The 70,371-nt window shown below is 34.3% G+C and overlaps 8 protein-coding genes across 12 annotated transcripts; 5 read left to right on the top strand and 3 right to left on the bottom strand.

Annotated features, from left to right (window-relative positions):
• Window positions 1-8,408: 8,408 nt before the first annotated feature.
• Window positions 8,409-11,022, bottom strand: LOC149405929 (uncharacterized). The gene is made up of 4 exons (XM_089600717.1): window positions 10,705-11,022; window positions 9,824-9,990; window positions 9,645-9,744; window positions 8,409-9,540 (listed from the first exon to the last, which is right to left on the bottom strand). Exons 2-4 carry the CDS (start codon window positions 9,938-9,940, stop codon window positions 8,633-8,635), a joined length of 1,125 nt encoding a protein of 374 aa, XP_089456843.1. The 5' UTR covers window positions 9,941-9,990; window positions 10,705-11,022; the 3' UTR covers window positions 8,409-8,632.
• Window positions 11,023-17,719: 6,697 nt separating this feature from the next.
• On the top strand, window positions 17,720-20,488 carry LOC149405928 (beta-ketoacyl-[acyl-carrier-protein] synthase III A, chloroplastic-like). 3 transcript variants are annotated; one of them, XM_089600668.1, is made up of 10 exons: window positions 17,720-17,909; window positions 18,105-18,218; window positions 18,458-18,627; window positions 18,857-19,005; window positions 19,093-19,229; window positions 19,335-19,440; window positions 19,510-19,628; window positions 19,710-19,774; window positions 19,868-20,084; window positions 20,161-20,488. In XM_089600668.1, the coding sequence occupies exons 3-10, from the start codon at window positions 18,461-18,463 to the stop codon at window positions 20,380-20,382; spliced, it is 1,182 nt and encodes a 393-aa protein (XP_089456794.1). In that variant the 5' UTR covers window positions 17,720-17,909; window positions 18,105-18,218; window positions 18,458-18,460; the 3' UTR covers window positions 20,383-20,488. The 3 variants fall into 3 exon arrangements, with proteins under 3 accessions (XP_089456794.1, XP_089487000.1, XP_089456801.1); XM_089630874.1 differs by having other exon boundaries at window positions 18,105-18,349; XM_089600675.1 differs by lacking the exon at window positions 18,105-18,218.
• A 119-nt stretch (window positions 20,489-20,607) lies between these two features.
• On the bottom strand, window positions 20,608-22,216 carry LOC149405927 (Exostosin family protein). Its single transcript, XM_089630863.1, has 2 exons — window positions 21,121-22,216; window positions 20,608-21,026 (listed from the first exon to the last, which is right to left on the bottom strand). The coding sequence occupies exons 1-2, from the start codon at window positions 22,023-22,025 to the stop codon at window positions 20,615-20,617; spliced, it is 1,317 nt and encodes a 438-aa protein (XP_089486989.1). The 5' UTR covers window positions 22,026-22,216; the 3' UTR covers window positions 20,608-20,614.
• Window positions 22,217-22,722: 506 nt separating this feature from the next.
• LOC149405926 (ubiquitin fusion degradation protein 1 B-like) lies at window positions 22,723-25,801 on the bottom strand. The gene is made up of 10 exons (XM_089630849.1): window positions 25,647-25,801; window positions 24,777-24,842; window positions 24,535-24,612; window positions 24,299-24,323; window positions 24,173-24,205; window positions 23,964-24,085; window positions 23,748-23,878; window positions 23,442-23,656; window positions 23,141-23,376; window positions 22,723-23,038 (listed from the first exon to the last, which is right to left on the bottom strand). Exons 2-10 carry the CDS (start codon window positions 24,777-24,779, stop codon window positions 22,943-22,945), a joined length of 939 nt encoding a protein of 312 aa, XP_089486975.1. The 5' UTR covers window positions 24,780-24,842; window positions 25,647-25,801; the 3' UTR covers window positions 22,723-22,942.
• Window positions 25,802-36,603: 10,802 nt separating this feature from the next.
• Window positions 36,604-40,866, top strand: LOC149405925 (uncharacterized). The gene is made up of 3 exons (XM_089607905.1): window positions 36,604-37,678; window positions 38,498-38,577; window positions 38,932-40,866. Exons 1-3 carry the CDS (start codon window positions 36,604-36,606, stop codon window positions 40,864-40,866), a joined length of 3,090 nt encoding a protein of 1,029 aa, XP_089464031.1.
• A 12,998-nt stretch (window positions 40,867-53,864) lies between these two features.
• Window positions 53,865-58,834, top strand: TPPG (Haloacid dehalogenase-like hydrolase (HAD) superfamily protein). Its single transcript, XM_089630841.1, has 13 exons — window positions 53,865-54,012; window positions 55,513-55,575; window positions 55,655-56,099; window positions 56,307-56,447; window positions 56,535-56,606; window positions 56,731-56,862; window positions 56,937-56,993; window positions 57,100-57,201; window positions 57,309-57,386; window positions 57,465-57,534; window positions 58,238-58,308; window positions 58,392-58,484; window positions 58,582-58,834. Exons 3-13 carry the CDS (start codon window positions 55,848-55,850, stop codon window positions 58,639-58,641), a joined length of 1,128 nt encoding a protein of 375 aa, XP_089486967.1. The 5' UTR covers window positions 53,865-54,012; window positions 55,513-55,575; window positions 55,655-55,847; the 3' UTR covers window positions 58,642-58,834.
• A 2,061-nt stretch (window positions 58,835-60,895) lies between these two features.
• Window positions 60,896-65,500, top strand: LOC149405923 (kish-A-like protein). Of its 3 annotated transcripts, none has more exons than XM_089630825.1 (7): window positions 60,896-61,017; window positions 62,192-62,260; window positions 62,341-62,407; window positions 63,585-63,636; window positions 63,723-63,829; window positions 64,861-64,895; window positions 65,310-65,500. In XM_089630825.1, the coding sequence occupies exons 4-7, from the start codon at window positions 63,634-63,636 to the stop codon at window positions 65,375-65,377; spliced, it is 213 nt and encodes a 70-aa protein (XP_089486951.1). In that variant the 5' UTR covers window positions 60,896-61,017; window positions 62,192-62,260; window positions 62,341-62,407; window positions 63,585-63,633; the 3' UTR covers window positions 65,378-65,500. The 3 variants fall into 3 exon arrangements, with proteins under 3 accessions (XP_089486951.1, XP_089486943.1, XP_089486955.1); XM_089630817.1 differs by having other exon boundaries at window positions 60,897-61,017; window positions 63,533-63,636; XM_089630829.1 differs by lacking the exons at window positions 62,192-62,260; window positions 62,341-62,407 and having other exon boundaries at window positions 60,934-61,017.
• Window positions 65,501-66,773: 1,273 nt separating this feature from the next.
• Window positions 66,774-69,891, top strand: LOC149405922 (Aldolase superfamily protein). Its single transcript, XM_089630802.1, has 13 exons — window positions 66,774-66,914; window positions 66,992-67,103; window positions 67,189-67,267; window positions 67,395-67,470; window positions 67,554-67,637; window positions 67,728-67,832; window positions 67,969-68,049; window positions 68,136-68,200; window positions 68,337-68,406; window positions 68,511-68,588; window positions 68,715-68,812; window positions 68,907-69,042; window positions 69,588-69,891. The coding sequence occupies exons 1-13, from the start codon at window positions 66,861-66,863 to the stop codon at window positions 69,732-69,734; spliced, it is 1,185 nt and encodes a 394-aa protein (XP_089486928.1). The 5' UTR covers window positions 66,774-66,860; the 3' UTR covers window positions 69,735-69,891.
• The last annotated feature ends 480 nt before the right edge of the window (window positions 69,892-70,371 follow it).

Here is a 70,371-nt window from a genome sequence, read left to right as displayed (position 1 = left end):
TACTAAGAGTAAAAATAGAGATGAAATGGGGCAAGGAAATGCAATTATATATTTCATATTTAGTGGTCCAAGGCTCCAAAATAGTCCAAAATAAATTAGTGGAATTTCAGAGTTTAGCCAATTTGAGCCCTTCAAATCTGCATTTGATCGAGGACAACCAGATGTTGATCTTTCATAATCGTACCAGCAATATATCTTCTTCTTCTTTTTTTCTCTTTTTTTTTTTAATTCAAATTTTCGTAATTAAGAAATCCTGTAGTTTACAATTTTGTACACGAGCTGGTTGATGTTTTCCCACTAACTAATAAATGTACATATATTTCTTCAATATACACACACACACACATGTATAATACTTTCATTTTTGAAGTATTTTTAAGTGATCATAAGTTCTTTTTTCTGCCCTCAATTAAATATCACAGATCAAAGTAATATTATACTAAAACTTCTTCTAATTAACAGTTAATTGGTTTGTCCCATAAATAGTTTGATGCATGAAAAAACGGTTAGACATAGGGGTATTATTATTCTCATGGTTATATGATTGTGTCCAATGAAATCTTCTGCTAAAGAAATCTCAAATATATAGTTGAAGTTCTTAACTAATTTGGCAAAACCATCAAGACACGTTACGTTTGATTGGGAGGTAAATATTTCAATACTAAATTCACCAATCACTTGTCATCTCCAATGGAGACACCAAACTTTGTGTAATTACACCTAAACCCTGATATGCTTTTTAAAAAAAGAAATTGAAAGGTGGTTAAAATTTATAAACCAGTCCATGGTAATGCTCTCTGCTCATGGAGTAAAGTGTATTTATAAAAAAAAACGTTGCCAGTGATAATCTCCTAATCAAGTTCTTTTTTTTTTGGGGCCGTGAAAATGAAACTCAAATATCCATCACACATCTTAAAATATTATAATAATTCAAAACTTTATAAAAGCCAAAAAAACCGCCTAGGTGAAGCAATGCAAAACAAAAAGACATGTTTACATAATATAATACGATCGAGTTGCCCCCATTAAATTTTATCCCTAAGAAATTTGATTTAATTTGTTTTTTTTCGGCCGCGTGACACTTCATTTTAATTATTTATATTTTGTGAGGCCTACCATATTAAATGCTGGCATCCACACGCAATCCGTTAGGAAATGTCAAGAGTTGGAAAGGCAAAAGCAGTTTCTAATTGTAGCTCTCTACCAAATAAATGTATAAATGCATTATTTTATATGAATATTGTGTCATGTATTTATAATTTTATAGCCAATGAATCTCAATCTTTGATTAACAAAACCAAATGTGTTGCTTTCAAATCTATTTTGTTAAATTCTGTGGGGAAACTATATATCATCCCTTAACAGCTTAACATCTTTTTTTTTCCCTTTCAATTGCCATACAACCTTGTCACACATATGATACATTAGATCCAAAGTCCAAACCAACCCTATCTACTTCAAAAAAAAAAAAAAAAAAAAAACCTCATATCTGTACTTGACAAAGTGACAAAACGCTATAGTCCAGAGTCAGACAGAGCTATATATACATGATCTCAGGTCCTACTTTTTGCAACTTGTTACTTGCTGTGGTGCTGCCCAAAATTCGTAATAAAAAGCACTTCTTTTGGATCGTACGCACTTTATTTTGCTTAATGTTCCGATCCCAACAAAATAGTAAACAGTTCTTTTTCAACGATCTATCGATCGTACATATTGTTTGTGCTATGTAATATTATAAAAAATATACAGTCAACTTGAAGAAATATCTTATTGACATAGCTATGAAAGCTAATCAGCTACTTAGCTTGGTTCTTGTATTCTACAATAAATAGATCGGAAAGCTCGCTATTATATTTTTCATATATATATATATATATATATATATATATATATATATATATATATATATTGTGTTTGCACATGACTTTAAGATGAGACCTTATATATTTCTATACCTATAAAAGTTTTATTTATTTATTTTATATTTATTGATGAGACAAAAGATTAGGATAACTTAGAGTATAACTATTTGTCGAATCTTTGAGATTATATCCTAAATGTCATGGTAAAAGACCATAACTGATAAGTACACTCTTTCACCCATTTTCTCTCCATTAAAGATAGGTCACTTTTTAGTCAACCTAAGCCTAAAGGACATATTTTCTATACTATTATATACGCTTATAAAAATAAACAATTTTAAAATAGAGGTACTATATAAACTATAAAGAATATATTTTTTTTCCTTATAAAGTATACTTTATACATACTTTTGTTTGTTAATTTCTTCAAATCCCTAAATGATAAAGAAAAGAATATGGCTATATTCTAGTTGATGTGGAACCAAGAGTCCAAGTTTTTCAACAACCGTTTTTAATCAAACAAAAGTTATAATCACTCTACGGATTAGGTGTGATGAACATTATATGGATGAGATGTAGTGATGATTATATTGAGATTTAGAATGTGTTAGTCAAAAAGCGCAATCTTTCCGTCTCTGTAGAGAGTTGCATCTTTCAAGATTGTGTTGTCTCATATTTTATTGCATATCCATTCAAAATGCCAATCTAAAGTAAGGTCCACTGATTAATTGAAGAACAAGGACAAACTGAATATGTAACCTTTTAAATGCCTTTTTTTCAATTGTATCAAGTTATAATATCACGTCCACATATACATATACACGAATCAGGCTAATTAGTTCGCCCCTCGAAAAACTGTATCAAAATGTATAAGTAAACGAAAATTAAGTGAAGACGTTTTATTCAACTAAGTTGCTGGAACTGTTAATTTTGAACAATTGATTGATTTAACAGGATTAATTAACTTAATAGTTAATCAAACAACAAAATTGAAGGCAATAAAAGAGACATGTAATTAATAAAATTATGTTCGGTGAAAAAACACCTACTCAACGGGACTGATGCGTCCGGAGTGAAAAGCAATTCACTAACTCAAATAATCAAAGGTACATGAATATTAAATTTGACAACTCCCTTGCAAACACTTTTCATCTTTGATATCTCCAATGGATTATGCAATCTAAGCTCCACTCAGATTTGAGACTCTCTCTCACTTTTACCCGATCTTGTCATGAAGATTCGCAAGCACATCAATGCAAAAACACGCTCTCACACACTTTGTACAAAGGTACAAAAGTTGCAATGTTCTTTGAGTTCGTTTGTCGATGATGATCTCCCAGGTAGAAAGACGAACACAAAGATATGGTTGCGTGAATTAACCAACAGAAAAGTCAGTGTATCAAAATAAAACTCTAGGTGGGTATTTATATGATTCACTATCTCTCGTGAAACCTAGTAAGTTGGATTTTATAAACAAATCCGTTATTATTTTACTATAAAAATCGGAACTAAACAAGTTGTTTAGTTTCTTTTTCGCGCGGAAAGAAAAAGATTTAAGTACCTCGAATCTTTAACTTGCTCGAACAACTTTTTAATGATCAAGCACTCTGCCGGAGACGAAGCGTCAGCCACCCAAAGGGAGCGGCGGCTGCCACAACAGGAACCCTAGAAAGAGTATTAGATTTTTTTTCCGCAGAGAGGTTTGAATTGAGTTGAATTGAAAAAATTGGTATCTTATTTAATGAACTTTTTTTTTCCTAACACGGTGATGAAATTATTGCTTTACATCAATGCTCTTTGATATTTGTGTTACGCAACCATATGATGAGTTTCCATGCATAAAAATAAGCTAACCGCATAGCATACCCTAAAAATATCCAAGCTGTCATAATCATTTCTAAATAGATTTATTTGTGGGGTCAGAAGGTTCTTTTCCTTTTTCTTCTTGTTGTTATTCAGAAGAAACACCCCCCCTACAAGAATGGCAAGTAATTATGAAAAGTACTACTACTACAACGATTAAAATTAACATAATTGAGGTGATTTAATTAGCAAGAGAATGTGTGTGCGTGTGTGTGTGAAAATGTACTATGAAAAAGATGGGCCATGCGAAATGAGCATTTGAGATTGGAAAAGTGGGGACAAGAAGATCTTTTGGGCAATCTTACATTATGTTCCTACCACCAAATTAATACACACCTTTTTCCTCTCTATTTTTTAGGTTAAGGTCATCCAAGTGCCCTAAACCCTACCACCCATTTTTCCTTTGGTCAATTTTATTATGAAGTCTACCTATCATTTAATGCTACCGATTATTTTTTCCGAAATATTGATCATCAAAGACAATGTGTAAAAAAAACTTGGACATATATATATATATATATATATATATATATATATATATATATATATATATATATATATATTATAAACCATCTATTTTAACAAAAATATTCGCATTTTTAGTATTATTCAACGTAGACTTTTTTTTTTTGGAAATCTGATACTACATTAACCTCAAAGAGCAGAGAGCCAAAACCGGAAACTGTTCCGGACAAGGGCCGAGACCTCCCCCACGTTACACAACCCCGAAACTCCAGAGATTAAAGCCCATTGACACACTAAATGAGTTGTAATGTTGGAGTTCCTATTAATCCATCCAAAACTAAGACTAACAAAATATGAGATTAACCGAAAAACATTAGAAAATAAAAGGAAAAACTCTCCAACTAAGCTGACTATGTTGTTTGCTTAAGCTGTTCATAACATTCCAATTATCCCCAACAAGACACACCTTCTTGATGTTCTTGAGATTCCAATTATCCCCAACTCAGACTTTATTTACAAAAAAGTTACTACCAAAATCTACATTATAAATACAAAGGATCACTTGAGAGAAAATATACTATTCTAACAAACAACGCAATAAATATTAATTGTCTTAAGTAAGCATGCGGATCAGTTTCGACTTGTTTGAATTTAACTTAAATCCAACTAATTCTTGTATGAGTTTAACTAGGTGAACTATGCTACACATACTTCATTTATCATTGTTACACCCTCTCACTCTACTGGTTTTATAAACGTGCTCAGAGAGAGAGAGAGAGAGAGAGAGAGAGAGAGTAATATATATTCTTAAAATAATGATTATAAAAAAATTACTCGGTAGGCCACGTCACACGTTGAGATTGCACTAATTTGTCATATTTTCAAGCAAATCGTTGTTTTCAAAATTAAAAAAATTCAGCGCTTAAACCATCTAAAACGGGAATCGTGGAGGCCATTTTACATTTAGTTTATTCTACAACCTTGCCCGGAAATTCCAGGTCTTATCAATGATGAGTGAGTGCTTGTCCCTTTCAGCAATGACGAGTGAAGGATTGTCCCTTTCAGCAACGACGAGTGAAAGATTTTTCTTGATTGAATCAGGTTTGTTTGATTAAATTATATATATATTCGTTTTTTGGGAAGACCCGTGGACTGTGTCGTAACGATTCGTAGTATGTTGGCGGTGAAGATGATTGCAAATGAGAGATCCCCAATCGTCATCGTAGTTGTGATCGCCGATAGTTGAGCTCTTCTTTTGGAGTTTGGGGGTAGTTATTACAATTTGATTCACCATGAGGGGACCAATAACCCTTTTTAGTTTTAATGTGATGTGTGTAGGATTCTTAATAATCTTTTTTTTATGTATTTTTTATGTAATCTCGGCGGATTTTATATCTAATCATTTATGAGAAAGACAATTCTTTTTTTTTTTTTTTTAAAGACTATATTGTTTTGCGTCGAAATGAGCTAGTAATTAATTTATCATTTACTACAAAATATAGTGTAAAAAATTCTATTTTTCGATTAGATGTGTTCTAAAGTATCCCATTGCCTTTGCATTTGACTTGAGCATTAAATGAGAGATCGTAATCTAGCTAAACAAAACTCGTTGAACCTACACTAAAATAGATAGTGTTGTTTGTCCTCTTTAGAGTTTGGTAATGGTCGGCCATGTTTGTCGTTTATATAACCCATTTAATAAAGTTCAGCCCTTTTTTAATCTAATGGATAAAACTTTGGAGCCCACTTCTGGCTACACAAACTCTTTTTTAATATAAGAAGACCACGCCTATTTGAACATTAATATTAATACTATAATCTAACTATCAAATAATTAAGAAAAAGTAGTCTAATTCTGATTAAATTAAATATCAAAACGGTAAGTTAATGTGAAAAAATTTATCATAAAAAAGCTAATTCGTTGGTTTATACTTTGTACATCGTCTAAAATTATGATGATTATGGTATTAAGCTCACTTTCTTTCATATTACATGGAATTCATAGATGAAGAATTGTGAATTGATCATCAAGCTCTATCTATGTGTGGTAGGTATATATGAGATGGTATGAACTGTGTCATTTGATAAAGCGATGTCGTATTGATACATGACAATTGACGAGTAAGTTGAGGAAATGGTTCATATATTCATTGGTGGCTGAAATGTAAATACGGAGTGGGAGTGATGGGTACATATGATTAGAAAAATAAAAGGTGATTTGCTTAGTCGATTTAAAGTTAAATATTTACAAAATAATCAAGATTTGTCTAAAATTAGAAGAATAATCAAAATGTGTAGTAATCATGTTTCAAAAATAAAATTAAATTTTAAATTAATATTTTTGAAAATTTAATATTAAAAAATATATATTAATTTAATATTTTCATCATCAAAATTTTAGACGATGTACAAAGTGTAAACCAACGAATTAGCTTTTGTATGATAAATGTTTTCACATTAACTTGCCATTTTGATATTTTAATTTAATCAAAATTAGACTATTTTTCTTAATTATTTGATAGTTAGATTATAGTTTTGATACTATATTTAGTATTAAAAATTTAATCTTTGTGTAAAAAAATATTTGACAACGTAACTTTGGCGTTGAAAATTTGAAACTTTAGTTATTTTGCTAATCAATTAGTTTCAAATGACTATTTTGTAAAAAAACTTCAAAAATAAAAGACAAATATAATTTAATCATTCTCCTGATTACTACACATTTTGATTATTCTGAGATATGTTATCATCATATCTGAGATATGGAGACCCTTTAATGGGCTTGTGACCATATTTCCTCCAAGAGTAGTCACCTCTTGGTATGTCTGCTAATTTGTTGCTCACGCAACCCTAATTTTTCTCTTTATTCTCGTCTTCCTTCAATTGTGTACCGAGAAAGACGAAGAATGAGTGCATGATCATCAACAATTCATCTCAAATTCACAATTCCTCGCTGATTATCGAATGACAATCAGGAACATAATTCGAAAGAAGGGGCGAAGATCGAGGACATGCTCATAGAAGAAGCTCAATTTAAAATTTCTTATATAAACTAAAGAAGAAAATTAAACAATAAGTAAAAAAAAAAAAAATTCAAATTCAAATATTTAGTGACTTGTTTTGCAAGGAATCTCACTTTCGCTTTGAGTAGTGACATCCGCCGGTTGAGGCAACGCATGTTGAACCCGTGTCTTCGTTTTTTCCTCCAGATCTTCTTTCATCCATACTCGTCTGCGAGAATTGGGTCAACACTGATCCCGAATCACTACGCAATTGGTCTATGGAGTCAAAAACTGACCCGTGATTAAGGGTTGAGGAGAATTGGAATTGGATTCCACGTATTTGTGTGTAAAGCTTGGAAGTTCCATAAACTCGGATTGGCTTTTGTGTTGGGGTTCAGGCAAAGGACCTTTTCTGATCCTCCGTTTCTGTGGAAGAATAAAGATAAGCTTTTTGAACCCATCAATGGCCTCACTGCCAACATGGCTTACTTGTTCAACACTTCTCTCTTTGTTCACGAAACTAAGAAACTGGTTTGCTTTCCTCAGACTGCTCTGAGCTCTTGAGCAAAAAACAGACTGCTTTTAGCTGCCTCATCAAGTTTGAAATCCCATCTTGAAGCCATTCAAGAAAAAAAAAACACAAAATTTCATGACTTTCCTATCATCACAACACATTTATATAGCAGTTTCATTTGATTGGTTAGATTTTCCATTTGTACAACAATCTGGTGGGAATTTCAATTTGGCTAGTCACACCATAGTCAATGGTGGTTTAAGTTTCACAACCCACTATCTCCAATGCATATTCTAAAGTATGATTCACCCAAAAAAAAAAGATATGAAAAATAAAATCTAGCCAAGTTTGATCCTCAAGTGTGGTTCATCATGTAAGATCTAATCATTGCTAAACAGATATTTTGAAATTTTATCAGTTATAAAATAATATAATTATGCTCATGTTTTTCAGTGGTTCTTCTATTAAATCAGCATTAGTGATATAGATACCTAGTATAAAAAATGCATATTTAAATAAGAGTATTCTGTCACTGAACTTTTGCCTACATAATAAATAAATTAAAAAGGTAAAACTGAAGCGCAAGGCTATTGTGCCAGATTGGATTTCTTTCTGTCTTTTTATATCTTTCAAGCGTGGGAAAAAAGAAAGATAGATAGTGTATTAGGTTTATCTTTTATTAGGTAAGAAAGCAAATTGTGGTCATGATCAATCAATTCTTAATTAATTCTTGATACTAAAGAATTGGGTTTTACATGTTTGTGTGTGAACGTGAATTTGATAAGCTAATTATACAAATCCATGGACCACTTGGTGTCTATATAAGATTTAGAAGAGAGTTATAAAATGTTATCCGAAACTAATTAGAGCTGAGCATGAACGCAAGCAATCCAATCCTAAAGGTAGCAGAGACAGAGAGGCATAAGTCACGAGAATCTGCTGCGGCGCTTCCCTTGCCTGGTTCTGGTGGGGACGCAGCAGCGCCAGGTGTCGGCCATCTGGCGGGCCTGCATTTGCTTGTACTCGCGGGACCGCAAAACTCCCTCGAGGATGTTGATGTCCTCTCGGATCTCGTGCCTCGTCAGCGACGCCATTCCCGGCAGAACGTCCCGTTGGAAGTCCTTCACTCTCCGGCGACCCCTTCTTATCTTCACGCCGCTCCTCTCTCCCGAATCCCACGACGGCTTCGGCGACGATGACGCGCACAAACCGTCGTCGTCGTTGCATTCTTCGAGCCCTAACGTGAATCGCTCAAAAGAATCCGAAGACAGCTCCGGCGTCGCCGTTTCCGATGCCTCCTTGCTCTCCTCGTTCTCGAATGAGATGTGCATCAGTAATTCGGCGGCCTCGTGGACCAGAGCGTCGTCGTCGTCGACGTCGATCAGAGTTTTAGACGACACGTCACTAGCAACGTCCTCGGATTTCCCTTTCTCTCGGATCGCCTCTTTCTGAGAAGTTCCGTCCGAGGAGTCTCCTTCTCCTCGGCCGACGAGCTCGTGCGACGCGCTGGGCGTCGAAGGGCGAGTCATCGTCGTGGGTTCGTTCGACTCGCAACAAGTGTCGTTGTCGTTGTCGTTGTCGTCGCAGTAAGCTTCGTTGAGGTCAAACTCCAAGACTGTCGAGCACGGAGGACTCTTTCGCTGCTTCTTCGGCGACGCGTCTTCGTTCAAGTCGAAGAAGAGTTCGCGTCTTTCCAAATCGTCATCGTCCGAGTCTTCCAAGTCAATGACTTCCCGAGAAAGGTCAACGTCGAACCAAGTCCTTTTCCCACTACTCAGTGCCCTTTTGTTATCGTCTCCGACGCTCAGCGAGAGCTTCAAGCGGTCGTGATGACCTGAAAAATAATAATCACCCGCGGCAGCGCACAGATTAAGCTCCTCTCTCGCTCTCACGCAGCCAATGGATTTGAGTAATATCCCGAAAAGTCGGAGGTCTTACCGAGATGTTGAAGTTTATAATATCCTCCGAAGAAATCGGGGGCGTCGTTTTGCATCATCAGAGTCCTTTGAGTTCCATATATGCGGTGGAGTTCGTGAACCTGAACACGCATTTCGTCGCTATGAAAAAAAATAAAACACGGTCGGTCCTGATTCGTATCAAAAGCTCCAAATGAATACCTGGCTCTGAAATATGATTTCTTGAGTGACCATAGTCTTTTTGAAAACTTCTTTAAGCGGCGCAGAATCAACGCAGACATCGACTGAGTTAAGATCAAAATCTCGCAGCATAAACATTTTGTCCCTACAATGTCTGCTCAAACCAGATCCAGATTCATGGTTTTGGCCTGAGAAAAAAAAATACAAATGATATCTATGAACAAATGTAGCAGAGAAAATCCATAGGGATTCTTCAAAATAGTTGATTGAAATAATTAAGGCAGTTTAAGCATAATGTCAACATTCACCAATGGATCAAACATGTTTTACACATTTATCCATATTTGCATGATAAGAAAATCTCTTCTTGTTTCTTCATATATAGAAAATGGTGACCAAAGAAAAAACATCACAGGATTCATAATGATATATACAGCTCAACAATACTACTGCATAAATATAATAATCACCATAAAGACAAAATAAAATCCATACTCTGGATGTGAGTAAAGGACGTACAAAAACAACCCAGATTGTACTAAAGAAAAGAAGCAATTCATGCAATACTATCAAAGATCAATCCCTCAGTTAAAAAAAATTACAGACTGATTCGTACAAATTATAATAATAATAATTAAATAATAAAAAAAGAATAATATAAGGCCCTTTGAGATATGCATGAAAAAAAAAAGGCAACAACTTTTTCTCCATTTGTTTTCTTCTCTTACCAAAGAAACAGAGCGGAAAATAAATAATAATAATATTATTGTTAAAAAATAAAATATAAACAAGAAAGACGGTCAAAACTAACTAGACATTTTAGCCGACGGGAAATCTGATTGAAACAGAATATATATCCATAAACACGCATACACAATATTGCAGATTCGTATGCTAAATACCTGACGTTGATCTTCAAACGAAAGAACTAAACTTTGATGATGGTTCAGTCTCTCCACCGAATTACAACATCAAATCATAATGAGAGGAGAAGCAAAAGGTTCCAAAATCCAAAATGGGCTATCGGAGAAGAGAGAAAAAGAGAGAGAGAGAGAGAGAGAGAGAGAGAGAGAGAGAGCGATTTCGTCAGAGAGGCACTGAGTGATGATGATGGGATGGGAAAGATAATTCTCTCTTTGTTTTAGACACACAAAGAAAGAAAGAAAGAGAGGAAGGAAATAATAAATGTGTGAATGAGTGAATATTGGTGCGCGTGTGAGATCACATACACACAGTACACACACACTTAATTAAATCACAATAATATTATATTTATTATTGCCTTTCTGTCTCTTTCATGCTTTCTCTTTCTCTGTCTGTTGCTATGTCTTGCCAAAGCCGGATCCTAAAAAACAATTTAAATAAAATATAAATAAAAGTTGCTAAGCCGATATTTGTGAGTGAGTGAGTAATAGAGAGAGAGGATGGGCATTTTTGGGATTCTCTCTCTCTAGCTCGGCTTAGCTAACTTAGGTCTTTCAGTCTTTCGCGCAGAAAGAGAAAGAGAGAGAGAGAGAGAGAGAGAGAGAGAGAGAGAGAGAGAGGACTAGTCAGAGATAGTGCGAGCGACAGTTTCAACTGCAAATAAAAAGATTTGGTATTCTAATCCTATTGGCTTGGCTACATTTCGCTCTTTTCTCTCTCTTCACGTCCTTTTTTTCCCTATTATTTTAAAGGTGACGTAGCGATTTAAAGTTATAAAATTATAAAATAATCAAAGTTTATTTTAATTTAGTAAAATAATCAAAATATATAAATAATTTGGTTTCAAAATTTTTTTAACTCCAAGATTAATTATTTTGAAAATGATAATTTGCTTATAATAATCGTTAAAAATTTTAATCTTAACTGTCAAAAAACTTTTTGACAACGTAAATTTAGCAACTTTGCTAAAAAAAAATTGAAATCTTAGCTATTTTACTAATCAATAAATTTCAAATAACTAGTTTGTACAATTTTTCTTATTTTTAATGCATAAAATCAATTATTAACTCGCAGCACACTATATAACATAAATGTTTATCAGAAAATTCAAATTTTTTTACACTAATTTTAAATTGATTTTTATATACATTAATGTAGGGGTCAATGATCGAAATACTGTTATTGTTATGATTTCGGGACTCAAATCTTACTGTTATCTTATGCTAAGTCAGTAGTATACCGTGGTATACATAAAATGAAATGGTAAATAGTACCGTTGAATTTACCGTTACTGTCGATACCGTATTTGCCGAGACAAATCCAGTTAACAATTATTTCAAAAAATTCATACATAACATAAATAAAAATAGAAATAGTCTACAATATCTTCATTACGCATTAGAAGTCATAATATAAATATTCAACATTATGATAAACCAAATAACAACACTAGAATCAAAGATTAGCAACACAATTTTATTTACAATTATATTAAATTTGGATTTAACAAAAAAAAATTAAAAAAATTTGGATACAAAATCAAAATAGTGATAATATCCATGTTTAAAAACCAACTCATTATATACAAACATTCATATTCCACAACTAATTTAACAAAAAAAACTCAAAAACTCATTCAAATCAAAACCCTATTTTCGGATCTGACAACAAATTGAAAAACGTTGGATCCAAACTTCGATTAATACCAATAATCAAGTTAGAAACTAAGAAATTGAACTTAATGATAAAAACTCACAAGAAATTTCACACAAAAAAAAAAAAAAAAAAATTCTATTTCATTAAGGTTTGAAGTTCGTCGGGATTTGAACACTTACTACTCTCCACGCTCAATTTTCGCAGGGATGCAAGAAATAGTCGTCTTCAGAATGCCAAAAAAAGGACGAAATCCCTGAGATTTGATGGAAAACAGTGACAAATCACCTTCAGCGAGCGAAACTGTGTCGTCAATAAGTTGCGTCTTGATGGTGAATTTTTATTTAACGGAATACTCTATCACTGCGCAAGCGCACGTGTCGTCAAAACTGTGCTTCGACCACATGAGTGTCGAATCCCACGTGGAACTCATCCTAATTTTCTACTAAAACTCACTAGAAAACTATCTTTTTGAGTTATGAAAATGTAAAAGAATGAGATTTTTTTTTTATGTTTTTGAAGGGAAAAAGAACAAAAATGCAAAAGCAAATAAAAATGGATTAATAACGATAATGACAGTGAAGAGGTGCTACTTCATTGGATCATCTGTTCGATTGGTTAGATTGAGGGTTCTAAATAATGGCTAGACTGAGAAAATTTGGTTTAAATCCTTCTTAATTATCCACTAATTTATGAGTATAAATGAATTTAATTATTTGACGAATTTAGACCTCTCATCTTTGGTCCTAATTGCGAATGAGTGAAGTAGGGATCTCAATTTCGCCGAACCTGTTGGACAACTATGAAGGCATACTCTCTCTTTGATAATAATATGAGAGTTGATAATAGATTCTTTGTAATTAATTACTTGTAGGTCCACTATGTCTCAGCTTTTATTTTGTTAACAGGTCGTCATATACATATACATATATATATATATATGAGAAGATGTACTATGAAAAAGATGGTACATTGTCTAATATGAAGTTAAACCATCGGCACATTATCCAACTACAACCCTAATTAGATTTTGTATTCTAGATATTGTATTCCTTGGGCTTATTAAAAACCAATAAAACAAAAAACATTGTATGTTGTTGCTATGCAATACGCTTCATAAGCATAAATAAAAGGTCATCTAAGCATATACTCAAAATGCTTCAATATTTGTCATGCCTTTTCGGACTCTCCTTCAAGTTATTTATCTATTTTCTCGCATATTTATTCATTCATATATATATATATATATATTGACGATCACAAGAATATTATAAATATGAAGTTTCTCTTAACGGGATGATAATACAGACCATATGCATAAGTGATAGGATATTATGAACAAACAATAGGTTATCGACGTGGTCACACTAATTATAGTGATACGAATACGACAAGCAAAGTTTAGCTGGCAAAGATGTGAAGTTACACCAACTTTCCAACAAAAATCTCTGGTGTTTCATACTTCACAACTATCATTTCGTACCATACTAAGACTCCTTTAAGTTGAGATCGTCCTTTTTATTATCATATTTATCCATTGCCTATATATATATAGATTAATAGATATATGATACAACATAACATACAGTGTTTCTGTGCTGTTGCTCACTCTATAGTAACGATTTGATTTAAGGTCACACTTCCACCCAAAAAAAAAAAAAACAGTCTGTCTATTTTCATTGCAAGTATATGCTTAAAGAGATTTATATTATTGATGAAACAAAGTAGACGCAAGTAGTTATTTGAGCTAAAACCATTTCAATTTATAAGATTTTATTGCTAATTAAACGTGAGATTAGGGATTGCAATAAGTTCATCTATGAGCATATTCATTTCATTTAATCAGCTGCTTATTCAACAACCGTATTGAAGTGTGTATATATATATATATATATATATATATATATATATATATATATATAACAACTAAATTGGTAAGTTTTTAAAAGCTGCACATGTTGGGGCAAGTATTTCTATTTCTATTTATTATGAATTTGAGGTCCGTTTTGGGCATTAATGTAAATCGTATAACCACCATTAATAGTGACTCTTTAATCCCCTCTCTCCAAAGAAAACAAGGAAATTCTCTCAAGCTCTTTTTAACAAACTTTTCTCTTTCTTCTTTTGTTGCCCTTTTTATTTGCTGGAATTCTTTTATTATATATCATTATATTCTAACCATATATGCGTTTATAATTGCTGGGAAATTGAAATGGAGAGATCAATTCTCAACCCAGAAAAGGAAACCTAATATAATATAATATGGCCTAAACGAAAAAATAAATAAATAAATCTTTTTGGTAGCAGTGCTAAATTTGGGACCACTATACATTAAGGGAAGCCATAAGAATGCTCTTTCCATTTGTCTGAGTCGTTGAGAACTTATTATAACTTATTGAGTTAATTACTCCAACCTGTTCCTTTAATATCATTCATTCATTAGCAAATGTGAATGTTAAAAAATAGCTCCAAATAAACAATAAAGCAAAGCCAATCCGCTTAGAGGCTATCTTGAAATAATTTTTTAGCCTTTAAATCGCAATTCACGCAATATGTGTTTGTAGATAAAAGAATAAAATAAGAGTCTCGAGTGTGAATTTTATCTTTAGGTGAGTATTAATTTTTTTCCCTTTTTTTTATATAACTAAAAACAACATGACGTTGGAAATGACCCCCGGAAAGTCGATGAAATGAAACAATACAATTAGAGAACACAAAGCTTTGAAGTTAGACATCACATTTAACATGAGAATGACTATTTCTGCCAGACGATGATGTGTCTGTCATAAACAACTTGACTTTTTTTTTTCTTTCTACTTTTGCTGAAAAATGCTCATACAGAACCATGAAACCTCACAGCTTTGGAAACACCATTAAAGGAATCTGAATACAACGATTTTGTTTAAGGGACAACGACGATTAAGGTCATTAAATTGTAGTGACACACACGATATCGACTCTAATATTATCACAAAAATATGCATTGTATTTGTCAACGTTTGAGCTTAATTAGTGCATAATATGATCGACTCTATTTTATCTTATAATTAATTTTCTCATCAGAAAAATGTCACAAGGACACGATCGAGAGTGTTGGCAATTAATCTAAGATAGCACATTTAGCACTATAAATTTACTATAAATTTTTTACATTAAAATTTACTAAATAAGCTCCTCAATTTTGTATACTTATTAGCCTCCTCGTCTGGTTTTGTGTTTGAAGTCGAGGTAATATTCTAGTGTCTCGTCTCTCTAACTTTAAAAGTAGTTATTGTTAGTATCAGACTCCGTTAACAATATAAGCTCAACAAATTATGCTCAATTGGGCCAGGCCCGATAAATAAAATAACGCAAGGATTCAGCTACTCTAGCTCGACGACAAGCATGGACGAAAAAGAGAGTCACGCACAGCTCGATGTCAGAGAAGGTTCGAGTCAGCTCGGTGACGTTAAAATTTGAACTATAAAATCGATGTATTTATTGTAGCTTGGTATTAATTATAATTTAATATTGACGTAAACGTATGGATCTCACTAAATGAGCTCGAACGTTAATATTTTCGGTATAAATATGTAAGGAAAACATGAAATGGGACAATATATACAAAAGTCTTGGAAACTTTTTTTGAAAGATCCATTCGTTATTTGGATGCGCATAATCGAAGTTCCTGGTTCTCGTTAAGGAGGATTTAGCCCACTCCAAATCAATAAATCAAATATTAATAGGTTATATTTGTGATTGCTGATCTCGGCGTTTTCCACGTCAACAGTCAACAGTTATATACTTTGAAGCTGGTGAATAACATAATTAACTAATAACACGACTAGGATAAGTAATTAATTACATTTATACGGTATAAATATAATGGAGATAGCTTGCAATCTGAGATCAAGAAAATGAGGATTTGGCCAACAACATTGAAGGGGATTCATGTTGAGTGTACGTAATTAATATAACCAAGCGTAATTATTTTATGCACAACCAAACGTACTAGCATGTAATTATTGAGACACTATATCCAACATGAAAATGAATTTTTTTGAATGGTTGACTCTAATTACTTTCACATTTCCATCTAATATCATTTTGGTCTATCATCTGCAAAAAAAGATAAACTATTTTATGTCATTAACACCATCAATAATAATATAAAAAAACGTTAATTATGTTTTTTTATTACATGTTATACTATATTTGAACCGATTCTTTTTTCTTTTTTTTTTGGATATTTTTAGTACATCCGGCTTAGTTAGACCAATGCATATACTACTCAAATATTTTATATGTACCTTTACGTGTAATAGGCTTTGTGGCATGGCATGAAAACGAGAGTATATACATTATACTTTATACGCATACATTGTTGACTAATGTTACAAACTAAACGTGACTTATATGCATGCCTATAGTTATTAGTTATGTTCAGTCCTCACCACATAAGAGCAATGTGTTATTGAATAAAATGTACTATACACAACACGTAGAAGAGGTGATGATCACACACGAAATCAAATTTTAGTTGAACGAACACAATTAGGACAATTAATGCACCAAAAGTAACAAACAAGAAGACTATGACCTTTTGTACTTCTTCTAAGAAAATAAACATTCTACTGAGCTCTCACATGGAAATGGAATGAAAGTGCTGGTATAAATTTCACGTTATACAAGGACTAAATAAAATAAATCAAGACTTTATAGCAATTATAATAAATAAATAAGCCACGATGCTACAATCTAACGCCGCCGTTTTGATCAGGTATCAAGTTTATACATCACTTTCCACCGCAGATTTGCACATAGGGATTTTTTATTTCTCAATAATGAAAACTCGACTTTTTAAAGAAACGAAAGAAATATTAATACAATCCGAATAAAGAGGGGAAGAGGAAGTAAATGCATGACTCTCACAAAACATTTAAATATCATATTGATAGTCGGAAACAAATACATTGACATATATTTTATAGCTAGTTAAAATACTTTATAAAAAAAAAAAAACTGACAAATATTTATTCGGGTTTAATTGAATAAGTCATAAAATCTCGGTCACTTGAGAATTAATTGATTAAAATTAAAACCAATATTTTCGATTAGAAACCAATATTTATTCGGTTTATTGAATAAGTCATAAAATCTCGGTCACTTGAGAATTAATTGATTAAAATTAAAACCAATATTTTCGATTAGAAAAATACTTATTTAACCAAAAATTTATCTTTATCTATGAGTTGCGTATCTTAATAAATTTAAATTTAGACCACAATTATTTTTAATATTTTTTTTAACAGTAAGTGCCTACTTTTAATACTTGGTGTGTGATATTATGACATTATTAAGGATTTGAAAAACTTATTATAGTTTTACATATTACGTGAGTAAGAGAGAGTAGAAAGAGGCGAGTAAATTGAGAGGAAGAAGAAGAAGAAGAAGAAGCATCGATAGTATCGAAGCTTACTAATTTACATCCCAATTTCCAACTCCTTCTCAACGGACTCACACCAGACTCCAACAGAGCAACCGAGCTTAGGTAAGAGAATCGCTATCTGAGATATTTATGAGATTTGTAGCTCTTTCGTGGGAAATGTGGTATTGAAGACATTCAGAGGAATGTGGCAATTTGAGGAACATGATTCTCCGAGCCTTAGTTTTGCTTTTGTTTCTTCTCGTGTGTTTGAATTTAAAAATGGAACCTTGAGAACTGTTTGTCTCCCGGATCGCGCAGAGAAAGTTCCGGCGGAAGAGAAATCGGAGTCTCCGGAGGCGTGTTCGAGACCGAACTGAATCGGGATCCGAAGATCTCTTCGGCGGGGATTGGGTGCGGGTCACCTCACGAGACGTACGGTGCACCCCATCACTGACTTCTAGTGCCCAGAGAGGCTGTGAAGGAACACAGATTGGTCCTCTGAGAGAGAGAGAGAGAGAGAGAGAGATTGCTTTGGAATTTCCTCAATTTGGGGTGTTTTTAAGGCATAATCACCAAAGTTTCCGTCTTTCCTCGGACACTCCCAAGAAAGATCTCTGCTTTATAATTGTTATACTCTTAATTTATATTTGTGTTATTTATTTTGGTTTCAGAAAATGGCCAACGCATCTGGGTTTTTCACTGCTCCTTCAATCCCAAGGCTGAGGATTCAGACTCCGATTGGGATATTCCGATCCCGGTTCTGCTATTCGAGGCTGTATTGCTCCGCCACCATTGAAGGCTCCGACAAGAGTGTCTCTCCTCCGCAATCTCGACATCCAAGGTACGTTTGTATTGTGTCGCACAAGATTTAATAGCCTTAAGTTTGTTTATGGGATTAACATGCGTGACAAGACATGCTCATCATATTCGATTCTGATGTCGTTGAGCTTGGGAAGTGAAATGCGTGCCAAGATTTTGTGCTATGAGTTTCAGTTTGGATTGGATGAACATGCTTCGTGTTCAAGTCAAAGCATGTTTGTGTTAAGGATGAAGTGTATTTGTTGTGTCAGGCTTGTAAGTCAAGGGTGCAAGCTAGTTGGGTGTGGCTCGGCGGTACCGAGTCTGAAGATTTCGAACGACGATCTTTCGAAGATTGTCGATACAAACGACGAGTGGATTTCGGTTCGTACCGGAATCCGCAACAGACGCGTCTTGTCAGGTTGGTCGGTTCGTTGATTTTCTTCTTCTTTGTCTTCGTCTTGATGTGTATGATAAGAGAGAGAGAATGTCATTTATTTGTGGGCAGAGAAAGATAGTCTGATAAGCTTATCGGTGGAGGCGGCGGAGAGAGCGCTCGAGATGGCTCAGGTCCACCGTGATGACGTGGACCTCGTATTGATGTGTACCTCCACGCCCGAGGACCTCTTCGGAAGCGCTCCTCAGGTTTTTATTATCTGCATCGTTGTCGATTTCCGTTAATCGACCATCTTTTCCAATCATTTCGAGGATATAACTTTTTTCGGGGGTAAAAAAAAAAAAAATTGTCAGGTCCAAAAGGCTCTCGGGTGCAAGGGAAACCCGTTGGCGTACGATATTACGGCTGCGTGCAGCGGATTCGTATTGGGTCTAGTCTCCGCTGCTTGTCACATCAGGGGTAACATCGACTTTTTTCTCTCCTCGCTCGCTCAATCTTCAACCACTAAAAACACGTATATATCTGTAGGAGGGGGTTTCAAGAATGTTCTGGTGATCGGCGCGGACGCTCTCTCGCGCTACGTCGATTGGACCGACCGAGGCACTTGTATTCTCTTTGGCGACGCCGCCGGTGCCGTTCTACTTCAGGTCCGTCTCGTTCCATTCTCAAACGACACTGTATACAGAAAGAAAGTATAAAAAAAAGGTGTTGAAATGATTGCCATGCAGGCCTGTGAGAGCGAAGAAGACGGTTTGCTCGGGTTCGACTTGCACAGCGACGGCGACGGCCAAAAGTCTGTTCCGCGTTCAATTCTATAAATGAGACCCGTTTTCCGATCTCTCGACAAAAAAAAAGTATTGAAAGTAGTTGCGATACAATATTGCAGGCATCTAAACGCGAGCATGAAGGTGGAAGAGAAGGAAACGGGCACGAACGGGTCGGTGTTCGACTTTCCTCCGCGGAGATCGTCGTATTCGTGCATTCAGATGAACGGAAAAGAGGTCTTCCGGTTCGCTCTGCGGTGCGTTCCTCAGACAATCGAGGCCTCTCTCGCCATGGCCGGCCTTTCCACCTCCAACATCGACTGGTTGCTTCTCCATCAAGTATGTAACAGTTTTGAATTTTGATTGGGTGTACATGTGTACGTGTACGGTTTTGATTGGGCGAGTGAATTTGCAGGCGAACCAGAGGATCATAGACGCGGTGGCTACGCGGTTAGAAGTGGGTGAGGAGCGAGTGATATCGAACCTCGCAAACTACGGAAACACGAGCGCCGCTTCGATTCCGTTGGCGTTGGACGAGGCCGTCAGAAGTGGGAAAGTCAAAGGCGGTCAAACGATCGCCGCCGCCGGATTCGGAGCCGGCCTCACTTGGGCCTCCGCCATTCTCAGATGGCGTTGACACCTTTTTTTTTTGTTACTGTTTCCCATTTCAGTGTCTAACGGAGAACTTGTTTTTTTTTCACCTTTTTCCCCTCAATAAAATTGCTGATATTTTTTTCCCTCAACTTAGCTTCAAGTCTTGCTTACAACACAAGTCACTCAAAATTACACATAAAACGTGTATAAAAGTAATAAACAAATTTGGAATTTTACATATATGAGCAGAGAGAGAGAGAGAGAGAGAGAGAGAGTCATTGATGATTTCGCCGGTGTGAGATGCGGCGAAGAACGCCTTGAATGGCGATATCAAAGGCGTCGTCTTGGTGATCGCCGGAAAAAGCGGCGGTGGTGGTTCTGCGGCGGTACATGACTCGGGGAATGGCTTGTACGACGCGCTCTCGCATACGGCGCACCGTCGCGCGGGGGATCGCTCTGAGGACGTCGAGGATCCTCAGCCCTTTGAACACCACGTCCTCCTTGGGGATGCTCACCGACAGCTGGTCGATGTCGGGCAAGTGCCAGCTGTACTGCGCTTTCGCCGACTGGTCCTCGAAGAACACCGGAATGCAGCCGGCGATCAGGCTGTCGAACGTCGACCGCCGCGTCGGAGTGTCCCCCGGCGGCTGCAGGCAAAAGCTCGCCGACAACATCGGCTTCATGAACCTGAACCCACCACAAACGACAAATCTAGATGTATCAGAATCAGAATTGAAATTGGAAACAAAATGGTGGTTATATTACATATATATATATGTACCTGATTGGATCGTGCTCGCAAACACCGTTGGAACAATCCACCACGGCGCAGAGCGTCTCGTATCCGTACGGAAGGTTCTGGTCAGCCAGCGTGGCGTTATCACACTCCAATCGAATACTGCGCCGAATATTCGGCGCCGCGTTCGCCGAGACGCCGCCACCGCCCACGAACACCGCCATCGTCCCCCGACGCGCGCGTCTCACGCGTCCCTGCCACGCGCGCAGGAGCCCGGCCGTGGGCGGATGAAACGACGTGGCGTACGGGATCGCCACCTCCTGCCACGGCCACGGCCGCGCCTCCACCGTCAGCGCCGTCACGTTGAAGAACTCCGGCGTCTCCAGAAACGACGTTCCCCACAGCACCGGATCGGCCTCCGGCGACTGGGAGAAGTCCCACGCCGGCCGCGCCATGACCAGGAAGTGGTCGTGGCCGGCGCGTCGGGTCCACACGCCGGGGTCGTCGCGGCGGAGGAAGCGGTAGAGGTCGATCCCGTGCTCGGCGCTGGAATTGGCGTCCGGTCCGTACAGGTACCTCATAGCGTCCAGAGCGGCGTAGTAAGGGAGGAAGATGGCGTCGGCTTGGCCGGGATCGGCGACGAGGCAGGGATACTCGGCGGCGAGGCGGCGGTGGAAGAGGATCTCTAGGGTTAGGGGATCTGTACGGAACCAGCTCCGGGAGAGAGAGTGGGTCTTCGGGCCCAGCCCGTGGTTGGACAAGTACGGACACAGGTCGCCGGAGATCGGGTACGCCGAGCAGTTCGCGAGGAGGTCCACATTGAAGCGCGGCGGAAGACGGCGGATGTGGATGCGACGGTTTGTGCAGTCCGTCGGAGACTGAAGGCCGGAGATTATCAGCGAAGAGAAGAGGAAGACGAAGAGGAAGAGTGAGTGGGATTTGAAAGCCATGGTTGAACTTGAATCGGGAAAGGAAAGTTTTGAGACTTTTCTTTCACATCGTGTTGACGATATTGGAATTTCCTTATTTCCTCAGAAAAAAAGTGAAAATGAAAAGAAAAAAAAAATTGCATGCAAAATTAATTATGGCAGTTTTGACCCAGAATTGTCGGTGGGAGAGTTATATTTCGTGTTTCTACCAAAAGTTTTGCTTATTCATCATAAATTCATAATACAATCGTTTGGGGTTAAAAAAATAAATTACAATTGTACCATTTTTTTTTTTATTAATCCAATTGTTACTCCACGGACCACGGCCCTCTCCGCCCGTGACGGCTTTAAATGCGAAACGAATCCATTTCTTTAATAATTTTACGGTACTTGGGATTGAAAGCCCTGTCAGAAAAAAGAATTTAAAACTTCGTGAACTTTCAAATTTCAAAAATTAATATTTCAATCACAAGTTAATCATAAAATATTATGTTCGTAATCTATAGACAAATGTTTGGTATTTGGCATTTTGTGTCTACTATTTACATTTGCGAAATAGATTTTTTTTTCTTCCAATTAAAATAGATCTAATTAGAACTAATTTCCTCAATCCTCATGTCTGATACAACAATAACCACGCAAATAGAGAAGAAAAGACGTGCGACTCCACGTCCAAATAGAGAGGAATGAAAACAAGTTAATGTCACGAAATTCAATCTTGTGAGTCTAAACTCTTTACTTGTTGCACATCCAAATAGTCAATTGCCATGAGCAAAACCTCTATATCAATGATCTTGAATGGAAAACAAGTGCATAATGTATATAGATATAAATATAAATATATATGCTTTATCTTGTTTGTTCCATCTTCTGATGACAGTGAATTACACAATCTGTTTTTCTGTAAAGACCCCACAAGATCGGGTATCGTATCGAAATCAACCTCTTAAAGAGTACTTTTTCCCCGTAAAGGCCTCGAATTTCGGCTCCTCTTTCTTCTGGGACTCCTCTTGCTTGGCGTCTTTCGGAGCTTCCTGCAGAATTTACGGAAACGCACATGTAAAAAAAAAATACCCTCCTCCGCAAAATGAAAGTTGTAAACACACACACACACACACACAGACAAAAGTAAATACCTTTTGTTTGTCCTTGAGTGCCGGGTTCACACTCGACCCGAAAACCAGCTTTCCTTGCGTTTGCGGAGCCGCGGTTTTTGAAGGCTGTGCCTTGGCATAGGAAGTCTCGGGCTTCTTGTCTCTCGGCACCGAAGAAGAAGAAGAAGGAGTCGAGGTCATAGCTTTTCCGTCCAAACGCCTTCCAACTCCGGTGAAAGGGTTGAATTTCGGCTCACTTTCAGCCGGAGCCTCTTCCACTGAACCAGAACAAGCACAGGCAATTAAGCAAATACTAATATATATTTAATAAAAAAAATACTACCTTGAGCGGGAGCGCTATTTACAGGCACGGGTCTCTCGGGCTCCTTGTAGTCCAGTGGAGGGGCAAAATCGACCTCGCAGTCCGTCTCGATGATGCTTATTGCCTTTGCCGGCTTTGCTTCCACAATGTCAATGTAGTACTTCTTGTTGTTATACGCGACCATTATACTGTCCCCGGTTGACAAGCACGAGAAGTTCCTCAGTGTCGTCTCTAAGCTGCCAAGAAAAAAGAAAAAAAAAAAAAAAAAATCAACTTGTTTTCGTAGGACTATTATTTGCATGTAGCGTAAGCAGATTCATGACTTACATAGCTTTCGGGTTCGAGATGTCCAAAAAGTCTGTTGTGTGAGGTTGCAACTTGACATACGTTCCTTTCGGAAGAGTCACGTTTTTCACTCTCACAAAATCTCCCTCTTGTAAGAGCATATTTTCCATCATCTGAACAAACAGTAATTAAAAAGCTATCCAAGTCCTTAACCATAGAAACACATTGCTAATCTTAAAGACTTAAATCACACCATACCCAATAAGGCATGTAGATCATGCCTTCCTCTGCAATAAATTCTAGAACCCCACAGTGCGATACTCTCTCGGCAGATTCATTCCGAAGTTCAAACAACATCGGATAATCAATATGCAGAGAAGCTGTAGATTCGGTTCCAATTTTTTTTTTTATTAGTTGTGTCAAATTTGAATGCACGTTAATCAAATAACAAATTTTCTAATACCTACCAAGGCGGTCAAGAGCGGAGGGAGGCATTATAACTGAAACACCACGGCAATGAAAGATATATAAAAAAAAGGTTAGGGACACAGAGAATATATAGAAAGATACATTGAACAAAAGTAAAGACTAACTCTTGTCTCCGCTCTCAAGTTGGGGCTGCAAAATACAAAAGAAAATTTTGGATCACCACAAGATTCTAAACACGAGATATATAACAAAAGCAAGCAATCTACTTTTCTAGTAACCGAATAGCGAAAAATAATCATGTATTAAGTTAACACATGACCGGGGAAGAAAAGATGTGTACGAACAGAGAACTGATAGAATCAACATCTGAACTGATAAATATAAAAGAGTTATCGCAGACCTTTTCGATAAACGATGCAGGGTAGCATCGATATGTCTGCTCAAACGAAGTCCCATGATATCCATACCCATCGAAAAACTGCAACACCAAAAACCAATCCAACAAATTAAGTTGTGCTTGTCAACAGATAACTATGTTGTGTACTAAATTCTACAGCCCAACTTTTTAAACAATCAAATTTACCAGGTGCACAACCAGAATTCACTTTTATGGCACTTCAGCAATGCATTATGGAAACTTACCATTTTCACTGCCGTTTACTAGCTAGCTTTCTTCTCCAACGGATGATTTTAACAAACCAGACCTCTCTGTTAGAATAAGAAACGTTATGAAAAAAATATGAAGACAAGAGTTAGTCTTCATAAATAGATTTTATGAAGACGATGAATAAAATCTCTCTCTTTTTCTCTGCCAAGGACTCGCTATATATATATATATATGTATATATATATATATATATATATATATATCTACTAAATCAGATTGCATAAAAACACTACCACCCAATAGTTCCTATAGATCCAATACTATATACAAATACCATACCAAGAACATATCAGACGCGTGATACCAAAAACAGAGTATTAGATTCAAGCAAGCAATTATAAGCCAACAAGAAAATCTTAAACTTTAAGCTTCGGTTCGATCAATGAAAAACTTTTATCTTTAAAGGAACCAAACTCTCGGTTCGTTTTCAACACTTCTCAATCAACACTATCAACCTTATCACAGTTTGAACATAAATCCAGAAACACTAAAAATCGAAAGCCCCCATGAGTAATTTCGGATCTAAATCAACAAATAGAAAACGAAAACTCATAAGATCCAGAAAAAAAAAAAAAAAAAAAAAAATACCGAACAAGTTCCATATCTTCACGAGCTTCACTTTCTAATTCAAAGTCAAAAACCCTAGAAATCAAAAGCCCCTAATTTGATTACCGAATTCGGACCTCATTCAAGCAGCATAAACAACCAACAGTGAAATCCATAACAATATTCACAACAAAAACTAATTTCAACCAAACCGAGTCACAATTTCGAACAGTGAAACAAAAGCCTTATATTCCGTTGAGAGATTCGAAGCAGAAAAGTGGAAAATAGCTCGTGGGTACCTTTGCGATCCAACTTCAGTCGTCTTTTTCCTCTTTTCCGGCGAGATTCCCTCTCTCTCTCTCTTCCTTCGGTTCTGATTCTTCACGAAGACCCCCTTGTGACTAAAAGGTAATTAAACTTCACTTTGCACAATTAAATTCCTCTATCTTATTCCTTCTTCAAATTGGGAAAATATCTAACAGTATCAAGTATTTAATTTAAATACGATATTTATCATTTCAATTTCTAAAAATATCAAACATATCTCTTCACTTTAATATAAATAACATATAACTACCCTAAAAAAATGTTAAATTACAAATATCACCATTTTCGTTTATTTAAAAAAAAAAAATTAAACTCCCCAAAATACCCTTAATGAAATAATTTTTTATTTTCTGTTTTATATACAAAAAAATTTCTTTATAAAAAGTTAAGGATTTTTTTATAAAGAGAGATTTTGATTTTTTTTAATAAAATAGTAAATAAATATTTATTCTATTAAGGGTATTTTGGGAAATTCAAATTATTTATATGTAAAAATAAACGGAATAGGTGATATTTGTAATATAATATTTTTTAGGAGAGATATATATCATTTATATTAAACTGAATGAATATTCCTATAAATCGAAGGGATAAATCTCACATTTCGATTAAACACACGAGAGATACTCTTGATATTTTCCCCTTTAAATTTCCACCTCAACATACCTTTCTTTTCTTTTCTTTTATTTGTTGTAAATTGGTCATTCTCTATTTAAAAATATTTAAGTGAAGTGGAAATCATAATTTTTTTAAAATAAAACTAATTACAAAAATTTCTCATTCATTCAACTGTATTTAAGGTGTTCCGGAAGTTATTCTCTCAAAAGACCTTAAAGTCTCTTTGGCGTAACATTTAAATTGGTCATTTCATTCAAACTATCACCACTTAACAACGATAATTGAACTGACCATTCAAACTAGTATCTTAAATTAATGTTCGAGAATCTCATGAAAAAATGCAACTCAAACAAAAAATAAAATAATTCACGATAACAAATATTTAAATGGTATGAAATGTATTCATATTCCTACCTAGTTTTCTTGTTTTATTGTAATTTAGAAATATAATATAAACAATCATACATAAAACTCAATTCACATGTCATACAAATCGTAAAACCCACTAAATGTAATTTTTAGAGACTTAATACAAATATATAAGTTCTTTCATAATTTATTTTAAGTTTAGCTGTTATATATACTTATTTATGATAATTAATATCTTCTATAAAAATTATAAACACATATTGATGATATTTTCTTAAACTAAAAATCTTAACTTTTTTACATGTTGATAAAAGAAGATGGTTTTTTTTATATATTTTGCTACTATGATTAATAGCAAATTTATAAGAATCTATAGTTATTCAACTTAAATTAAAATTTAATATTTACGTATAATTCATTTATATTCATATGAACAAATATATAATAAACTAATATATTTTAAATAGTGGATATTATAAATGAATTTAATTCACCTATCTACTAGAATTAAAAATAATGGTCAAAATCTTATTTAAGCCATTTTAATGACTTGAATGATTATAATTTTTCTCTTAAAAACACATAAAATCATTTAAGCAATTTATTTTCATGATAATGGCTCATTAATGTAATGTCAAACACCCTCTAAGCCTCGACAAAAATCTCATTCGAAATTTTTAACTTATTCGAGACAAACTCGAAAGTTTTCGACATTATCTCAAATTACAGTCGATGATAAATATATATATATATATATATATATATATATATATATTTTGTCGGGAGAGTTAGTGTTTTCAGTCGTTATCAGAAAACCCGAAAACATTAGATTTTATGCGACTTGCATTGAATTCTGAATTCTAAGGTCAAACTAGCCAGGCCACTAAAAAGCCCATCACGGCCCACAAAGGCCAAGGCCCACTCAAAACGGCACATCGTGCTCATCCGCAAAGCAAAGCTCACCCACATACCGTGTATTGAGGCACACAGCGCGCGAAGGGCTTGGCACGCCGCGCTTATGCACGAGGATTTCTCCTTGCGTGCGCTCACGAATTCACACCAGGCGCGCTCCAAAAATTGGGCGTGCGCCGCGCCAGCGCGTATCTGGTGAACGTATTCATGCCAGAGAGGGAAAATCACGTCACGGGCTCCATGCCATGCGTCCAAAAGCTCTCCTAAGCCTCCTAAAGCCACCCCTCCTAAAAGAGGGCATGCACACACTTTTTTCTCTAGTGAACATATTCATTCACATACAATTCTCTGGTGAACATTAGTCGATTCTAGAGTTCTGAAACGCTGCCGAAGACATTCTGCACTCAGTTTCCTCTGTCGAGAACATCTTTTTTCTAAAAATATTCAACTAACGAATATTGGTACCACACTTCACATAACAATCAGACTAATGTTGAGCGTCGAAGCGCGCGCCTGATGCACTGCCTCTACGCCCCTCTAAGCTTTATTTCTCTTCTTCTTATTCTTAGATATCCGCAACGAGCAAAGAACACCTTCGAGCTAGTTGAGCGACAACTTGTGACTTTCGAGCTTCTCCAGTTGGCTCGGGTGTGGCCACTTGGTCTGGCCTTGGATCGAACTGTCCGAAGATTTAAATAGTTGTTCAATTTTCAGTGACAACAGTTTGACATATAGCTTATTTAAACCATTTACGTTAAAATTATAGTTGAAGTTTCTAAAACTTAAGGAAATAACCAAAACTCAAGTAAGACGCATGTTCCATATTATGAAGATGTAGGCATGGACTAGGTTATTTTTTTCATATTTAAATAGTTGGACTATAATTTTAATTGATAGTGGCCATTTGATTAGCTACAACAATTTTTGTGTATTTTATTTTTCATTCTCGGATCATTCGCATCCTTTCGAAACTCATTTTTTTTGTAAACATATATAGTTAAAAGAGCGTTGCTCGATATACGTGCGAGGAAAAGTGAAAAAAAGCATTACTTTATAATATATTATATATATTGTTATCAATGAGATGCTCATTGTAATTACTCATTTAGCTCATTATTCTTTACCTTTCTATTATTATGTTGTACCAAAGAATTTGGCTTTAGTTTCTTGTCAAAATTTGGTTATTAATACATGAGCATGAATGAACAAAAAATCCATCCCGGTTTCTAATCTTGGTATACACAACGAGGAAGGTCATGGACCACTACCACACTTGCTATTGCCAAATTTTGACAACAAACTCAAGTCAAATTAATTGGCCCGTATTCCAATCTCTTAGAGCCCGTCCACTTGCTCTTTGATGTCGTATTGGAAAATATTGGTATACAATAGAACCAAAATGAAATACACAACCAGAAAAATCGAGAAATTTCGATTAATTATGACAATATTGGTATACAATGTAACCAAAATAATGAAATTGATGATGCATTCTCTTATAGTCTGGCACGCAATGTTATGAACGAAAATGGTGGAGATCCCAATCCAAAGTCTTTTACTAGGTGTAAAAATAGACACAATTGGGGTGAATGAAAAAAATTTCATTCAAGCCGAACTTGACTCCACTAACAAGCGCAAGGTTTTGGGTCTATAGTACTCACACATGTAGATATAAGACTTGTTGGATACAAATAGGTATTTCTACGAAAGAGAAATGAGATTGTGAGATACAAAGCTCGACTTGTTGCCCAAGTTTTTTCTCAAAGGCCCGAGATTGATTTTGAAGAAACATATTATATTGTAATGGATGATATTACACTCATATACTTGATCAGTCTAGCAGTGCATGAGAAACAAGATATGCATCTCATGGATGTTTTCACGGCTTATTTATACAGATCGCTTGATACTCAAATATACATGAGAATCCCCGAAGGACTCAAAATGCCTGAAGCATCTAGTTCAAAGGCTAGACAAAGATTGTGAACTTGACTAGCAAAGTATGAATGTTTAATCGTGCGTAATTTTTGTGAATCCAAACCATCGAATAGACTTGTGAAACCATAATCCTTACCTTCACATAATCGTAAAACCATATTCTTTTTGCTTCCTTTATTTCTTGTTTAAATTAGTGATAATCATTCCTCTCCATCTTTTAATTTCAATTCGGTTCTAGTTAATTAAATTATTGATTAATCTTAGTCCTCGTGGGTACGACATCCTTACTTACAATCTATATTATTTGGGCGACACGTGCACTTACGTACGAAAATATCGCAACAATGTTATACCAATTAATATGGCTTGACTTTCTTATCCAAATTTGGCTATAAATACACGAACATGGATGAACTAAAAATCCATCCCGGTTTATAATCTCTCTCTCTCTCTCTCTCTCTCTCTCTCTCTCTCTATCTAAATCTCATGCCTTGAATGATTAGGATTTAAAAGTATCATTAGTTTCAATTGTTGCTTTAGATTTCATAACATATATATTTGTAAGGTATTTTTTACACATACTAAAAGGGTTCTAGACTATATGAATAGGTAAATCTAAAAGCAAAAGGATTCAAATTAACTCTCGCCATCGTTTTTTTTTTTTTTTTTTTTTGCGAGCTTGGGCTTGGTTCTTCGATCTCACTCATAGATGATATTAGTTTATGAAGGTGATGAGTGCCTTTTAAACATACAAATATATCGTTCAAGAGAGTGAATCTAGCAAGTTCTCGAGTGTATTTGAGGTTATTTTGTTATCATTGGTCTACATAACAGTTATCAATGTTATCATTCGTGAATATCACTTACAAGACCACATTTACAAATTACTGTTTTACCATTCTGGTTGTTATTTACTTCAGCTCATTTGTTGTTTGTGAAAAAGAGATGTAGCTAACATGTCAATATAGTTTAGTCAAATGAACTCATTCGCTAATTATTAGTGCCGATTCTCAAGAACAAAGCATGAAATTATATACATTGCATTCCAGCAATCTCATTCATGAACTTTATATTCGCGAGTTTCACGAGTCCAAAGAGACTAAGTCATATCACCAACCATCAAATTAGCCCCATCAGAAGCGCCAAAAAATAGAGATTCAAAGCCAAAATAGAGTTTCATTCTCGAGTTGTAAGTCTATCTTTTCACGTCTTCTTTTTTCCCCCTTCATTTTTTAATGTAGTTTTGATTCAATATGTAATATTTGTTAAACAGTTTTAAGACTTGAGAATTTAATATATTTTATGTTCAAGTCCCTTCTTCATTTTGTTAAACAAAAATGTATATTTATTTATTGTTGGAATACTTCATTACTATATACATTGAAAATCTATGTATGTTGTTAGGTCCGAAACTCCACTTAGGAATTGTGACGATAATTAAGGGATGTTTGTGATTTCTTATTACTAAAACATTAACTTTTCACACGCGGGATTTTCTGATACGATTTCTTGCGTTTGTTTCTAGTCTTATCATTTGTGGTAGTATTTTTCGTGTCCTCCTTTTCTCGATAGAGACGAGAAAGTCACGTTTGAAGTCATGCATGAAAAGCCCATTTTATCTTAGGCGTTGAGCTGAACGGTATATTTTCTTCACGCGAGCTTGCATTTTTGAAGACTTACATATATATTTTCATTTCTCCATTTCTAATTTTATCTCCATCTCACCAAAACGATAACACATAGTGTCAGAGATTCCCGAAGTAAAAATCAGTACAGATCAGATACAATATTCTACTCATCAGTTATCACTTGGAAGTAGCAACCAAATATATAAAATTTATTTTTTATATGTGAAGTTGTGAACTACTCAGATATTTTATATGATTTGCATGTATATAGTTTTAGCTTACCACACAGTTCTTCTTTATATCTTACTTGTTTTATGATTTTTTTTTTTTTTTTTTAATATGGACTTTGGATACAACTTGAGAATGAATTATATCACTACGCTGGCTAGAATCTTTACATGCACGTTCTCATACTATCTTCATCTCTATATATCCACCTCTGATTTGCCTCTTATTCTCATCAATTGTCTCTTAGAGGATACACAAGGCCAAATTAGATCCTTTAGAAGAGCGACCATTTTATTGGGACAATTTTATATCTGCCCTTGTCCATATAATAATATCTATGAACGAAATTACGATAATATATAAAATTAAAGCAGCGCAAAATAAGCTATTATCTGTAAGCATGTATTTGTAATTTTGTATATATTGATTGTGTGATACATATTATATATGAAGTTGAGAAGCTGTCTTTTCATTTTCTCCTTTTAATATGTTATCCGATTCGGATATCCAGAGCCAGATCATAAATGCCACACTTTTTTTTTTATTAATTAGCACGTATATATATATATATATATATATATATATATATATATACTTGTCTTTTCTCTTTATATATGAAAGTGTTTAGTATTACTGTATATATTATATGGTTTTTTTTTATATTACATATACATATTATATAGTTCAGCATATAATTTTATCAACCTGGCATGTCTATGTTTTTTTTAGCATGTATATATACATGCATGGAATCAAATCTACGCGATCTATGCACTCATTAGGGCATTTCTGTGTTTGAGATAGTTAAATATGCATGTTGACATACAATAGTTGCGGCGAGACGAAGTTGCTTTGCGTAGAATATATACGTCTACAGTACACACATACATTATATATATTCCGTCCTCATATTTCATACCACAATAATTAATATGATTATTTTATATAAAAAAAAAAGTTCCAATAAAATTGAGTTACTAGTACTAATATTCTGACCCACCAATTATTATTTACTAAATACGGTAGTGACAGTAATGGAATATATTCCAGATATATAATTACAAAAGGCCAAATGAATAGCCAGCCCAGAAAAGAAGTTAACTATTATATACATATACATATACATATATTTTCGGATCCATCAAATGTATAACCATATTTACATTTACGTTTTTCCATTTAGCCAAATTTTTGTAAGTTTTTAGAAATAACCATCCGTTTTTATTTATAACCCAAAAATGACGTAAATACCCAGAAACACTTTCCGCCTCAATTTTTCTTTATTTTGTAATTAAAAAAAATCTCGCAAATCAAGACTGACATTTGAATACGGTATAACTATTTACACACGCATTAGATTACCCATTCTCGAAACAGAAAAAAAAGGAGAGCAAGCGAAAAAAAAAACAATCGCGATAGTTGTGAGATAATCACAATCAAGAAATCATCGACGAAAAAGATATGTATTTTAATCTTGACTACTATTTTGGTTGTGTAAATGCGTTTAAAATTGAGATTTTTTTTATTTGAAAAGATTTTTAAGGGTTTATTTTTGCAATATGGGAAATAGGCATCTGAATTTATTATTTGAATTTTCATTACCCAGAAAACCTCCAAACACTAGCGTTTCGTAAGCGGTGGCGTCCGCCAGAGCATCCCTTTCTTCATCATCCACCAGATCCTTACTTAAATACTGTAAACAATTTTTATTAAAAAATAACTGTTTATATGTGGAAATAATTGTAAATTGTTGCAAATATCTGTTAACGTATATGAATGTGAAGTTCGATCGTATAAAAAAAAAAGTAATTGCTGCGTATATTTTGGAAACTGACATATTTCCAACAATTTACGTAATTATGCTGAAATTAATATTCAAATTTTAAAAGTAATTGCTGAATTTAATATTCAAATTTTTTTAAAAATTGCTTAATAAAATATATTATTGCGTGAAGAGCAAAAAGGCAAATATGAAAGTCATAAACTTATTAAATGATGTCATGTCATGTCACGTCACTACTGAGCTATTTATCAAAAGCTTATCAAATGTTGGCTAGTTAGTAAGGGTCCAAGTTTATGTTGATTAATTAGCTAATTTTGTGTATATTGTGTCCTCGTATAAGTCATAACATTAAGCCTTTCTTTAATTGTTATGAAAAGATCCAACAATAAATTGAATTCCAGCTGGTATTAATAATGGTAAACTACTGATAATAAGAATACATATATGTTCTATATTTTAGTACCGCAATATATATATCTTGGTTAAATATATATGATCTTGAACAAATGAAAAACGTTGATGATAAGAATGTGATGAAGTAAAACTAGTTGATGAGCAACTCACCCTTGTTGGAGAAGAGAATGAGCAATGATAATAAAATTGAGGGGCTAATTTGCTTCAACGTAGACTATTTCGATAATGAATACGCTAGCGATAATGAATTTTTTGTGATCGCTATTTCGTGGACTAAAATCTACATTTATTTTGCTTTTTTGCTTGTTTGTTTGCTCTAGCATAACCCAATTTCATGACCAAATATCACGAGACTAAGAACTTCATTATCATTTAAAAATAATAGAATGCTAACTTTAACATTATTGATACATCGTGACAGTTGTATTTATAGATACGAGGTGTAAATATGATAAACGATAAAAACCAAATTTATATAAAATTTTAATGACTAATCAGTTGTAACAAATCAACAAAAATCAATAACAAATTCACGATCCTCAAATCTCGTTCTCTCTCATCTTGTGATTGTGCGATTAAATCGTCATCTCTTGTTCAAATCTAAGCTATATTCATCATTTCATGCATGCCCTATATATAATAGTATACAAATTGCAAATTGACGCGACAAGATCAAAAAATTAATCGTGGACCATGGGGGTCAAATAATTGAATGTGAATCAAACAAAGCTTGTCTATCTCATATAGCTACAAACAAGCTGTCAAAAACATTGATTCGAATTTTGCTATTAGTTCACGACTTGACCACTAGGGCACGCCTACATATACTTTTTGACTCGTAATATAACGACTTTATTGCTACCGACCATGCACACTTCCATCTAATATTAATGGGTAATTAAATGTGCAATGTCAGTATATTTTAATATATACGAAAGTTGTTATATTACCTTTTTGTGAGAAATATCTAAGGAATAATAGTTCGACTAACTATTTTGATAAAATTAGAGGGTTTGTCCAATACTAACTTGCTAGTCAGTAGTCATTTTTTTTTCTTCACATTTGTCATTGCTTGACTTGTCCGTTTCCTTTTCGTGAATCGTTTTTCTAAAATATATTTGTAGTTTTTTTTTTCCTCATTCCGTATCTTTTATACAGTTTTTTTCCATTCAAATTTAATAAGAAAATCGACAACAATAATATCACTTGCTTGATAATTACTAAAAAAATAACTAAAATTCAAATATTAACACATTTAATACTTAATCGGTCACGAATTTGTTGATTCTCTGACACATTTGGTTTACGAATTGGTTGATATTGTGACACATTTGGTATTAAATATGTCAAATAATTGAAATTTAGTTGATTTTTGATAAGTGACAAATCATTAATGTTATATTGATATTATTTTTACCGATTTCCCAATTTAATATTTTGAATCTTGAATTGTAAGTTGTTATATTTGCAATGTTGTGTACATCATATTAATTTTAAATTGTGCGGATTTTGAAATCAACACTTTTGAATTAACCTTTATTTACCTTATCATTTTTACTTTACGAATTGTATTCATCCTTCCGTTTTTTATATTTACGTCATCAATTTCATATTGACACATTTTTGTTTTAAATTTAATGCTTCGAATTATTATAGTTATATGTCTACAATTGTGTTTGCTTTTGTGTCATCATGTCAACTCTATATTTACATTGTCATTTTTAATTTTGAAGGAGATGAATTGGTAGAGAGAGAAACGTAGGCAGGTAAATATGTATTTAATATTTAAATGAATATTCACATAGTATTTAAAAGAAGATAAAAAAATCATGATATATATGGATGTGATAAGAGTATGCAAACTAAGTTAAACAGATAAACTTTAAAATGCTTATAGTTAAAATAGATTAAAATATATAAAACAAAAATAAAATTTATTGAAGTTTGTTGTGCTTTCCTTCAGTTGCAAACTTCTCGAAAATTCTTCTTCTAGTCATTTCAACAAATTTAAAATGTTTAGGATATTTTTTCTTAGACAACTAATTAAGTAGTAGTATAAATGTAAAATACTAAAATATAAAACGGATATTGGATAGCATGACCTTTCCATATATTATTGAGAGCGACCGACAAATATTATAAGATGGATGATATGGGCCACTCTAGCTAGGCTTAAGGTAAATAACGACTTTATTGGTTTCACTCGATCGCTATGTTGAGTGTGAAAGCTTAATAATTAATATATGGCTCTCAAATATTATAAAAATATATATAATATACATTGTTTCTACTTGACTAAAGTATGATAGCATGATCTGCGAGATTCACGGAGAAGATGTAATTTAGTCTGAAGAGAGAAGATTGATATACATATACACATATATACATATACACATATATACATATATATATATATATATATACATATACATATATACTTATATATATCACGACAAGTTTATCTTTAGTTCGTAAAGTTCAGACTTACATCCCCGATCGAGAATGAAACTGTATTTTATATACCATATTATATAACGGTTAGAGCGACGAGAGTAACCATATTAATATATACCAGTCCTCTCAAAATCATACTATATGTTTTATGTATTGATTATACTATTGAGATTGAGATTCTGCATTATCTCAGTATCTCAGTATTTCCTTTCTTATGTGTGAGCAAGTTGGGCGAGTTGAGCGAGCTGGGCGAGCTATTTCCTTTCTTATATTTGAGCAAGCTGCTACGTGGCTTTTATCTCTCTTTCCTTTCTTTTATTTGTTTTAAACGAACGACGACGTTTTGTTAATGGCGTTAGTTAAGTTCGTTAATACTGTTCTGCTTATATACTTGTTTCGCTTGTAATTCATTTTGAATTAATGAGAAAATCAGTTCTGAGGAATTATTTCAATTTCTCTCTTCCTCTTGTCCTTTCTCTTCTTCTCTTCTGATCGTCTTCTCCGATCGTTCGATCGTAACATGGTATCAGAGCTAATCCGCGAAATTCACAACGATCGAGCTTGATTCTCTGCTTCTCCGGATCCATGGCGGAAGGGACTTCACCAACATCAGCTTCGACGATGAGGAACACAATGGAGTCGCATCAAAGATCCGAGATCGAAGATCCGATTGGAGCCTTTTATCTTCATCACTCCGATTCACCAGGAACTGTGCTTGTTTCTCAACTCCTTAATGGAGATAACTACACATCTTGGTCTCGCTCGATGAAGATCGCCCTGTCTGTCAAGAACAAGCTAGGGTTCGTGGATGGAACAATTTTGAAGCCGGAAATTGAGAATGCTGCTCTCTACAACGCCTGGAATAGGAACAACAACATCGTTCTTGCTTGGATCTTGAACTCCGTCTCAAAAGAAATCTCATTAAGCATCATTTTCGGCGAATCGGCATTCGAAGTCTGGAAGGATCTTGAGGAGAGATTTCAGCAGAGCAATGGTCCTCGCATCTTTCAGCTGAGAAGAGAGTTGATCAACATGGTTCAAGATCAGAAGCCAGTCGCACACTACTTCACAAAATTGAAAGGAGTTTGGGAAGAGCTCTCCAACTTTCGTCCAAACTGTACCTGTGGAAAATGTACATGTGGAGGAATCAAAGAATTGAACGCTTTCCATCAAAGTGAGTACGTTATGCAATTTCTGATGGGATTGAACGAGAGCTTCACACATGCGCGAGGGCAAGTCCTCCTGATGGATCCGATTCCGCCAATCAACAAGGTCTTCTCTATGGTCTCGCACGAAGAAAAGCAGCGTGCTATAGGAATCGAGATGGTCAGTAACACCGATCCATCGAGCTCCATGGCAATGGCGGTTGGTGATCAAGTCAAGAAGCAAGTGAAGAAAGATCGACCTCTTTGTACTCATTGCAAGATGCTTGGACATACCATTGACAAATGCTACAAGATCCATGGCTATCCACCGGGTCATAAATCAAGATTCAAGGATCAAGTCAACACAGCAGAAGGCACAAACGCTGATTCACAGGCCATTGACAATCTCTCAGATGAACAATGCCACAAACTCATTCAGATGCTCTCCAACAAGCTGTCATCCACTGACGACAAAGGAAAATCTGGTGATGTGAACATGGCTACGTTCACTGCAGGTTCTTTAAAATTCATTACAAATATGGCTAATTCTACTTATGATCGTGATCTTTGGATAATTGATTCTGGTGCTTCACGGCATATATGTTCTGATAGAAGTCTTTTTTATAACCTAAAGGCTATATCAAACTCTAGTATTACCTTGCCTAATGATCATGTTATTGCTGTCTTCCATAGTGGTGATATTAGACTTGTTCCTAGTTTCAAGTTTAACTTGATCTCAGTGAGTGCTTTGACTGAGGATTCCACAGTCAAAGTGTCCTTTTATTCTAACTTTTTCAAGATACAGGGTATACGTCCCAAGAAGATGATTGGCAAGGGTGAAAGACGAGGAGATTTGTATGTCTTCACAGGGAAATCTCACACTAGCTACATCAACAAAGTCACTGCAGAGACTTGGCATGAACGCTTAGGTCACTTGTCCTTCAAGAGATTAGATATCTTAAAGAACAAGATAGACTATAGATCTCATGGAGATAAAAATAAAAGGCCTTGTTGTATTTGTCCTCTTGCAAAACAACGCAGACCTTCTTTTCCTTCAATGAATAATATGTCTCCTAATGCTTTTGATTTGATCCACTGTGATATCTGGGGCCCTTTTTCTGTTCCTTGCAGACGTGGTCACATAAATTTTCTTACTCTTGTTGATGATTGTACTAGATTTTGTTGGATTTTTTTGTTGAAATGCAAGTCTGATGTTCACACTATTATTCCTCGTTTTTGCTCTATGGTTACTAACATTTTTAGCACTACCATCAAAGCTTTTAGGTCTGACAATGCAAAAGAGTTATCATTTACTGATTTCTTTGCACAAAAAGGAATCATGCATCAATACTCTTGTGTGGAGACCCCGGAGCAGAATTCAGTTGCTGAAAGGAAACACCAGCACTTGCTCAATGTTGCTCGTGCCCTTTATTTCTAATCCAAGCTTCATATTTCTTTTTGGTCTGATTGTATTCTCACTGCTGTTTACCTTATTAACCGAACACCTACTCCCTTGTTGCAGCATTCCTCACCTTTTGAAAGACTGTACCATAAGGAGTTTGATTACTCTTTCCTTAGGGTCTTTGGTTGTTTGGCATTTGCCTCAACTATTAGGGCTCACATGACAAAATTTCAACCTCGAGCACGTTTGTGTGTATTCATTGGATATACACCAGGTGTGAAAGGTTACAAACTCTTGGATATGAGCACAAAACAAGTGTTCTTATCACGAGATGTATTTTTTCATGAAAACTACTTTCCTTTTCAGCATAAGAACATCGACCACTCTTTCCCTGATCCTTTTCATCAGGCAGTTTTGCGACACATTCCAACTGATGTGCAAGACACTAATATGGACACGCTGACTCCAACTCCTGCACAATTGGACTTCCCTCATACTAGTACAGAGTCAACTTCGCATACAGCTGACGACCATACTATTGAGGCCCCATCATTGCAGCCTTTGAGGAGATCAGCCAGACCAGTGACCGCTCCACCATACCTACATGATTATCATTGTGGATTGATCTCACAACTCTCAGGTCACTGCTATAAATCTCCACACTCTATCAATTTGGTTTTATCCTATGAACACCTATCTTCTTCATTCCGGGATTACATTATTTCAGTGTCAATGCACTACACTCCGAGCTACTACCATCAGGCTGTGAAGCATCTGGAATGGAGACAAGCTATGGATCAGGAGTTACAAGCAATGACTGCAAACAACACATGGAAAGTTGTGCCTTTACCCCCGGGGAAGAAAGCTATTGGTTGCAAATGGGTGTACACCAACAAGCTGAACTCAGATGGATCCCTGGCTAGACACAAAGCCAGATTAGTGGCCAAAGGGTATAATCAAAAGGAAGAGGTTGATTTCATAGAGACCTTCTCTCCAGTGGCAAAATTAGTCACTGTGAAACTCCTCTTGGCCCTTGCAGCATCTCAAAAATGGATTCTAGCTCAGCTTGACATCCAAAATGCATTCCTAAATGGGGATTTATTTGAAGAAGTCTACATGGCTTTGCCTTTGGGTTTTGAGCCTCAGGGGGAGCTGCAACCTACACAGGGAGATGGGAAGCTAGTTTGCAAACCACATAAATCCATCTATGGATTAAAACAAGCCTCACGGCAATGGAATCTGAAGTTTACACAGACTATCATCAAAGGTGGTTTTGTACAATCAAAGTCAGATTACAGCCTGTTTACTAGAGGCAAAGGAATGGAGTTTGTTGCCATCTTGCTCTACGTGGATGACATCATAGTCGCTGGTCCTTCATCCCATGTGATCGACTCAGTCAAGAGCTATCTCCAAGACTCATTTCGTCTCCGAGATCTTGGCGCTCTGAAATATTTCATTGGTTTGGAGATTGCCTCTTCAGGCAAAGGAATTGTGGTCAGCCAGAGACAATATTCTCTCCAGCTCCTGGAAGACTTTGGTTTCTTGGACTCCAAGCCGGTGCAGACTCCGACGAATCCACGTCAAAATCTTTCAACAACTGACAGCGAGTTATTGGAAGACATCACTCACTACAGGAGATTGATTGGGAGGCTTCTATACCTTACAATCTCACGGCCAGATATCATGTTTGCTGTTCACTCTCTGAGTCAGTTTTTACATGCACCACGTGATATTTATTTGAAGGCTGCTCACCATCTTCTAAGATACATTAAGGGTCAACCTGGCCTTGGTTTGCTGTTCTCTTCAACCTCCTCAACTCAAGTTCGTGCATACTCTGATGCTGATTGGGCGACTTGTGTGGATACACGTCGTTCAATCAAAGGGTATTGCATCTTCATTGGTGATTCTCTCGTTGCTTGGAGGTCAAAGAAGCAAACTAATGTTTCACGTTCGTCAGCGGAAGCAGAGTACCGGGCGATGGCGGCTACTAAAAGTGAAGTTATTTGGCTTCAACAACTTCTCCGTGATTTTCAGGTTCACGTCGACAAATCTGCTGCTTTGTTCTGTGACAATCAAGCAGCTTCACACATAGCAGCGAATCCTACCTTCCACGAGCGGACTAAGCACTTGGAAATTGATCTTCACTTTGTTAGAGACCATGTTCAGCGTGGGACTGTGAAGATTCTACCTATCCGGACTCATGAGCAGGTCGCAGACGCTTTTACCAAGCCTCTCCCAGCTCCTCTCCTTCGTCAACACTTATCCAAGATGAGCTTGCGTGACATTTACCGCACATCTTGAGGGGGAGTATTGAGATTGAGATTCTGCATTATCTCAGTATCTCGGTATTTCCTTTCTTATGTGTGAGCGAGCTGGGCGAGCTATTTCCTTTCTTATATTTGAGCGAGCTGCTACGTGGCTTTTATCTCTCTTTCCTTTCTATTATTTGTTTTAAACGAACGACGGCGTTTTGTTAATGGCGTTAGTTAAGTTTGTTAATACTGTTCTGCTTATATATTTGTTTCGCTTGTAATTCATTTTGAATTAATGAGAAAATCAGTTATGAGGAATTATTTCAAATTCTCTCTTCCTCTTGTCCTTTCTCCTTCTTCTCTTCCGATCCTCTTCTCCGATCATTCGATCGTAACATATTAATATATACCAGTCCTCTCAAAATCATACTATATGTTTTATGTATTGATTATACCGTTACACATATATAACGGTTAAAAATATAGAAATTCATGAACGTTGTAGCCATTAGTTACATATTTAAACTGAATATTATAAAAAAAAAATAGTAAAAAATAGCTAATTGTAAAACCACCGTAGAGTCTCAAGTGCATCTTATATACCTAACGTACGTTGCATATATTTAACGTCTTAAGTCTTTGTAAAACTGTACATTAATTAGATAGATAGAACAAAATCATGTGCATATATAAGTTTGAAAATTGCATAACGGAGCAAGTCAACAAATGATATAGTAAATATTATATACATCTCGCTTTATCACCTTTTGACTTTAGTGAGGTAATTATGTACGTGCATGTCATAAAAACCATTTTTAATTCGTGTTTTCCATAGCCATGATGTGAAAATGAGATGGAACCCGTTAAAGGAAATAATTATCAAAGCAGATCTCACTCCGTTACAATTTAACAAGTTTAGAGCATCCACAATGGTAAGCTAATGTCAAATTAGCTTACCATGCCACATAAGCCATAGCAAAATATAATTTATTTAAGCTAAATCATCCACAATGGTAAGCTAATTTATCATCTTGCTTAAGTTTATCCCACTTGTCATTTTCTATTTTTGTTTATTTTTTTTATTCAATTTCCACTTGTAAAAACAATAAAATAATTACTAAAATAGTGTATTGGGTCCCATGTAGTTTGCTTAAGCAATTAGCTCTATAGAGCTAATTTCACTAGCCAAACACATAGCTAAAATGCCAAATAATGGTTAAGCAAATAGCTTAACATTTTTTCTAATTGCAAGCAAGTCCTTAAATTGCTAAACTATGAACCATTAATGTTGCTCTTAGAGAAAACTACTTTTTAGTTTTATTATCTAAATTTAATTAAACTCATGCATTGACTTGTTTGCTCTCTAAAAATCTGCTATATATATATATATATATATATATATGTGTGTGTGTGTGTGTGTATGTGTTGTATATCATAACCATGGTCGTTAAATGTGATGCCTAGAGGTCTAAGTTAAAAGTTTCACGAGAGTAACAACCGTCGAGTAGAATTGTGGAGCAAAATTAGTCAAAATACAAATAAAAACATAATTAGAAAGAAAATAATAGTTCAAAACTTCAAATTATATATTTAACAATAATTTTTAAAAAATTATAAAATATGGGTCTAGGCAACTCAAAAATCATGAGAACCCAATATTATTCAAGGTAAAGCATAATAAAGAAGGAGATGTTCATATTTGCCACTAACTCCCTAAAAGTTTAGTCGACTCCTACCACACAATATATCATCAAATATATTGTAAAATCTTATTCAACCACACTGCAAATATAACACTATATTTTAGTATGGGTAAAGTATCACGCCAAATTTAGTGTGCTACTGTTTCACACAGCAAAAAGAAAAAAAAAGAGTTATATTATTTTAACTTTGATGATTATAAATTCCACTGCTAAACCAGCTTTATTGTACTATTTATGAAGAATAATATTTTTAATGTGAAGTTTACTGTTGTGATTAAAGTTAAAAAAATTGGTGCTAAAAACACAAAAAATAATGTGACTTCAAAACAAAACTTATTGTTAGGATCAGACACGAAGCCAAGAGCACTCCAGGGTAGGTTATAGCCCCCCTCAATTTTTTGTTGTTGCACTTTTTATCCATTTTTTTATTTTATTTTTATATTTTTTTTATCCTCAAAATTTATAAATCAACCCCCCTGAATTTTTTGTTGCAAATTAGTCCCCCTAATTTTCTTTAATGTGAAAAGTATTAATCATTAGTAACCGCTTTTGTGTGTATTGTCATTAAACAAAGTGGAACAAATCTAATATTCTTAATTAAGTGGTTTGTTTCATCTCATTTCCATGAACCTCGCATATGATTAGACTTTATTTTCTTTTTGAGAAGCTGAGTCAGTCCGTGTCAGTTCCGAGTCAGACAGCATCTCAATGGGCTCCACGTCAGTGCCAACTCATCACTCTAATTTGTCTTTCTCTCTCACTTTTTAGTCCAGTGGGACCCACCAGGTCAGGCTTCTTATTGGCCAACTCTTTTGTTCACCTTTCTTTCGCTACCAAGATGACACGTCGGCTACACCAATAATGGAAGATCTTTATTTTTGGGAAAGTATTTACGACGTTCGAAGTTCGAACATATTTATATTTTTACCACTACTAAGTTTGATTTTTTCGTTTAAAATAATTATAAAGCTTGGTTAAAGGGAAAAAAAAACGTACACCGAAAGTGGGACCTACGTTTGGATCTGTCATTTACGGTGAGGACGATGATTTGCTTCGTGTTTCCAAGGTGGCTATTTTGACCATACCTTTGGTAAAGTTTCTGCACTTTTTTTTTTATTTCTTCTTTATAAATTAATTTCTACTTTTTCCTCATTCTTCCATTTTATAAATGTCTTCCTCAAGTAAAAACTATCATCATTTTTATTTGGAAACTATATCAATAGCCTTGAAACATATACCAAAAGCTTTTAAAAGCTAATATGGGCACAACATTTTATTTTATAGACCTCTAATAAATAACAAATTATCAAGACAATACTTGTTATGTGCATAGTATCAAAATTATATTTTTATCACATTTTGAACAAAAATACTCATCTAAATAATTTGTTGACTTCTCTATCTTTCTTAGTTCTCACTCTTCCGACGATCTCCGACGATTACCGATGATCTACGACGAACAGTCGGAAAATGAATTTTTAAACAATCGATTTTTTTTTTTCATTTTTACCTCTATCATTGAAACAAATATTGCATTAATTCACTGCAAGTAATCGTAAATTGTTTGAAGATATCGTTAATAATCACAAATAAATTAAAATTAAGAGCAACAATTACTCACTTTATAGTATTTTTTTATGTTGTGTAAAGGTGTCGATGTTGCTGCAATTATATAAGGAGTAAGGACTATATATATTTGGAAATTATTGTTTTTCTTCATTGAATTCCCTCTCAACTGAATTTCAGGACATTTATATATGTACATAGGACTTGTTGGAATGAGGAAATATATTGAGAAGATCCGTTAAAAGAAAAATAGACTCGTTGATTGAAGGCATTTTATACGATTTTCTTAGTAAATTATTGTACGGTGAACGATTTTCATTATTAATTTTTTTTTAACTTCTTCTTTGTATATAATTTTCATACAAGTCGTGTTGTTGTTGTTTTTTTATTTTTAACTTCTTCTGATTTTCGTTTCTGTTTTCTAATATCTCTCTTGAAGATTAACAATATGTACAATGCGAACAATTCTTTCTAAATAAAAAGAAATGTATATTATTGTACTTTTTTTTTTACAAGTCATGTGCTATGTCGATAGGCTTATTGACTAATAAGACCAGACAAATAAAACTTATGATAAAAGTATATTTACGTGTGTCAATGTCACATTACATTGTTATAGTGACTAATGGTAAAAAAAAGATATATATATATATATATATATATATATATATATATATATATATATGTGTGTGTGTGTGTGTGTGTGTGTGTACACTAACGGCTCGCACAAATGTGATAATCCTCTTTCTCTCATACGCCAAGCATTAAGCCTAAGGCAAAGAAATCGAAAACCATAAATTATACAGCTAGGACACCTATTTTTGTAAACTGTTTGTTAGGGTTTCTATAAGTCTGAACTTTTTTAACCGGTCGCAAACAGTTTAGTCTGATTTGACATAATATATATATATATTATATATATATATATATATGGATAGAAACTTTGATAATAATAATAAAAATCTTTGAGCTTTTCATATAAACCGTCAATTCTACGGTTAAATTTGACATCAATCACGATTAAATTTAATAAGTTAAATTTAACCGGTCAAATTGTATTTGTCCACTAGCCTTCTAATTATATCATTCCTTAATATATATATATATATATATATATATATTTATTTATAGATTGACCAGTCATGTTACACGTCTTGAAATTTCAGTGCAACTAGTTGTTAATGATAAATTTGGTGCCACAGTAACTAATTTTGAATGCAGCTTACTTTCCACAGTAATAATTTTAATGGTGGCAAAATAATTTAGTTGTTACGACGATTGTGAAAGCTACTTCAACTCCTTATTTTTCCCAAACGATTGGGTACGGACGGTGATATGTGTTTTAGAAGGGACATAGGGAAACAAGTCACATCATATTATAATATGTGAAAGGTTCCAAATAAACCAAACTGATTTGGACACTCACGCACCCACGCACAAATTTAAAATTATATAAATATGTCTCTATCTTTTTCAAAAAAGTATATATACATATATATATATATATATATATATATATATATATGCTTCTATAGTCAGTGACGGAGCGAGAAAGCTCATCAGGGGGACTAATTTGAAAAAAAAAATTCAAGGAGGGTTTGATTGTAAAAAATTTATAAAAATTGGGCCAAAAGTACAAATTTTTAAGAGAAAAAAATGTGATTTTTTTTAAAATTGACAAAAAGTGCAAAAAAAAAATTTTGAGGGGGGGCTTAAGCCCCTGCTGGGCCTATACTGGCTCCGTCACTGTCTATAGTATATTGATATTCAAGTCTTTTATAGAACACATTATATATATATATATATGCATGTATAATTGCTCCAAATATTGTGTTCTACAATTATATATATATATATATATGTGTGCATGTATAATTGCTCCAAATATTGTGTTCTACAGTTATATAAATATATATATATATATATATATATATATATATATATATATATGCGCATGTGCATGTATAATTGCTCCAAATATTGTGTTCTATAAAAGACTTGAATATCAATATACTATAGTGACATATATATATATATAATGATATAATAACATCATGCAGTCTTCATTTATTAGAGTTCTTGATTGGTAGGGTTTTATTATTATTATTGTTACTATTACCAGGGCCGGTCCTGAACTAAGGCAGGCAAAGCTTGTGTCTTGGGCCCCCAATTGGGTTGAGCTCAAAAAAAAATTTATTTTATACTTTTTGTCTATTTTTAAGAAAATTTATATTTTTTACCCTAAAAATTTACACTTTTGGCCCATTTTCTAAAAAATTTACATATTTACCTTGAAAATTTAAATTTTTATTAGTATTATAGAGCTCCAAAATATTGAATCGCCTAGAGCCCCGTTGAGTTTGGGCCGGCCCTGACTATTACTATTAAAAGACATCAAACTTGAACAAAAAAAAATCGCTGAGGAAACTGAATGAACCACAAGCACTGCTAAATGGTATCTAAATCTATTATTGCCGGACCGTTCATGAGCTAACAAAGGCGAAAGGAATCTAATGAAGATACATAAATGTACAAAATGATTTTTAAACAAAAAAACTCTCACTAAAAGGAACATTGCATTAAAGTTGTACATTTCATGCAATTTGTGCTTTTTATTTTATTTCTTCCCCGTTTTTATTTTCTGAGAGAAAAGTAACATCTTGTATTCTATTCCGGAGTATTTTAGCTTATTCATTTTGTAAAAGCTGAGAGATTTAGTTGAATGTTTCTATTTTTATTTTATATATACTTTTAGAGTTTAGGGTTTGGGAATATCGATATTTCGAATCCCACCGCATCTAAGAATATTAGTATTTCTTGAAGCAATACTTGCATGGTAATTAATTTCGCAAGCAATATTTGAAAATGATGATCAAAACTATACACCTGCATTTGATTTTGTAAGTTACCCTGTGATATTATCATTCGTGCATTTGATATAAACGCACGGCGAAGTGAAAACTATATATACGTTAATTTTTGCTCTCATTAGAAAAATAACTAATTGTGGTTAAGTTATTGTTGTAGAGAACGTATATGTTTGATTTTGAGAGATGTCAATAATTGCAAGTTGGAACATGATAAAAGCAATAGGTTTGATTTTGTCAATGATATTCAGGTCCCAATAATGTTGCTTCATATATCACAAGCACAACAATGTTGTCACCTATCAATTCGTCACGCTGTACCATGTTAAATATTTGGTAGCTGTAGTGTCGTTGCGCTTTCAAAAATATTAAGAAAATAAAATTATTAAATAATTACACAATTAAAAGGAAACAACTACCTTGCGTGTCACCATAAGTTATCTGTCCATATAAATGCCAATTAATTATACGCATAAACACAATTTCAGCATAATAATAATAATAATACCTTAAGAGCGCCATTTAAAAGGAGAAAAAGCGAAAGCCTAGATGTGTGTTTGGTTATCAACTTAAAAACTGTTTTTTAGTTTTCAAAAAGTGAAAATTAATATGAAACAAAACTGGAAAATGTGTTTGGTAAAGTGTTTTTGGAAAAAAAAAAATTTAAAAATTTTGAAGTTGTTTTGTAAAAAAGTAAAGAAAACTGAAAACAAATAAAATGTATTTTTGAAAAAAAAAAATTCTTCTCTTCTCTCCTCCTTCTCCTCATCTTCTCTTTTCATTTTTCCAAAAACAAAAATGAAAACTGTACCAAACACTTTTTTCAATTTTTTCACTTTCTCAAAAACAAAACTGTACCAAACAGCTTTTTGAAAACAACTGCAAAATAATTTTTCAGTACAACTACAAAAATTAGAAAATAGAAAACAAAAACTTTTTTAGTTAACGACCAAACAACCCCTAGGATTTTAGCTTTGATAGCTCTCGAGTACTCCATGAGACTTTGACTTCTAGTCTTAATTTTTAAAGTTGACTAGGCTATCGACTTGGAGAAGATAGTTCCTAATATACCGGCCAAATAACAATATGTAAATTTGAGGAATTGTTATCATCCATCGCTTTTTATTTAGAAATTATCTTGTACCAAAATTTATTATCTCTTATTTTAAATCATTTTCATGAAAATATTTTATATAGCCACTACTATATCTATTTAATCTATTTATTATTTAATAAAAATAACTATATTTTACCAAATCACACCGGATTATGCTTGTTTACAAAGTTTAACTTATAAAAATTACACATATATGGCTACTTAAAAGTTATGGTTCGTACTACATCTCTCTCCATGCGGTCCCTCTCTCCCCTAAGAGAAAGCTAATACTAATTTAAAAGTTAAGTTACAATTATTTAAATGATCATATCCATGAGTTAAGTGTGATAATTTAAAATTTTGATATGTAACAACTATTATTAGTATTTGGAATGATTGCAATGTCTACCAATCCCAAGCAACTACTAATGAATTATAATATTGTATAAATTATGTCCTAAATAGAAAATTTCTGCCAAGCCTACAATTACTATTATTATAATTTATACCCTATTTATAATTTATTATAACTTATGTAATAGCTAATATCACATAAGTTATATATTTATAAAATTCAGAATAAATAATTTTAAAAAAATGTTTAGAATCACACTGTACAAATAGAATGCATGTTACACAGACCGCCTCAAATTTTTACCTATACATAAATTTTTTTTTTCTCTCTCCGTGAGAAAATCTCTACCTTCAAATTCTTCTGCTCTCTAGAGGAATTTTTGTGTTTGCGATTTATGTATATTTCGTCTAGAAAAAAGGGAGACGTATTTTGGAGACAAATTTTTTTATAAGTACAAAGTCGGCTTTTTTCAATCTCTTTTGGTGTCTTGTTCATCGTGCAAAGTCAGACCCTCATTTTCTTATATTAACATGATTATTATTATTGTTTTTGCATTTCGCAATGATTATTTGTGTTGCTTGTTTTCATCTCTAATGATGAAGTAATCATCTTGCAGAAATTCTTCGTAGAGCTCCCAATAGATCTAGGTTTATATTGATGCTTGAGATCTTCTTTCATGGACTTTTTGTCGCGGTTGATTGGTTCACTCATCAAATATAGATTTTTTTTTTCTTTCAAATATTGAGATCTCTTGTGTTTTATATTTTGTGTGCATTAATATTGATATACCTCTACGAGACACACGTTTGAACCTTATAAATGCATTCATACCTTATGAAATATATAGCATTGATTGATTTTTATTTGACTTGAGGTTGAGTCTAGGAGTTTTAAAATATGCATTAGTTGTTGTGTCCTCTCATCTCTTATGAAATATCTGTGAATAAAAAAACCACAAATTAACAATAGAAAAGTCGTTTCCTTGTATGTTCTGCTATGTACCACGACTTTATACAAACCTTACGTCAAATACTTTATATTGAAGTTATAGTGTACTGTATATCATATCTCGCTTTGAAACTTTTATATTTAAAAAATGTGTATATATTGAGTTTACATAATGTACTATTGCTATTCAAACATTTTTTCTCTCTCTTCAAGACCATTTCAGTTCGAGCAAAAAAAAATTGAGAAAAAAGAAAAAGAAGACCATATCAGTTAATTAATTGAGGTTCTTAAAAATGGTATTAACGGTGTGTCAAGATTGGCAAACAACAACAACAACAACAACAACAACAATAATAATAATAATAATAAAAATAATAATAATAATAACGTTTCTCATGCTTCAAAAACTAAAACTCAACTTGAAATATACCTTTTAACAATTAACTAGGTAGAGATAATACAGCTATCGAAAGTATAGTTGGCACATACCTGAATAATCTTGAAACTACGATATATCCCATATAGTGAATTTCTGCGGTTGTATTAATAATTTAATATAAAAGTAGTAAAAATAGCCACTAATTTCTAGGGACCGTTACGAGCTCGTGTATATACAATATTGGCTCTTGTCTTCTCAGTCCCTCGAAAGGCTAACTTGATTAACTTGATACACGTACATAAGTGTAAAAATGTGTTCGCCCACGAGGCAATTACTTAATGCCACATATTTAGGTCTCTTTTTTTTTTCCCTCATAAAAGTAGCTCAAAGTTTTTGAATAGATGATAAATATAAAATTTAAAAGTACAAATATCTTACCTCTCTTAACAAAGTAAAATGAGACATCAAAATAACGATGATTCAATATCTTAAAAAAAAAAAGTGCATTATCGATCAAAATTACATGATATATATTTGCAGTGTAAGAGCATAAAACATATTGATCAAGATGATACATGTGGAAGTTTATCTTCTTTCAACTTATTGTCTCCGATGATTCAATACTAGAATCAAATAAAAACACGTAATGTGGGGATTTTTGACAAACAAAATATATATTAATAAAATTCGAGCAATTCAATGGCTATCTCTTACACCCCAAATATTAGTGAATGAACCAAAGCGCTCGAATGCCACCAACCGTGAAAAAACATGTTAATGCGATTTTTCGCATAACATTTGCGACGTGCATTGATAAACGGAGGAATCTGGCAACGCACATTGTGAGGTGGAGATCTCCTTCCCTAGGTCCCAAAGGAATTAGAGCTATCTAGGGGTAGAAACCACAAGATATCAATTTCCAAGTTTCTTCGAGAATGAAGATCGTGATGTAGAGACCATTATTATTGGTCACAAAGAGATCAAGGCGAATATTGAGGACAAACCCGAAAAGGCCAAGATCTTTGAATTGCTTCCTTTCGTAGGGTTGAGCGGTTTGGCTCCTTCTTGCTCTTTTTTCCTAAATCAAGTAGTGAAATAGAAAAATTGAGGGACTTTCCTCTTTGTAAGATGAGAAGCTTGAGAATATGGTTTCTATAAGCCTTTACGCATCTTAAAAGGGTTGATAATAAGACATTTTGTAGAGCCAGAGTTGTAAATGGGTGAATATGTGAGAATGGTGTTAAAGAGTGATTTCCTCCAATTATAGGGAGAAAGGAAGGAAAATACAACTTTTTTTTTTTGTGATATTTATGGTGTTCTTGAGAGAGATGTGGTAAAAGATGGAATTTTGTGGTGATGCGAGTAGGTGATGGAGAAATGTTGTAAAAGATGGAGATGTGTGGCGAATATGGTGATGAGAAATAGATAGAATGTTCTTGATGTGATGGAAGAGAAGATAGAATATGGTGTTCTTGATGTGACGAAGGAGAAGAGAGAATATGATGTGATGCTCTTGGAAATTGTATTTTTCTCAAGAGAGATAGATAGTTGAGTGAAAATTTGTGTAGAGTTTTGTTGTAAAAATTGTGGTCTCTCCTTTGTGTCATGAAAGAAGAGATTTTTATGGAGTTTTTAAGGTATGTACCGGAATAAGTTGTGGGGCTCAATTTAGGTATTATTGCCAAAAATGGGGAAGTAGGAGTTGTTTTGGTGCTTTAGTTCATTTTTGGGAAAATAACACATTTATACCCTGTGTTTTAGTGAAATGTCGAGTTCAACCCTCGGTTTTCAAAAATGTCGAGTTCATACCCTCTGTTTAACTAAAATGACGAAATTATACCATATGTTGAACTAAAATGACGAAATTATACCTTGAAATGAATAACAGCGTCACAAATCTCCCTTTCATTGATATTAACTCTTATATAAGAAAAATCGAATCAAATCTAAATCAGTACCCTAATTTCCAAATTCTCAATTTTGAAATAAAAATAGCCTTAAATTGAAATTAAATAATAAAACTCATACCGCCTAAGAAATGACTTCATTCTGTGTTTGAATTGTAACTCTAAATCTTGGATTCTCTGTTCGAATATGCGATTTTGATGACTATCAACTATCGATGTTTACCCATTTGCCTCTTTCTGTGTTCTTCACGATTAAGAGACTGTTGTTTATTTTTTAGTTTTTAAATAAATTACGTATATGGCGCGAATGAATAAAGATAATTGGTGTTTATATTATAAATATTATAGTCAACGTCAACGAAAAGTCAATAAAAAGAATATTTGTGACACTGTTGTCTATTTCAAGGTATAATTTCGTCATTTTAGTTAAACAGAGGGTATGAACTCGACATTTTTGAAAACCGATGGTTAAACTCGACATTTCACTAAAACACAGGGTATAAATGTGTTATTTTCTCTTCATTTTTTTGCCCGACAAGAGTATTGGCCAGGCCAGTGGGATGGTTAGCAAGGATTTTTGAGCCGGCAAGTGAATTGGCCGGTCCGAAATGTTGCTGTGTCGTGGTTTATGGGCCGGCACGTGAGATGATCGGCCTAGAATGGAGCTTGATCAAGGCTAACGACCCGACATGAGGGTTGGCCGTGCAGATGGAGGACTTGACCACGGTTCTCGGCCCGACAGAAGGGTTGGTCAGACAGATGAGTATTATGACTAGACTTCCCGGCTCAACAATCACTATCAACCTAAACGGCTTGCTCGGTTTCCTTGAAAGTTTGGATCCAACCCTCGATCTTTGCACCATCATCGCCTTTGACCTTCGGGGCACGCTCATTCGTGCAACACTCGTAGAGAACCGTCGTTCCTTTACCATGTCCTTCGGTACTCGGTCTTGAGCCTTGATACTCAACACTGGTTCTCAGCCCTCAACACTCAGCCCTGCCTTGTACTCACTACTCAGTGCTCGACTTTGCCACTCTCCTTGCCATGCTTCCCAAGCTCAACTAAATATATTAAGCTCATTCATTTGGCGAAAAGCTAACATATGAGCTTAAAACTTATACCTTAACTACCACAAATGAATAATGTTGAGCGTTTGAGAACGTATCATAAAAAAAATTCACCATATAATATAGCTCATTTTTTTTATTGTTTATAAGTGATAAAGAACCGAAAATCACTTTCCAATGAAGAAGAACGGCCAACCCGAAGAATTTGTCCCCCGATAGCGCAGGTGGCATTTAAGTACGATTCTTAAGTGCTTTTTATATTCTTGAGCGTGCTTGATAAAAAAAAAAAAAAAAAAAAAAATTATAGATTAACATATGCCCTCAAGCGGTGTTTTTAACTTCTCGCAAAATATTAAATGATGCAATACAGAGCTCGTTACGTGTACTCAAATTGTCCATACAAAAGACATTAACCAGAAATGTAATTAGTTGTAGTATATAATTATAAAGTATTTTATAATTCTTTAATTTAATTAGGGATCTCAAATATAAGTAGTTTATGTATTAAGTATCAACACGAGATACGTGCATCCTTATAGCTCTAAAATGCTAACCTACTTATCTATATTAAAAAATATAATATTGCACGTGACATCCTGTAACCTTTTTTTTTCCTTTACCACGTTATATACGAACGTATAATTGTTTCCTTGTATATTATTCATTTTTTTTTATAGATGTTATCCTTTGAATAAAATTCTCTGTAAAAAAAAAAAAAAAAAAAAAAAAAAAGAGAAAAGAAAGACGAAGACCATACATGAGGAGAGAGTGGCCAAGTGGGACTCAAGTGGGTCCAATATGACACGTGGCCACGTCGATTCGGACGCATTCGCAGGTGTCCCCAGCACCTTGCCACGTGTCATAACATTATTGATTTACAAAAGAGAAGAAGGAAAAAAAAGATAAATGTCTCATACAGTAAATCATTAAATGACGGTAAGATTTCCTTTTTCGTTCCTCTATTAATTTCATTGTTACTAAGATATATTTCCTCGCGACTATTATTTTTTTTACAGAGATATGTTTCCTATTTTATAACCAAAAATGCTCTTTTTAATTTATTTTATGGATTATTGATCTCCTTGCAAAACACGTCTCTCTCTCTCTCTCTCTCTCTCTCTGCAAAGTCTATAAATACGCAGGAGAGTCACAGCTATTTTTCTCTCCCTTCCTTTCTCATTTCCGTTCGCTTTCTCTTCTTTTTCTGATTCCGACGATTCGAGTCACAATCTCTCCATTTCCATTGTCACTCTTTTTTTTTTGAGAGACCATTGTCACTCTTCTTTCCAGCTATTTCAATAAAAAGGTATATACATCTCTTCACTCTCCTGATTAATTCATTGATTTTGTCTCTCATTCGTTCAATTTTTAGAGATCCAGTTTTTTTATGTTTTTTTATTTTATTTTATGAATATATGAACATGTATAACTTTCATTCGATTTGTAAGTATGATGAAATCCCTAACTTTTTTTTTTTAAAATCAGTCATTTCATTTCCATGATTCGTAGATTTATTTATGAGAGTTGTTTTTCTGACGGAAATATATATATATATATATATATATATATATATATATTCAATGTACAGAAATAAGATATAACGATATGATACGCTATTTGGTATAAAAATACATAAAAATAGAGTTCGGGATTTATCAGCCTGTCTCAATCTATATTGTATTTGTTAATGAAAAATGAAGAAAAAAATAATAATAAAAAAAAGGTTCACGAGGCAGTAATTGACCTTTGAGTTGCCAAGTTTAAATCTATGTCAAGCATGACTTTTTAGCAAAGTCATGTCGTTTGTCTTCTTTGAGAATTCTAAATTGACACCTTGATTTGAGAGAGAAATAAGCTTCTTGTTAATAAGTTTTTATTTGTTTACTTGATATGGTAAATAAAAAGTTTGTTTGGTTGTTCATCGCTGTAGAAGTGTCTTGTCATTGTGTTTCGATATAAACTAAAATGTCATGTTTTCCATGATTGTTTGAGATCTCTGCATGTAAAAAAAGTTCCATTTATTTTAGGTCACCACATGAATAAATTTATTCATGCTCATTTTTTTTCCCCTTTGAACATTAAACTAAGATCTTTAACGAGAGAAGGTAAAAATGTGATCTCGTGGGTGATGTGAATCACTATGCCTTGTCTTTATGTGCTCTTTCTCGTTTCATGTAAACCTATGTTTTGTTGGGACTTGGGAATTTATATGGTTTTAATGTATATGTATGGTATGGGTTCATATATTATTATGGCAATTAATGCAAAATTTAATATGTTATTGCCCTCCATCTTCTACCAGATATCAATTTATCATTCCATATTGACTTCATGTTTTGGTTTGGTACATTTATGATCTGTGATCATGTCTAATATTTCGATTTATTAATCAGTATGTAAATGTAGTACATGTTGGTCAATAAAATATTAATTAGTAAGTGTTCCATCAGGTAAATGAATAGAGGTGTGATTTGTGATTGAATGTAGTTTTCTATTGATATGGCGGGTTTCAGTTTTTTTTTTTAGTATTTTAAATATATGTATATACATTTTCTGGTTTGGTTGCCATGTGATTTGTTTTTATTTCTTTTTATGGTGGTTGGTGAAGTTTTATTTTGTCCTTTTTCATTATATGTTTTTAGTCTTACATCTGGCATCCACCAATATAATATTATTGTTTTCAAATACGTCCCTTGACTTTGTTCTTTTTAATTTAGTCTTGGATTCCACAATTATATAACTTGTACTTTACAGAATCAGTTGCAGAGTAATTTATTGACTGACTCTCTTTGGTAAATTAATACAGGTGAACTGAGAAGAAATGGCTATTTTCTTGCTATAAATGCACTGTTATTGTTGGGATGAAAAGGTATGTTTGACTGAGAAATTCCAAATAATTTTTTTTACCACTCTTTAAATATAGGCTGACATGAATTTATTTTAATCAGTTTTTGGGTCACGAGTGCTTAATGGACTGCTCACCAAGTAGCAGTGACAAGAAAGCATTGAAAAGGTGGTTCTTCATCGACAAGAGAGTTGGTTAAATAATATAATCCGTGATTGAATATATACACATCTATACCAAAAAAAAAAAATACATACATAGATATATATATTACTTGGATTAGTAGACAGTGAGATATGGATTTGAAGCCGAAGCACCGTTCGTCGGTGGTCGCGGATCCTCGTGTGGGAATTCACTCGGGTCTTTTGGGAGCGTCTTTTCCATCGGCCAAATACATAACGATTCCGAGGAAAAAGCCGGGAAAACTCGACGATGTTCTCTCCAATGGCTGGCTTGACGCAATGAAATCCTCTTCGCCGCCGCGCAAGAAGTTCATCGTCTTCGATCGCGCCACAGACGACGCAGAGATCGCTTACTGCTCTTGGATGGTAATTATTTGTTGAATACCAAATCAATGATTTTTTTTTTATTTAATTGGGATTATTTCAAAAGTATATGACTAATTGGAAAACATTTATTGGCGCATTTATTGAAGAAAAAAAACTGTCATTTATTGACTAGTATGTCATGAAAACTGCATTTATTGACTAGTATGTCATGAAAAAACTGTGCCTTTATTTTTATTTTATGTGCAGCTCAAGCATCCATCGGCGCTTAACTGTTTCGGGCAAATTATGAAGAATGCTTCGAAGAAGAAAATAGCAATTTTTTTGGACTACGATGGGACTCTTTCTCCAATTGTAGATCACCCGGATCGCGCATTATTATCTAAAGCGGTACAATAACAAATTAACATTTTATTTTTTTGTAATTAGCGTATTGTATCGAGATTTACTTATTGTGTGTATATATTGCTTTTACAGATGCGTTGTGCCGTGGAAAATGTGGCGTTTTACTTTCCAACGGCTGTCATTAGTGGCAGAAGCCGTGATAAGGTACTGAAAAGGATTACTATCTCTCGATATTTTTTTTTTCCTCTTTTCTTTCTATTTTAATTATAATATTGTGAGATGGGATTTTCAACATTTGTTTTTTTTTTCTTCGTAATTTTTGTTTTAGGTTTATGAGTTGGTAGGATTAACAGAACTGTATTACGCGGGTAGTCATGGAATGGACATTATGTGCCCTGTCCATGGTTCAGCGGCGGAATCGGATAACGAACCACACTCTGAAAAATCTTTTGATAATAAGGTATATTATAGAGTCTGATTTCTTTCGTGTTGTGTGTGTATAATTGTACTCATCGCTGTCTTTTAATTTTGTAGGGTAAAGAGCTTATGTTATTTCAGCCCGCTAGAGAGTTTTTACCCATGATAGACGAGGTAACATTTTTATTTTACTTTATATTTGTATATATGATTTTTTTTTTGGCGATGAAGCGAAGAAAAAGACTTGTCTAAGAATGACCTCTTGAAACTGTTTGTGCAGGTTTATAGAACCCTCGGTGAGAATACAAAAGGAATCGAAGGAGTGAAAGTGGAAAACCACAAGTTTTGTACTTCGGTACATTACCGTAACGTAGAAGAGAAGGTATTTTCCCCTAATCATATATATATTCCACAAATAAACAAGTTGATAATTGTATAGAGATGTTTGAGGGACTTAATGTGTTTTGTCTTGTCTTGTCTTGTGTTCAGAATTGGCCTGTAATTGCACAGATAGTCCATGATGTGCTAAAAGACTACCCTCGTCTGCGTTTAACTCACGGGCGCAAGGTAATTCCATATCTTTCATTCTTTCTTATTTTATCCATATAGTTTTTATTTATTTATTTATTTCGGTGGGGTGTACAGGTTTTAGAGGTTCGTCCGATGATTGACTGGGACAAAGGAAAAGCAGTTGAATTTTTGCTGGAGTCTCTTGGTAAGTCTTATTTGTTTCTTTTGTTTGTTAATAGTTAATACACACCGAACTTGACAAACACCCGAGTAATAAGAAATGAAAAAAATCAGACGTAGCTTAGAATGTAAGAAATCGATATAAAAATACTAAGTGAACTCGGATGTCCTATCTTTGGTTCGGATATAATATTCCTAGATCCAAGTCAGAACTAGGTCTCGTCCTATTTCATCCAGTATAGCAAGTATCGATCAAAACCGAACAATAAATAAATAAATAAAAATCTTTTAAAAAAAAACCGAACAATAAATCGAAGATAGCTTAGAATGCAAGAAATCTATAGAATTGTAAAGCGAACTTGGACATCCTATCCTTGGTTTGGATAATAAAAAAATGATATTCCATCCAAGTCAGGACTAGATCACACCCTATTTCATCTAATATAGCAAGTTCTCGATTGTACTATCAATGATCAATCGATCGATAAACCAGGGATAGCTTAGAATGCAAAAAATTGAAAGAAATGTAAAACGAACTAAGACGTCCTATCCTTGGTTCAGATTAAATGATTCTACATAAAAGTCATGACTATGTCACAATCCTTTTTAAATGCTCCAATATATCAAGTCTTTAATTTGATTGTTCGACTCTTTGAGTTACCTTGTTCAACAAGTTTCCTTACTGGAATTCACACTCTCTGAATCTTTTGTTGATGATGAACTTACAGGGCTAGGAAATAGAGATGATGTGCTCCCAATTTACATAGGCGACGATACCACCGATGAAGACGCTTTTAAGGTAGACCAAAAATTACTCACTCACTAACTGATTTTCTTCTTTGTTTCAAAAGCGCGGTTAAATTCATTGGCATAATCTCTCAGGTGTTGAGGGAAGGTAAAAAGGGGTATGGAATCCGAGTGACTTCCATTCCAAGAGAGACCAAAGCCTTTTACTCTCTCAGAGATACTTCTGAGGTAATTTTGTGTCCTCATTTTTCACACTCTCTCATCACATCTTCTTTCTTCATTATTTCATGAACTAATTATGAGTGTGTGTGAGTCTATGTCACAGGTTATGGAGTTCCTTGAGACCCTTGTGAGATGGAAGGAGCTAGAAGAAGAAGCTGAATGAACATCATTTGTTTCTAATTATATATAATCAAATGTAGTTATGTGTGTTTGCTTATTGTTTTTTTTCTGATTATGTGCAATTTTAGACGGTTATTATAATTATTATTATAGTCATATATTTATCAAGCAGTTGTTGTATCAATTAATTTTGTAATGGTGGTTCCGAAACAAAAGAGAAAATGACATTAATGCTCCTTGAGCTTTTTGTGCCTTTTCTATGTTTTGTTCCTTTTTGCCTATATCAAAATATTTTGCTCCTATTAATATAACTTCACATTTAATTGATTATTTAATTGATAATAAACTCTATATTTACATTTAATATAAAAAAATTTATTATGTGGACCTTAACGAGATATCAAGATTAGACCTCGTGCTTCAAAAATATCTAAAAATGAACTTTTGTTCCTATTTCGAACAAAAATGCCCTTTTGACCATATAGTATCATACGTATCGTACGCATTATATGGAATTGTACGGCATTGTATGATATCGTATGTCATTGTATGTCACGATGGTCAGAATGGTATTTTTGTCTGAAATAAGAACAAAAATCCATTTGTAGATATTTTTTAATTAGAAAGTATAATCTTGATCTTTAATTAACTTTGAGGTCCACATAATGAAATTTCTTTTTAATTTTACAAGGAATTGATTAGTAATTTCGTAACAAACTTAAAAAGAAACTCATTATAAAGTCTACCAAAAAGGGGTAAATCTATCCAAAACTATAGAAAAAAAACGACAACATGAGAAAACGACGTAAGAATATGTGAATGAGACTGAAATACCTGAATGACTCACATGAACTATCAAATATTCGAGCCATATGGTCGCTTTAAGCAACGCCGCAAGGGACCAACATTATCGGACGGGAAAAAAAAAGAATGAGAATCTTAAAAAATAAGGTAAAAGTAAAACTAAATATATACAAAATCAATTCTTTAAAGGGTGATGTAGCTAAATAGCCAATTTAAGGTTATGAATTTGCAAAATAGCCAAGGTTTGTCTTAATTGAGTGAAATAGCCAAAATATGCAACAAGTTGGTTCCAAAAAAAAATTTAAACCCAAGATTAATTTATTTGAAAGTGATAAATTGCTTATAATAATCGTCAAAAAAATTAATCTTGGCTGTCAACAAAATTTTGAAAACTTAAATTTGGCTACTTTACTAAAAAGTTAAAAACATTGACTATTTTGCTAATAATAAGTTTTAAATGACTATTTTGTACAAATTTTCCACTTTCTTTAAATAATAATAATAATTTTTTTAGGGGTTTCGATAGTCCAAAAAAAAGAAAAAAAAAAAAAAGAAAGAAGATAGCCCATATCCTTCTAATAATAATGAATAATAAGAGCGAATATTTTGGTACTGTTCACAAGTCGAGATTTGAGCCACCTTTTCGCCCAAGCCGACATCCGAGTCACCTTTTCGTCCAGCTGATATATATGAGCCATCTTTTCATTGATAAAACCGATTAATACTTTTCTTTGCATTTTCTTTGGTGCCTATTCATTTCCCTCTTCTCTCACTCACTCTCCAGTTTTACTAATTTCTCTCTTCGGCCATTTCTTCAAGCTCTCTTTTTTATAAGGCCATCTCCAACCACACTCTAAAACACCAAATATACCATTTTTTTTCCTCCAACCACACTGCAAAATCAACACCAAATTTGCAGTGTTGTACAGTGCCGTGCCAAATTTGGCGTGGCACTGTTCACACGGCATTTTTTTTTTTACATATATATAACCTTACAAATATTTATAAAACACCAAAATTCATAAATTGACTACAAAAATACATTAAAACAAAATAACAATACATAAAAATTTAAACATCGATTACAAAGTTTAAATTAAACACACAAAATAAAATAAAAACTAAAACAATAACATAATTTTATTTATTTTAGTTTTTTTTTAAATATTGGTAAGTAATAAATAATTTTAATCACTTAATTAAAAAATATAAACATTATAATTATTTATTAAACTATTTATTAATAAAGAGATTGTATAATTTTAATAATATAATAATGATGAATAGTATTTTTAGTGTGAAATTTGATGTTGTGATTGGAGTTGGAAAAAAAATTTGGTGCTAAATCAACACAAAAATTGTGTTGAATTAACACAAAATATGAGAAATGGGTTGGAGTTGCCCCAAGTACCTAATTCCGAAATTACTGTTTACAGTACAACACGTTTTATTTTTCTTTTACTTTGTAACGTACGGTTTCGTCGCTTCACCTTTTTCTCTCGACTCTCTGTTTCTTTCTCGTCTCTTCTTCGGTGCTCCTCGCTGCCAGCGAATAACTCGCCATTGCTGTCGCGCGCGTCATCGCCGGAGTTCAGCGTCTCCGCTCCTCTCCACGGTACGTTCTCTCTACTTCTTCGTCTCTTTTGTGGATTCTGGTACGAATTGGTTTATAAATTAGGGTTCTCAGATTTGATATAGGTTTTGCTCGAATTTGATTTCAAAATTAGGGTTTCAGATTCGATATAGGTTTTACTCGAATTTAATGTGAAATAGGGTTTCCAGATTTGATATAGGGAGAGATTGGCCTACCAATCTGATTGTAAGCCGTTTTGGGTGTAATATTCTATTCAATTATCAATAAAAATACCATATAGTTTCAGTTTCAACTTCATCGCAGTGTGTTCTCACAAGTAATTCTGTCATTTTAATCCGTAGAATCACTCAGTTACGAATCTCTTTCTTTATTTATTTCTCTGCGAGAGTAAGATCTAAAAAACAGAAGATAGACAAACACAGATTATTCTCTTCGAGGCTTCATTCTTTCATTTAGAACCTTTCAGATTAATATATTTACTTCTCTGTGCACATCAAAGTATTTAAAAACACTAAATTAGCCTATCCTATCTATGAACATTGTATGAGAGACCTCTCGAATCTGCTAAATGTAAAACCTTTAGTCAATATTTTCAGTAAAACAAATGATATTAATTCATAGCAATGAAACAAACTATCTAGGAATTGACAAACCAGTTGAGAAATTCACACTCTGCGATTCCTTTGCCGGTCTGAGCTAGCGGTACAATCACAAGATCTCCTTCTGGACCAAAACATTAAATTAGCCTATCCTAATAAAGAAAAAAAAAGTTTAAAATGTCCCAACAAAAGAAGAATATGGAAACATTGAATCCAATGAAACCGCTAAGCATATTACCTAGATTATATGTATACATGTATATAGATAGATATTTGTGTCTGAGTGCGTTTTCCAACCACAAGGAAGTTGAATGTGATTCTGCATGAGATGAAAGAACACAAAAAAGAAGGGAAAGAAAATGTTTGTTATGGCCTTTATTGCATGATTACAAAAGTTTGGCTAGCTATTAAAAGAATAGGACTGCCCTGTTTCTAATGTGTCCATTGTCATTGTGACACGTTATCAGTGATTGAGTCACAGCGAAGTCAAAGGCTTGTGGGCAGTCAAAATTGTGAACACTGCAAAGAGTGAATTAGTTTGAGTTTGTGTATTCAAGGGCCTCTAACCATTGAAGAAGTGGATGTTGTTCTTGTAGGTGTTGAAGGACTTTCTTGGCACCGCTGAAGCTGTAATTCGCTCTCTAATTTCCTTGTACTCAGAAGTGGTGAGTTTGGTGCTAATTTTTTTTTAATAAACAAACTTTATACTGGGTTTGGAACTAAGTACTTCTACAATTTCTTGCAGGGAAGAAGTGCAGAATCCTTGTCTCAATACTTTGGAGAAGATCCGACACGGTGTCCTTTCGAACAAGGTATAAAGTAAAAATATTTAGTGACCCTGTTAAGGGGTATGTTTGGAGCCTGGAAAAATTCATTCATGACCTATATCTTACTGGATAAGAACCTTGAATAAATATCATTAATGGCCTATAATAAAGAACTAATCCCGAACTTGGGTCCACTTGGAGGGTCTCTCGGTCGTACCGGCGAAGCCTTAGCCACAGTTCTATGGCATTGATTATTTTGAGCTTCTTTTGTGCATAAATTCTGTTTTGAGAGCGGATCAGAATCAGACAATTTTTGTCATTACGTGAGAATATATAATTCCAACTTCGCGTTCACTTCAATGGGTGTTCATTTGGACCAACATTTGCCGATCAAGAAAGAATCAAATGAAGAATCTGTGGAAGATCCTACTGAGGATCATCTTCAATGGGTGTTCATTTGGACCAACATTTGCCGTTTAAGATTGTTTAAAATAAAACATGTTTGTTAAATTATCACTTGTTCTTCCAATGCGCAATCTATTTCTGCCCCACAGTACACTCACTAAAATTCTATTTACGTATAACATTATACTCATATCATAGTAACCTTCTACACGTGATTATGTTTGATCATGAAATGCACTAAATGCGAAATAAATGCATCTATCAAGTACTGAGATTTCTCTCATCTTCACATCACAGTATTTTCACCACCCTCAATTTTATTCATTTCATTTACTTCGTATATTGTGAGTAAATTAATATTGTCTAATTTATTGTAACGACAAAAATAATTCGAAATGCAGTTGTATATACTAAATCTACATGGTTACCCCTCCACAACACGAATGATAAGTAAAATTATACAAATAATTGGTGTGTAATCTTTGTTTTACTTTTTTTTCATCCATGCTTTATCGTAGCATTTTGTGATTTCGTGTGTTGATTGAAAAACTATGAGAAACATTTGCTTTGTTTATTTATTTATGAATATGAGATTTTCTTTATATTTTTTATTATCACTTCAAAGTATTTAAAGTGTGTTAGTTAAGTAATTTTGATTAATTTTAAATTATATTTTTTTAAGTAAATCTTTATTAACCACGTGCGTAGCACGTGTTACTATATAGTGCATAAAAGAAAGCCCTTAAAAAAAGTTTGTTTTTTTAGATGAACGCCCGATCCTCGACGCCGATGTGATATCCGAGTATTCCATGTGCAGAGTCGAGGAGAATTGAGAAGCTAGGGTTTCAGGATAGCAAGATCCAGATATGGTAATTATGTTCCTCTCTTAATTTCTGAGTTATGATTTTCTATCCGCTCGACTTTAATTTTGGAATGATTTTCGGGTTCGTTTTAGTCGGCGCTATTCAATTTCCATTCGTTCTTGACGGTGGTGCTTTTGGTGATTTGCACTTGCACTTTCTTGAAGATGCAATTCCCAGCCATTCTTGAACAGAAAACTGGGTTAGTTCGTTTTACTATTTTCCAACTCGTATTTTTCTTTATTTCGCGATTTTAAGTTGATTACGGCGAGCTTTGACTTTCTGTTGAATTTAGGTCTAATTAGCGGCGTTGTGTATGCGTTTGGGTCATTGGTTATGGCGACCTCTGATCTGAACATGTTAAGGTTAACGGAAAAATTTAATAAGTTTGGAAATTATCTGCGTGTATAAGATCCGTGAAATGAAAGCTGATTTGGGAAACTTATTGTGGCGATGATTGAATTTTGCTGGATTAGAAATGTAATTTTCAACTATGATTTGCAATACAAGAGTTTAGTTTGGACTGAGAAAGCATTAAATTAGGACATGTAGGCTTCTCTCGGGTCTTTATTCCTCGAAAAATTGGATCTATAGGTTTTGTATAAAGGCATTGTATCTGTGTAAAGGTTATGTCTTTTTTTTAACTATGTATATATTTCTTTCTGATTTCTGCATGACAAAAGACGAAAGGTGAGACAATTTTATTATCCGATTATGTTGGAGAAAACGTAAATTGAAAATTGAATTGCTAGTGAGATCCAAGTTTTGCTTGTGTTTTGATGTTAGTTCTAGATTTTCTTGCTGCTTTTAACTTACCAGACAGAACCGTAAGATTGTAGAGCCTTTAGTTTTGCCGCCCGAGTCTCTGAATCTCTAGTTTTTGCCCACTGACTCATGAATTACCAAAAGTACACTATGATCTCTTTTCTTTCTGGGATTTGTGGAATTCAAACTGTTTACTCGTTTTACTTTTGTTTTGTTTTGTTTTGTCTGAGACGGTGTATTTAGTTATTTAATTTTCAGGCTTTGTATGGTAATCTGTAACTTAGCTTCTTATAACAAATGCGTAGTGTTTGCTTCAAACATCACTTCTGTTCATTCTAATTTAGTCTTCATGGTATTTGGTAATCAGTCATTCAATCCAATTTGCTTGAATTCAGGCTTGGTGTGAAATAGCCATGTCGACGAGTCTCGAGCCCAGCTTTGTTCTCACAGCTTATTTTTGTGTTGCAGGTTCCGCGGGTTCTTCTGGAAGGCAGCTAGAATAGGTAAATATTATTGTACAGCAACTTAGGATCATATTTTTTTTTCTAATACATGATCAACCGTATAGCCTTGTGATTCACAAATTCCATTTCAGAATACATGATACTAGGATATATATATGCATAAGCTCGATTTCATTCAAAACGGGAGATATGAAATGTAAACTTGTACTTGGTTGCACAATTCGTAATCCATCGCTCATGCATTACTGGCATTTGCACTTTAAATAGAATGACTGGCTTCACTGCTAAAGATAGTGAAATTAGATCAAAGGCATGTTCTTGAAATGCTGTTGTATAACTCCCCGTTGAAATTAAACCAACATAAGTATATGCCAACCTGGGATATTATATGATTAGTAAGTCACGGCGTCTTAATCATATTTTGTTGAGGTTTCTGATCGATACTTGAAACAGGTGAACGTTTGAGTCCCTGGGTTGCTGCTGGGTGCTTTACAATGGGGGTATCTATCATATTTTTCTAAGTCCAGATTTTCAATCCTTTGAAATAGTTATATTTGAATCACTCTTATGTTTCAAATAGTGTGTCATTTGGTGGACAATTTCGTTTATATGACATAAATTTTGTAGCTTCCTTCCTCATTCAAGTTTTTTTTTTTCTCTTTCAATGGTGGATATAGTATATTCTTGTGGTACTGCTGTCTTGTCTATGAACTTTCACGTATTGAGATTTATTGAGGTTAAATTTCTTCAGGAAAGAGCTTGAAATAAGTAGTTGGTGAAAAATTCGAGTAATTTTTGAAATTATATCTAAAAGTTTGAAACTTTAAGAACTTGACATTTATAAAGTAAAAAATTATGTATCTATTGAGTAAAAAAATAACCTTTGAGTGGCATCTAACATTGGCTTCCTAAGTGAATCATGTCATACTAATCATGGATGAATAATGATATATTACTATTTAATTTGTCAAGTAGGATCTGTTTTTCTGTCAAATGTGAATAATGTCAAGTGAGATTACTGAGTAATGCTAAACAAATTTTGTTTGGATGACAGGAAATCGCATTTAGGGTTTTCCTTTTTGGTTTTAATTCTGTGAAAGATCCTCTCAAAAGGATAGTCTATGATGTCAAGTTGTCAATCTTACATCGGACTTCACAATTGTCAAATGAAGTGAAAGATATCATACAAGAAATGCATTATTCTGATTCTTCCTATTGGCTGGCATTGATCATTGATGAACCCCATCCGATTAGAATGTTAATTGGCTGTACTTCTCTTGTTCTATTAATTACCCCGAGTAACTCCAAAAGTATGTAAAACCATAAACTTGGTTTCATCACAATCTGTGGGAAATAGTTACTTTAAAAATAGTCTAAAGTAACTCGACAAGTATGTGAAGGGCTACGCTTTCCGCTCTTTGAGGGGCGTTGCTTCCAGAAGCGACGGCGGAGTTGGACATCTTGCAAAAGATTTCCTTGCGTCGCCTCTTGAGTTAGAATTGTCGGCGAGAATGTCGTGTTTATTCTCGAGATCTCCTCCTTAAAGAGTCAAATGTTAATGCGATATCTCATATAACATTCACGGGACACGCGTTGGAGTGCGAACTTGTGACGTGTCTCGATCTTTTGTTGTCGAGATCACGTTTTCTCGGATCTCAAAAGAGTGGTGAAAGCTTGCTTTTTTTTTTTTTTAGTCTTTCGAATTAGTGATTATGTTTTTATCGCCTTCTTCGTTGCTCTCTTCGTATTCCTCGTCTTCTCTATATATACACGGAATTGATTAGTAATTTTGTACCAAACTTAAAAAGAAACTTGGTATAAAGTCTACCAAAAAGGGGTAAATCTGTCCAAAACTATAGAAAAAAACGACAACATGTGAAAACGACATAAGAATATGCGAGTGACTGAAATACCCCTGAAGATATACAGTATAGTATTCACTCTTTTTAGAAAGAAAGGAAGAAGATTGAAAGAACAAAAAGGACTTCACTTTCGAACTGAAAAATGTCACTCTCCTTGCAATCTCCGCCTTCTTCGACTCTGTCGTCTCTTCATCAGGTTCTCATTCTCTTTCAAACCTCCTTTCTGTTCATCCATGGCGATCATTTTATCATCCTCATCTTCTTCTTCTTCAGGCCAGAAAGCTCGCCTTCTCGCTCCGATCCAGAGCTCCTCAAAATTCCGTCGCCTTCAATCTCTACACCACTTTTCCTCTCGTCCGAGCCTCTTCTTCGCCTCTCGAAACTGGTCACAATGAAACTCTCTCGTTCTTTCTTTTTTGGTGAAGCTCAAACTTCTGATCTGAATCGACCAACTTTAAGCTGATTTTCAGGATATGGAACTGAATTGGAGGCAGTCTCTGCGTTCAGCGAAATCGTTCCCGACACTGTCATTTTCGACGATTTTGAAAAGTATTGTCATTTGGCTTCTTACTTTCTTTTTTCAATAATTTTCTTCAATTCCTCAGAAATGTCGTTAGACCATGGTTTGTTTTGTTAAATACTTATTTTTCTAAGAATTTTTATTTTGCTAATACAGATTTCCTCCGACTGCTGCGACAGTGAGCTCTTCATTGCTCTTGGGGATTTGCGGTCTTCCAGACACGATCTTCAGGGTAATCATTTATTTGACTCTGATGAAATTAGAATATAATATGATATGAATGTTTGAATTGAATTGATTTCCGGGTTTACATAGAATGCCGTGGATATGGCTTTGGCTGACTCGGACTGTTGTAAGTTGGAAAACTCCGAGCTCAGATTATCGTGCTTCGCTAACAAGGTTTGATATTCGAACCTAAAGCCTTATCTATGTTTAGATATCGTTGACGAGGTGGTTCATGGTTTTCGTTGTTTTTGAGGCGGTAATTAGGCTTTGGTGAATGTGGGTGGTGATTTGGCAAAAATGGTCCCGGGCCGAGTTTCGACCGAAGTCGATGCACGCCTTGCCTATGACACCCATGGAATTATCAAAAAGGTAGTTATTATTCGAAAATGGATTGGCTTCGATGAATCTGCGAATATGTATTGTTTTGTTTTTAGACTGTCCTGTTCTAGGATTGCGATACTAGTGCTTCACCTGATGATTCGACTAATTTATCGAGTGAATTCAGGTGCACGATTTGTTGAAGTTATACAGCAAAGCCGATGTTCCTCCGGAGCGTTTGTTGTTCAAAATTCCTTCGACTTGGCAAGTAAGTTTAATAAAAATCATGCCTTGAAAATAACCATGCAATAGTGAAATCATCGTGCCCTTTTTTGGCGCTGAATCGCTTTGCAGGGAATAGAGGCTTCGAGGTTACTTGAATCCGAGGGCATACAGACTCATTTAACATTTGTCTACAGGTTTCTTGCTTAATTTCAATGTAAAAATGGAATTCTCGTGGTTTGACTGTGATTATGTACTTATCTGCTAATGATTACGACTCTCTATTATGTCAAATCCTAACAAAATTTTAATCTTTTTTTTTTGCGTCTTTAGCTTTGCTCAAGCTGCGGCCGCGGCACAAGCTGGCGCGTCTGTTATCCAGATATTTGTCGGTCGCATCAGGGTAATATTTCTACATTTTTTTTTATAAATACGCGACACTGTTTTATTCGATTGTCGTATAGCGGCTGATAGTTTTTTTTTTTTTTTTTTTTTTTCATGAGCCAGGATTGGGCTCGCAATCATTCTGGTGACCCCCAGGTCGAAGCTGCTCTCGAAAGGGGAGAGGATCCCGGGATAGCTTTGGTTAGTCAAAGCCGTTTAAGCTTCTTCTTGTTCTTTTTGACACATATGACATATCTTTATGTAGAGTTTCTTGGCACACTATAATCTCGTTCGTTATTGAGTTGAGCGTTTGTTATTGTTTTTCAGGTGACAAAGGCTTATAATTACATCCACAAATACGGGCATAAATCGAAGTTGATGGCTGCGGCGGTACGGAATAAGCAGGACTTGTTCAGTCTCCTCGGGTAAGCCAAGCCAAGCCAAGCCAAGCCCTTTTATGATCGTCGAAATATACTCGGCTATTTGACTCTCTCTTATTTTCTCATCTCTTTTGTGTAGGGTTGACTATATTATCGCGCCGCTGAAGGTGTTGCAATCTCTCAAAGAAACGGAGGCCGTTCCCGGAGACAAGTACTCTTTCGCGAGGAGACTATCTCCCGACACTGCTCGTCTCTACAACTTTACCGAACACGAGGTCTCTCTCTCTCTCTCTCTCTCACATACTCAAGTCAACATCCATAGTTTTCATAAATTAAATAAAGGGTCTTTTAACTATATAGTCATTTGACTTATAGCGTTTTGTATAATAGCCAACCTTTTGTAAATTTTCTGTAAATAACCACCTCAATTTATTTACGGCATTCAAAAAGACAAAAAAAAAAAAAAAACCCAAAATAGGCAGAAATATTTTTGGGTATTTTTATCTTTTTGAGTGCCGTAAATAAGTTGAGGTGACTATTTACCAAAAAATTTACAAAAGGTTGGCTATTTAGCAATTCTTAGACTTTTGGTGGCTTATTTGGCTATGTTTTTGTCAAATAAATCTCTCGTCCTTGTCTTCAGTCATTCTAAAAAAAAAACTCATAACTCGTGAATCATCATGATGTAGAGCACGAGCTTTAATAAATTTGGTACCAACGCGAAGCTCTGAACAAGACGAGAGATTATTTTGAATCCACGCGATGTTCAAAACTAGTGTCGATTTAGAATCGAGTAAAAGACTGTTTGAATGACGAACAGGTGGTAGAGTGGGACCAACGGAGCGTGGCGTCGGCGATGGGAGCGGCGTCGGTGGAGCTGCTGGAAACGGGGCTCGACGGATACACAAAGCAAGCGAGGCGAGTCGAGGAGCTCTTCGCCAAGATCTGGCCGCCCCCAAATGTCTAGAGCTATTCTGTCTTTTCGCCTTTTTTTTTTTTTTTACAAGACAATCACTTGTTTAGCTTTTGTTTTGAATAATAAAAAAAACATTTGCCTTCGTCATGGAAATCTTGAGCCTTGTGTGTACTGCTTCTTAATGCCAAAGTTGGACCTGTTTTATTTACCTCGTCTGTTACTTTTATTTTATTGGTTTTTCAATTTGATTCGCATGCTACTTTCACATGATATCACTACTAGGTTATATTTGAAACACTCCTTGATCATATTACCTACTATTAATGTTAGTAGGGTTATTTTTTATTTTTATTTTTTTTGCAATTCATAAACCGAAAATCGAAGCACGTTTGGCACAATTTATTCAACTATTGGTAATGAGATTACTCGGTCTGGAGATGTGAAAGCTCGGCCACAAAACAGCACGAAGTTAAATGTTTACCTAAAAACCGGTTACGCGTCCTAATATCTTACTTCATTATTGGAATTTGTGGGAACAGCCAGTTTGAAGTAAAATGTTTAATACATGAACATGGTCTCCAGAGAGAGATTGAATGAATTGGAAATTGAAGGGACAACCTGAACATATTTTTAAAATAACAATGTGGTCATGTTTTGTGATGAATCGAACACAACTGGAAGCATAGGC

This window comes from Urtica dioica, chromosome 2 (assembly GCF_054948205.1).
Source record: "Urtica dioica subsp. dioica isolate 48M chromosome 2, U.dioica_male_clone48M_v1_H2, whole genome shotgun sequence".
Taxonomy (NCBI): domain Eukaryota; kingdom Viridiplantae; phylum Streptophyta; class Magnoliopsida; order Rosales; family Urticaceae; genus Urtica; species Urtica dioica.
This window is presented reverse-complemented; position numbering and strand designations above follow the sequence as displayed.

Bases quoted from the DNA above. Each gene is read 5' to 3' on its own strand.
- TPPG (XM_089630841.1), top strand. From the start codon at position 55,848: ATGGATTTGAAGCCGAAGCACCGTTCGTCGGTGGTCGCGGATCCTCGT. The intron at 56,607-56,730 runs GTACTGAAAAGG...TTTTTGTTTTAG, and splicing joins GTGGCAGAAGCCGTGATAAG to GTTTATGAGTTGGTAGGATT. The intron at 57,535-58,237 runs GTAAGTCTTATT...ATGAACTTACAG, and splicing joins ATTTTTGCTGGAGTCTCTTG to GGCTAGGAAATAGAGATGAT.
- LOC149405926 (XM_089630849.1), bottom strand. The intron at 24,086-24,172 runs GTAGGTATTAGA...CCGAATCTACAG, and splicing joins CTCCGCTCTTGACCGCCTTG to CTTCTCTGCATATTGATTAT. The intron at 23,377-23,441 runs GTAGTATTTTTT...GTTCTGGTTCAG, and splicing joins AAATAGCGCTCCCGCTCAAG to TGGAAGAGGCTCCGGCTGAA.
- LOC149405927 (XM_089630863.1), bottom strand. From the start codon at position 22,025: ATGGCTTTCAAATCCCACTCACTCTTCCTCTTCGTCTTCCTCTTCTCT. The intron at 21,027-21,120 runs GTACATATATAT...TGGTGGGTTCAG, and splicing joins TGCGAGCACGATCCAATCAG to GTTCATGAAGCCGATGTTGT.
- LOC149405922 (XM_089630802.1), top strand. From the start codon at position 66,861: ATGTCACTCTCCTTGCAATCTCCGCCTTCTTCGACTCTGTCGTCTCTT. The intron at 67,104-67,188 runs GTCACAATGAAA...GCTGATTTTCAG, and splicing joins TTCTTCGCCTCTCGAAACTG to GATATGGAACTGAATTGGAG. The intron at 67,471-67,553 runs GTAATCATTTAT...GGGTTTACATAG, and splicing joins TTCCAGACACGATCTTCAGG to AATGCCGTGGATATGGCTTT.
- LOC149405928 (XM_089600675.1), top strand. From the start codon at position 18,461: ATGGCCAACGCATCTGGGTTTTTCACTGCTCCTTCAATCCCAAGGCTG. The intron at 18,628-18,856 runs GTACGTTTGTAT...TTGTTGTGTCAG, and splicing joins CCGCAATCTCGACATCCAAG to GCTTGTAAGTCAAGGGTGCA. The intron at 19,441-19,509 runs GTAACATCGACT...ATATATCTGTAG, and splicing joins CGCTGCTTGTCACATCAGGG to GAGGGGGTTTCAAGAATGTT.
- LOC149405929 (XM_089600717.1), bottom strand. From the start codon at position 9,940: ATGTTTATGCTGCGAGATTTTGATCTTAACTCAGTCGATGTCTGCGTT. The intron at 9,745-9,823 runs GTATTCATTTGG...ATGCGTGTTCAG, and splicing joins AAATCATATTTCAGAGCCAG to GTTCACGAACTCCACCGCAT. The intron at 9,541-9,644 runs GTAAGACCTCCG...ATTATTTTTCAG, and splicing joins TTATAAACTTCAACATCTCG to GTCATCACGACCGCTTGAAG.
- LOC149405923 (XM_089630825.1), top strand. The intron at 63,830-64,860 runs GTTAGTTCGTTT...TTTGTGTTGCAG, and splicing joins ATTCTTGAACAGAAAACTGG to GTTCCGCGGGTTCTTCTGGA. The intron at 64,896-65,309 runs GTAAATATTATT...TACTTGAAACAG, and splicing joins CTGGAAGGCAGCTAGAATAG to GTGAACGTTTGAGTCCCTGG.
- LOC149405925 (XM_089607905.1), top strand. From the start codon at position 36,604: ATGGCGGAAGGGACTTCACCAACATCAGCTTCGACGATGAGGAACACA. The intron at 37,679-38,497 runs GTTCTTTAAAAT...TTGCACAAAAAG, and splicing joins CATGGCTACGTTCACTGCAG to GAATCATGCATCAATACTCT. The intron at 38,578-38,931 runs GTTGCTCGTGCC...TTTCCTTTTCAG, and splicing joins AACACCAGCACTTGCTCAAT to CATAAGAACATCGACCACTC.